Source organism: Lactuca saligna, chromosome 6, assembly GCF_052625555.1.
Source record: "Lactuca saligna cultivar CGN05327 chromosome 6, ASM5262555v1, whole genome shotgun sequence".
Lineage (NCBI taxonomy): Eukaryota > Viridiplantae > Streptophyta > Magnoliopsida > Asterales > Asteraceae > Lactuca > Lactuca saligna.
The window spans coordinates 148,742,063-148,814,151 of record NC_136422.1 but is presented as its reverse complement, the minus strand read 5'-3'; the positions used below and the strand labels follow the sequence as shown (position 1 = coordinate 148,814,151).

General features: G+C 36.6%; 1 protein-coding gene and 1 long non-coding RNA gene across 10 annotated transcripts; one reads left to right on the top strand and one right to left on the bottom strand.

The window, feature by feature from the left end:
• Positions 1–8,216: 8,216 nt before the first annotated feature.
• On the top strand, positions 8,217–9,119 carry LOC145002999 (uncharacterized). Its single transcript, XM_078962166.1, has one exon. It carries the CDS (start codon positions 8,217–8,219, stop codon positions 9,117–9,119), a length of 903 nt encoding a protein of 300 aa, XP_078818292.1.
• Positions 9,120–44,290: 35,171 nt separating this feature from the next.
• On the bottom strand, positions 44,291–47,210 carry LOC144999724 (uncharacterized). 9 transcript variants are annotated; one of them, XR_013660980.1, is made up of 7 exons: positions 46,625–47,209; positions 46,463–46,543; positions 46,231–46,351; positions 46,004–46,100; positions 45,220–45,288; positions 44,830–45,146; positions 44,291–44,646 (listed from the first exon to the last, which is right to left on the bottom strand). It is a non-coding gene; the product is annotated as an uncharacterized LOC144999724 (long non-coding RNA). The 9 variants fall into 9 exon arrangements; XR_013660981.1 differs by having other exon boundaries at positions 45,220–45,258; XR_013660977.1 differs by having other exon boundaries at positions 44,830–45,288; positions 46,223–46,351; positions 46,625–47,210.
• Between the last annotated feature and the right edge of the window lie 24,879 nt (positions 47,211–72,089).

The window sequence follows — 72,089 nt, the reverse complement described above, 5'->3', positions numbered from 1 at the left end:
AAAAAAAACGAGATCTTTTTTTTATTTTTTTAATAATTTTTAGTTAATTCAAGTTCCGAAAATAATATTTAAAAAAAGAATTTTTGGATTTTTCCATTTATTTTGCATTTTAAAATTATTTTTAGATTTGGTCTCACGGTCTCACAAAATTAGAATGGTCTCAAATGAACCTGAACCTCTCTCTCTCTCTCTCTCTCTTTATATATATATATATATATATATATATATATATATATATATATATATATATATATATATATATATATATTGGTTTTCACGATTAAAATAAGATGTTTTTTTTGGGTCAATAATATCAACCCCTTTTACCTAATAATTTTTTTTAAGTTCCATCTTCGTACAGTTATGTGATATCCGTCAAATTTTGCTCAATCAGAGTCAACAAAAATCAATTGTGTGTATATTAGGTCAAAATGGTGAAATGTGATTTTTCATAACATCCCTAATGTATTATTGAATAATATAATGCTACATACGTTATTTTGACTCAATTATTAAATAAACGCTTTTATTACGATCAGTAAACTACGATAATGCAGTAATTCGATAAAACACACCAATATTACCGGGAATTGGGTGATGTTCATAACACGAGGTTTATGTGTACACAAATCCATAAACACGTTTTAAACATCATATGACCTAGTATTTTGTTGATACTTCGGTGGTTATTCTGAAAAAAAGGTCATACATCAAGAAAAACGAAATCTTATCACATTTAACGCTCACATTTTATACAATGAATTTGAGAAAAACAATTTAATCATAAGATGTTAATATTATTGTTAATAATATTAAATAACAATATTTTTATTAGTTATTAAATCTTACCAATTTCTCAAATCCCACCATACTTTTATAAAAATGACAAACTTTTATAAAAATGGCTATGTTTTTTTTATATATATAAAAACTATATGAGAAAAATGATCTCTCTTCTCTCCTAACATGTCTCCTTATATCCAACATCATCATATCATCTTTATATTAAAAAAATCAAAGAAGCTTACCTTGATTATTTTAATCCAAAAACCCTACCTTCATTAAAATAATCACACCACCATACCTTATTATTTTAACGGAAAGGGCTTACTTCTTTCTTTCCCCATGCAACCCACCCTTTTCCCTCTTTCTCCCCTCTCCTCTCCTCTCTATAAAACTTGGCCAAAAGGTCTTCTCCCCACCCTTTCTCCATCTTCAAACTTCTTACATTCTCTCTAGTGATTATGTCACACCCCAAAACCAAGAACGGCGGAAACGTTCTGCGGCGGAGGACGTCATGTAAGTATCACAACACAGTAAATGTAAATAAACAAACAACATCATCCATTGCATTAAATATATAATTTTAATACAAGCGTATTATGTACATTATAGACACCAAAAATAACGTATATCAAAATAATAAGATGAGTCTTGAATGCGCTCCATCTTCTCAAAAGCTGGCCTCGGTACCTGTCTACTGATGACCTGAGAATACAAGTTATTTTGAAAGAGTTTATCAGCATTAAGCTGGTGAGTTCATAAGTATTTTAGTGTCGGTATTTGTCATTCAAAAATGTTTGAACATGTATCAAGTATAAGTTTGTAAAATGTATGTAAAAGTTTGCAATTGTTTGTAAAAGTTTGAATCTCTCAGAAAAACCTATATTTTCTATTAAAGTAGCCTTCTACCAAGGCTTAACTGTTTTGTATGTTCGTTTGATGTAAAAGTGTGAAATTTCCCAAATGTAACTATCATTTAACAAAATATAGTTTGTACATAAACGTTTAAGTGAGGTTATCACTAAAAATATGTAATGGGTAAATTAATGTAGTACTGTAGCCTTGTATTATAAGAACTACTGTTGTACTAACTACCTTAAACCGGATTTATATTAAGGCATTACGTGATAAATTGCACCATACTATCGACTAGTAACAACGACAAATGAATGGTCGTAATAACGGAATGACGTTTGGCACCCGCAGACCTGCAGGTCCGGCTGTAGCTAGCAGCAAGGTGTAGGATTGTCAATCCAGTATAGATCTATACGCAAACTCACGCTCTCCCTTCAAGAGAATTCTGGCTACAACTCGAGCCATGACAGTTAAGTCATGCTCCGATTTAAATCACAATAATAAAGTATTCATGTATATGTACTGTTTCTCGTTCTGGTATAGTTGTATATGTATTGTTTCTAGCATCATTGTATATGTATTTTTTCTAGTATATGTATATGTATATGTATTGTTTCTAGCATCATTGTATATGTATTGTTTCTAGTATATGTATATGTATTGTGTTACCCCGATGGTAACTAACTATTGATGTACTGATAAATATGAATATGGAAGTACTTTTATGTCTATACATGTATATATGATATATAACTAATGTTGAAACGACCTTCGGATGGTCACCCGAAATCCCACCAGACCACATCTCAGTGCACGAAAAGGAAATAGGGCGGATGGCCTTCCTAAGCCCTTTAAACATTACTTATATATATATATATATATATATATATATATATATATATATATATATATATATACATATATGGGCATGCAATTTATAAGAAGTAAAACAAAGTTTAATAAAAGCATTTGATAAGTAAAAAGATTTTGTAAAACATTTGAAGTGAAACAGTTTGATAAACAGTTTGAACAGTGGTAAAAATCGTTGTTTTCCTAGTTATTAATCACATGTGATTAAATGCAATCACATGTGATTGAAGCAATAACTATAATTATTTGACTTGTATTCCCCCCCATAAAGTATTTAAAACATTTAAAATCATTTCAAAGGTTGATTCAAGGGGTATGAACTCACTTGTGGTGAGTCGTTTGAATTGCAGTGTCGGATAACGTGCTAGGTGACAAACGGAGACTTGTTTACACGCACGAGCCTAGTTATCATACAATAAGCATATATATAACTAATTAGACAAATAATAACTTAAATAAATAAGTTAAGACACTTAGGAAACATGTAAACACTCTTATGAGTGTTTAAGGTTCAAATGGTTGCATCTAAGTTACTACGGGACAAGGCAAAAGGGTTTGAAACATCAAATGGCCTTGCATAGGAGTTCACCACCCAACAAACCCCACACCTTGGATTTTACGGCCGTAAACTCATGGGTTTATGGCCGTGAACTCCTCAAAGGGTGGTCTTGGGTGTTTTATGGTGCTATCTTGATCCTAGAACACTCCTAGCTTTGTTGGAATAACACATGAAGTAGTTTAAGGCTCTAGAATACTCCATAGTGGAGTTTTCGGCCTAAAGTCCATTCACCCTAGAGTTTACGTCCGTAAACTCCTATGGGGTGATGGCTTTTAATTGTTTTGAGGCTCTTAAACATCAAGGATGGCTTCCATGAATTTATCTAAGGCTAATAGGGACAAGAGGCACACTTTTGTGTCTTCACTTGGAGTTTACGGCCCAAGATATGTTCCTTGGCCGTAAACTCCTTTCAATGAGTGATTATTATGTGTTTTGATCCCCATTCAAGTCCCATGTGTTCAAGCTAAAATGTCTTAAGGCCTTAGGGGTGTTTGTGGTGCATTTTACACAAGAAAAAGGGGTTTACGGCCCAAGATCCTTCCTTGGCCGTAAACTCCTATAATTCTATCATTTTGAAGTGTTTTTGATGTCCAAAATAGTCACAAGCATTAGTGGTTGAAGTCCTTAGGCTCAAGGAGGCAAGTTAGGGCATGTTTGTCCCTTAAAAAGGGGTTTACGGCCCAAGAAGTTCCTTGGCCGTAAACTCCTCTAACTTGTTGATTTTGGATGCTTTCTAGTCTATAAAGATCATACACAAGGTCCTTTACTCGTTGCCTATCACGGAATCGGGACTAGGAAGCCGTAAAGTTCCATTTTGGAGTTTACTCCCCAAGAACGTTCTTGGGCGGTAAACTCACGGATCTTGTACTTTGGACATATAAATGATGTTATAAAGCATATAACAAGTATTAAAACACGTTTAGGAAAGTAGACTCACAATCCGGGATGAAAACCCGAAGATCCGTCAGAGAGAATTGGCTTTTCTCTAGTTGGAATTGTGAATAATGAATTAATTAAATTCATAAATCTATTTATAGTCCTGTGAAAATATTTTTATTCCAGAAGTCGTACTATAACATTATGAAACTTAAAATGTTAAAGTTTCACAATTACAGGAGCATCCACTCTCCTGATACGTCCAGAAACGTAAACCCTAATGTACACAAACTTGTTCGGACAAGTCTGAAATTTACAGAAACAGGACTAGCTTCTATTGAATAGATAATGTTCGTACAATGGAAATTTCGGGTTGTCACATCATCCCCCCTTTAGAAGGAATTTCATCCCGAAATTAGAATTTAAGCAAATAAGAAGTTACAAATAACTAAGCGAAAAGATGAGGATATTTCAGTTTCATCTGATCCTCGCGTTCCCAAGTGAATTCTGGTCCTCGCTTGGCGTTCCAGCGAACCTTCACGATAGGGATACGGCTTTGCTTCGTCTGCTTGACCTCTCGGTCCATGATCTCTACAGGTTCTTCCACGAAGTTGAGGCTCTCGTTGATCTCGATCTCGTCGAGTGGGATTACGAGAGTCTCGTCGGACAGACACTTTTTCAAGTTAGATACGTGGAATGTAGAATGTACGTTACGAAGTGTGTCGGGTAGATCAAGTTTGTAAGCTACGGGGCCGACTCTTGCGAGAATCTCGAAAGGCCCTATGTACCTAGGATTAAGCTTCCCACGCTTACCAAAGCGTATCAAGCCCTTCCAGGTTGAGACTTTGAGAAGGACTCGGTCTCCCACCTGAAATTCCAAAGGTTTTCTGCGTTTATCAGCATAGCTCTTTTGTCGGTCTCTAGAGGCTTTCAACCGTTCACGAATCTGAACGATCTTCTCTGTCGTTTCCCGAATGATTTCCGGACCAGTGAGAGTACTGTCGGAAGCTTGCCCTCTAGCTAATTGGGTATCACCCACCTCAGCCCAACACAGAGGGGATCTGCACTTTCGGCCGTAGAGAGCTTCAAATGGTGCTGCTTTTATGCTCGTGTGATAACTGTTGTTGTAGGAAAATTCGACGAGGGGAAAATGAGTATCCCATGCTTTTCCAAAGTCAATTACACAAGCACGCAACATATCTTCTAAAGTCTGGATTGTCCTCTCACTCTGTCCGTCAGTCTGTGGATGGTAGGCTGTGCTCATGTCCAGCCTTGTTCCTAGGGAATGTTGCAGTGATTGCCAAAATCTTGAGGTGAACCTACTATCTCGATCGGAGATAATGGATATAGGTACACCATGTAGTCGTACGATTTCCCTAATGTATGTTCTCGTAAGTTTCTCCATCTTGTCGGTTTCCTTGATAGGCAGGAAGTGTGCAGACTTGGTCAATCTATCAACGATGACCCATATGGTATCAAGTCCACCCGTTGTCTTGGGCAACTTGGTTATGAAATCCATAGTGATCCGCTCCCACTTCCATTCTGGAATCTCTGGTTGTTGCAGTAAACCAGAGGGCTTCTGGTACTCGACCTTTACCTTTGCGCAAGTAAGGCATTTACTTACGAAGGTAGCAATTTCTGCTTTCATATTAGGCCACCAGTATAGCTTTTTAAGATCCAGATACATCTTATCTGAACCTGGGTGGACGGAATACCGAGTGTTGTGCGCCTCGGTCATGACTAAGTCTCGGAAATCACCGTGTTTCGGTGTCCAGATCCGATCCATGAAGTATAGGGCTCCGTCACCCTTGGCTTCTAAGTTCTTGTCCATTCCTCTAAGGGATTCACTCGTCACATTTTCAGGTTTCATGGCTTCAAGTTGTGCCGCCTGAATTTGGTTAGACAAGTGTGAATGGATGGTTATTGATAATGACTTGACCTTGCGACCAGAATATTCTTTCCGACTCAGGGCGTCTGCTACTACGTTGGCTTTACCCGGATGATAACGAATATCGCATTCGTAATCACTGAGTAGCTCGACCCACCGTCGTTGTCTCATGTTGAGCTCCTTCTGATCGAATATGTGTTGTAAACTCTTGTGGTCGGTAAAGATAGTGCTCTTCGTTCCATACAAGTAATGTCTCCAGATCTTCAGAGCAAACACCACTGCTCCCAGTTCAAGATCGTGTGTCGTATAGTTAACTTCGTGTGTCTTCAACTGTCGGGAGGCGTAGGCGATGACCTTACCTCGTTGTTTCAGAACACACCCGAGCCCTTGGTTCGATGCATCGCAATAGACTACAAAGTCTTCTATCCCTTCGGGGAGAGATAGTATTGGCGCGGTGCACAAGGCTCGTTTGAGCGTTTGGAACACTCTCTCTTGTTTCTCTTCCCAGTCAAAGGCCACGCCTTACGATAAAAGTGTACAAATACAAAACATTTTACAAAGATGCGATTTTTACACAAGGAAAAATATTGGATTTTTCTACAATTGAACTCTTATGAACTCACCAACTTTATGTTGACTCTTAAAAAGGCATGTAATCTCAGGAAACAATTAAGCCCGGATCAGTGAAACTAATTTTAAAAACAAAACACTATATATCATTACGATAACTACTTTATTTGATAATATGCAAACCTTATAATGTATTTTGATACTAAGTAACATTTTCTTTATATACTTATGTTTAAATGTATTCAATTATTGTGATACTGTGATCATCGTTTCACCCGTGAACGTTTCCGTCATCCGGTTTGGAGGGATGTGACAAGTTAACATGTAATAATGTTCTTTTTTACTTCGTTTACCATTAAACCTTTATATCAATTTTTGACTATTTTTTTTTCATTTTGCTCTTCGATATTATTGAATATTAAATTCATAATATATCTATGATATTTTTATTGTCTCTTTATTTTTTAAAATTATACACGTAGTTTTATCCGATAATATAAAAGCGAAATATGAAAATTAGATTTAATATTATTTATTTAAATTTTGGCATATAGTAAAATATTGATTTTAACTAATGTCATTATTAAATATATTTCTACATTAATAAATATTACATATATATTTAAATAGTAACAAATTAGATAGAAAATCTTTATAAAATATTTCATAAAAAATAGTTACTTTAAAATCAAATCTTTTGTTAGGAGAAAATTTAAATTAATAATATTTTGTCTAATAAAATTAATGAACAAAAAAATAAAAAGACAAATAGGAAATGTTTCTTTGACATGGACAAGAGGTTGACGCACCGGGAGTCGGCGCACACCAAATTTTTATTCTTTTATGGAAGATAAATCGCTTATAAAGTCTATGTGCAATCGGCTAATGCTTGATCGTTGACCAATTCTTCATGTTTTGGTTTCGGTGATTCACTTGCATTCAAAGTTGGTGACCTCAGCAGCTGGGTTGATTTGTACTATAAATACATTTTGGAACGAACCCATAAGTTCTTCACAACCCAAAGGCCAAAGCTTTTCTCTTTCAAAATATTATCAGCAGAGATGATGCCTTTGTTGAGATTAATCAGGTTTAATTCACAGGTTCAAATGCATGGCTGCTAGTTTAATAATTTTATGGTGTTTTAGTTAATAGTTTATTTTGGTTTATTTTATTTAAAGGGTGAATAAATAAAAATGGGTAGAGTGGATTTTACTGATTCATAAAGTGTACGTTAGAGTTGTTAGAGTTGTACACGTTGGGTATTAGAAGAAGTCACCCACTTAGCTGTTTTTTAGGATTGACCAAGTATTTTGTTATTTTACTTTGTGTTTCCACGTTTGTAATGCTGTAAGGCTATATATAGCCTCTTTTCCCCATGAATAAACTGTGAGTTTTGGTCTTTACTTTTCAGAGCTCATTTAATTTATCACTCTAGAAAAAGCTTCTTCTCCTGTCTTCATATTTACGTGACCAGTGTGTTGTGTGTGTGTGTTTTGTGGAGCCTAAACCAACATTTGGTATCAGAGCGGAGATAGATTGAAGAGGGGCTGATTTCAGATTATTAGGTTGTTTTCTTTTCTGTTCTAGGGATCAAAAGGGTAGCGGAGACGAGTCATGATTCCGGCCAAAATCAGCGGGCTTGTTAACCTAGTTTGATCGAAGAACAACATGGGAGGATCAAGAGCAACCAGAAGGTGTTAATCAAAGGGTGAAAAACAGAAGGTGAAAGGCAGCAAAAGGTGTTTGCAGGTAGCTCTTTCAAGCAGTGGTTTTTTAGTTGATTATATAACCTTGGTAGTGCAGTAACACGCAAGAATGGCTCCACCGAAGGATCAAACAGCGGCTGTTGTCAAGGAGAGCAACACCATGACTCTTCAATGTCTGGTATTGTCATCAACAAATTACACAGTATGGGCTATGAGGATGCGGGCTATCTTCAATGTTCATGGGGTGTGGGAGGCAATCGATCCGGGAGTCAATGGGGATGCCAAGAAGAATAACATAGCAATTGCTCTTTTGTTCCAAGCCATACCCGAGGAGCAGACACTGTTAATAGGGAATCTCACAACCGCAAAGGAGATGTGGGAGGTTCTCAAAACCCGTCATTTGGGTGCGGATCGAATCCGGGAGGCGCGACTTCAAACTCTAATGGGAGAGTTTGAAAATCTGAAGATGAAGGATCAAGAGGTGATAGATAACTTTGCTAATAAGTTGTCCGAGTATGCTTCTAGAGCCGCCTCACTTGGATCGGTTATGGAAGAAACAAAATTGGTTAAGAAGTTTCTTAATGGGTTACCAAAACGTTTTATTCATATGGTGGCTTCTATAGAACAGGTTGTAGACTTGAAGACCATCGGTTATGATGATGTTGTAGGTCGACTTAAAGCTTATGAAGAAAGGATCAAAGTTGAGGAGATCCAACCCGAGCAAAATCAGCTTTTGCTTGCAAATTCGGATGAAAAAACAAAAGAAAAAGACCATAGGTGTGAGCATTGTGGTTGTGGAAACTCGAATCGGGAAGACTATGGGCATGGCCGAGGTGGAGGTCGGGGGTCCGGGAAAGGTCGAGGAGAAGGTCGAGTACAACGAGACAAGAGTCACGTGAAATGCTACAAATGTAATGAGTTCGGGCATTACATTTCGGAGTGTCCATTGTGGGAGAAAAAGAATGAGCTCAACTTGAACCGGTGCGAGGATGAGGAACCGGCACTACTGTGAATGATGCACCTGATTAAGGGGGTGATTGTTGAGATTAATCAGGTTTAATTCACAGGTTCAAATGCATGGCTGCTAGTTTAATAATTTTATGGTGTTTTAGTTAATAGTTTATTTTGGTTTATTTTATTTAAAGGGTGAATAAATAAAAATGGGTAGAGTGGATTTTACTGATTCATAAAGTGTACGTTAGAGTTGTTAGAGTTGTACACGTTGGGTATTAGAAGAAGTCACCCACTTAGCTGTTTTTTAGGATTGACCAAGTATTTTGTTATTTTACTTTGTGTTTCCACGTTTGTAATGCTGTAAGGCTATATATAGCCTCTTTTCCCCATGAATAAACTGTGAGTTTTGGTCTTTACTATTCAGAGCTCATTTAATTTATCACTCTAGAAAAAGCTTCTTCTCCTGTCTTCATATTTACGTGACCAGTGTGTTGTGTGTGTGTGTTTTGTGGAGCCTAAACCAACAGCCTTCACCCACGGATAATCCGGTCGAAGAAGAAGCTATGGTTGTTCATGTGGAACCACCTGCAGAAGCCGACATCATTACATTCAATTTCCTCAAAAAAAAATTCTTTAATTTTATTGCCCACATCGTTAATCACTTGAACCTTTGGCTCGCGTCTGGATTAACTATTACGAGCGAACATTTGGGGAAGAAGCTGTTATCATGCCTCCATCCCCATTTAGCTTTATTATCACCAGTTTATATGCTTTTGCAGAAATCAAATCCCAAGGATCTCAATTTCCTTTCCAAACCCACCCTCAGTCCATGAATATAATCGTTACTAGTCTGCTCTTTTATGGTTTGGCGTCTGCAGCAGAACATTTCATTTCTGCCACTCATCTTCATCCCCCTTCAGTTTATGCCATTATTGCTCGTCTGGGAAGGATATGTTGTTTGTGCATTTTGGTGGCATCTTTGGCATCTTTGTTCTATCTTTGATATTTTTATACACCTGATCTGATCATGGAGTTGGAGTATATATATAATATATTGGACATTGATGCCTCTAAATTTATTAGTTGTTTTATGTACAAGAGATCTACACTGCTCCTTACCAATGTAACGTTCCATTTCATATATATAGGTGATTTAGTTATATGAACCATGGGCTCCATATAAGTTTAGTTGTTTCAAGGTTATGACCAATCCACTCTTTTGGGTAAGACATTATATATGATGTTACCTTTGCTTTTGTGGGTTATGTGGATGATGGTTGTGGGTCTTTGTCATGTGGGAAATAGGAGTTTGGGTGATGGAATTTCAAATTTGTAACATTTTCATTCACCTTGCTTTTGATTATAAACTTTGAGTCCTTTGTAAGATATTTGGTAGTGAGCCAACATTTACCTCCTAGTCCTACCAATGTTTTAGTTATTTTTATGTTATTTAGACAAGTACGATATTTGGGGCTTCCATGCCACACCTTTAATATATGAGGTTTCGTTTAATTTTGCACATTACCCTATGCCTTGTGGTTTTATGGGTTATAGAGATGATGCTTCTGAGATGTTACAAGGACATTAAAAATTGTAAGACTATAGTTTTGAACAAAACCTAGGGTTATATAGAAAAGTGGGTAAATAATCGTAAGAGCTAATATATGACGACCAACATATATTGAATTGAGCTAATAAACAAAATTAATCAATTCGTTATAAGTTTAAATTAACTTGAACTGAACACTAGTAGACTTGTTAGTTTATGCGTCTGATCGTCGTATGAATGAGCTTGTTTGCTAAAGGGTTAGGGTTAGTGAACATTAACCTAGTCATTTTAGAAATCGGTAACCAATGAAACAATAATCCATTGCGCTTCCAGAAATCAACCATAATAGCAAGTAAATTCGAAGCTAAACGAAAGTTTCTCAATTACCTTTGTTTAATTCGTGTTTTGTGCTTCTTGCTTTAGTTTAATATTTGCTTTATTAGTTGATAGATAGTTTAGTTTAGTTAATTAAGTTTCTAGCCTTGCAAAACCAGAGAAAACCCATCTTTCTTAAATTATTAGTAATTTAGATAGTAGTAGATAAAATGTAGCACCTGGTTTCCGGTATGTGAATTTTATTTGAGCATTGCCCTAATTTAGCCTTGGACTCGGCAAGTCATAGGGTCCGACTCGCCGAGTAGGGACGGGACTCAGGACGCGTTTTAAGTGGGCGACTCGACGAGTCCATATCCTGGACTCGGCGAGTCACAGCTGTTGGATGAAACCCTAAGTTTCAGGGGTTTGCACCCTATTTAAACAACTTATCCGCCCCAGGCCAGCCCCCATTCTCTCCCCAGAGCTCCCAACCTTCGTTTGTGCTTGTTCTTTGAAGATTTGAAGCTTTGTTGTGTGTTTTAAAGGCTTTGAAGGAGGAAAGGAAGTAGGTTCAGAAGAAAGGAAGCTATCTAGGCGATTATTGTGTTCTTCCAACATCTCCTTTGAGGTATAACTCGTTTTCCCCTTGATTCTATGCTTGAAACTTCATTTGGGTCCATCTTAGCTAATTCCTCAAGTGTGTATGCGCTTATTATGGCGTAATAAGGCGTTTGGCCTTTGGATCTGTGCAATATTAAGCCCCAGGAGCTCAGATCTGTGAGCTTTATGGCCCCATGTGGCTTGCTAGCTCTAGATCTATCCTTTTGAGACATTTGGAGCCTTATAATTCATTTTGGTGCATATCCACACGTAAAGTTGGAAACTTTACGTGTGATTCGTGTCCTAGAAGTCCAGATCTATGAATGGCATGGACTGGAATCGAGCAAATCGCTATATTTAAAGAGTGCATGGCGACGACTCGGCGAGTCGCATGGGTGACTCGGCGAGTCTGGTCGCGAGTCGTCGATTTGGTCCCTTTTTCATATATCGAGTTGTGCCTTGAGTCACAGGGGGTGACTCGGTGAGTTGGGAGCTGAACTCACCCATGTTAGGACTCGGCGAGTCAATGCTCTGACTCGGCGAGTCCAAGGCAATCTTCATAGCTCAAGAACAGACTCGGCGAGTTGTTCATACAACTCGGCGAGTCTTAGCAGAAAGTGTTCATCGGATGAAGATGAACTCGACGAGTTGTTCATACAACTCGGCGAGTAGGATGAAGGTGATGGAATGACAGTTAGAAGGCGGACTCGTCGAGTCATAGCCCGACTCGACGAGTAGATCCAGGACCCAAGGACATTGGTTGCTTAGGACTCGGCGAGTGGTGATCCACTCGGCGAGTCGGGTCAACTGAAAGTTGACTCCAGCTTTGGCTTAGAGTTTATCCAGGGGTAAAATAGTCATTTTACCCAAAGGTCGGTTAGCAGTGTTTGATTGGGTATGTTATGGGAATTGCAGCCGGAGGACTCCCGGAGCAGCCGCAGTCAGTCAGTTCCCTACCAGTTCAGCAGCTACTTCGAGGTGAGTTACCTTCCAGTAGTGGTGGGTCTAAGGCCACAATGCCGACCCACCAGTAGGAGATGTATGATAGATGATCATCTTTGTGATATCATCTAAGTTTGTTATTACCTGATATGTTATATGCTAGCATGATATGTGGTATGTGATAGTAGTAAAGTTTGGTTGTTAGGACCAAAGGGTAGTCAGACACCCCAGATACGTCTGACAGTATGTGATGATATGTTTGCATGCTGGCTTGTTATGTTATATGTGATCGTAGTGGTAGGGGGTGAAGTAGTCCCCGAGGATCGGTTGTTAGGACCGATGGGTAGTCAGCACCCCAGAATGGCTTGACATGGGTAGGTCAGCACCCCAGAATGGCTTGACACGGGTAGGTCGGCACCCCAGAATGGCCGTACCGGGTAGTCAGGCACCCCAGAATAGCCTGGCAGTATATATATATATGTTATGTGTTTGTTTGGTATGCGGTACGTTGGGGGAACTCACTAAGCTTTGTGCTTACGTTTACAGTTTTGTTTTCAGGTACCTCTGCTTCGAAGGGGAAGGAGCCGGCGCGGTAGCGGCACGTCATACACACTCTTCGGTTTCCGCATTTATGAGTTTCACTGGGATTGTACTCTGATATTTTTATGATGTATGGTTGACTTTTTGAACATGGTTTCTGTGGGTCGGATCAGACAATGTTTTTATTTATTAAGGTTTTCTAAAGTATTATTTTTAAAAATGAAATTTTTGGACGTAAAAATTGGGTCGTTACAAGTTGGTATCAGAGCCCTGGTTTGAGGGATTCGGACACGCCTTCGGGAGTGTTTGGACTCAAATCGAGGGATTGAAAGATTTTTCCAAAAAGAAATTGTTCTTTAAAAACCGGAAAAGAGTCACGGGAAAGAGTAAAGTGTGTGACGCGCGCGACCGGCCGAGCTCAAGTAAGTATTCCCCAAAGTACCCATACAAGTTTATATTATGTTTATCAGCTTTATGAACATTGCATGCTAGTATAGGCTAAGGATCTAGGAGTGATGCCTTATGTGCCTGCTTATGTGTTACAGCTTTAAGAATATTGCATGCTAGAATTGAGTAGGCAGCAGTAGGATAGCCTGTTTAGGTTATGCCTGATAGGATGAGCTTAGCATCCTATGTTAAGTGTTATTTCTTGTTCTAAGAGCAGTTGGCTTGAGTCTGTTTTTCCTTATCCGAATGCTGCTTGCTTCGTGCTCGGTGGGATTCTGAGTAATGGGAGTGAGCCACTAGGTAAACACGTCACACCACATGTAATCAGGGTTGAATAATCCCAAAGTATTGGAACTGGCCCTATTGCGCAGCTCTTGTTTGAGTCCAACCGTTGTAGGGACGGATCTTTTATTTGAAAGATTATCTGATCCTCATTACATGTGATGGTGTTTAGGTGGTGGCTAACTGGCATTATGAGGAGACCTACAGCAACTGAGGACCGGTTGTGTTGAACTTGGGTTTCCCCTAGGGCAAGCCCAGGATGAGAATATCAGAGAGTAGCAGTAGTGAAGGGGAGATGGTGGAGTCGAGGAATTCCTCGGGGAAGGTACGGATAGATGTGGAAGGTAGTATGGGCCCGTACTACTGAAAGCAGAGGATCCGTACCTGAGCCAAGGAAGGCCAAGACAAGACCAAGGAACCTGTAAGTAGTTGAGATCCCTCAGAAAGTAGTAGTACCACTAATGATTATATTGATGTTTTGCAGAATGGTGGTACTTCGACCGAGACCGACAGAGGGCGGATCAGGAGAGGGGTCAGGTTCGGGATCTGGCACCGAGCCGATTGAGGAGAGGCTACGTGAGTTCATCACGTCGGAGATCACTAGGGGCATCCTTGAGTCGACCCCCATCATCTTTGGGTCGATCAAGGAAGGGATCATGGAGTTGATGGAGGATCGCCTACGGGCATTCAGGAGCGACGTGGCCGCCAGCCAGTCAGGATCTCGCACACTGTCCTTCAAGGACTTCAGGAGCAGTGGTGCGCCGGATTTCCATGGGGTGAAGGACCCCATTGTCGCCAGGCGATGGATTGCGGATATCGAGTCCGCCCAGTTGATCAGCTTCTGCCCTGAGGGGTCGAAGGTGAGGTACGCAGCAGGGTGTTTGCGGGACCGGGCCCGAGATTGGTGGGAGTCAGTGGGTGACTCGATGGGAGCCTCGGCTATCGAGGCAATGACCTGGTCGGACTTTGTGGCTAGGTTCAGGGCAGAGTTTGCGCCAGCGGTCGAGCTTCAGCAGCTGGCCAGGGAGTTCTTAGACATGAGACAGACGACAGAGACTGTGGCGGAGATCACCGCCAAGTTTCGGGAGAGGGCTTTATTGGTGCCCCAGTATGAAGGTGACGAGGATATGAGGAGGACTCGTTACCATGATATGTTACGAGCTGACATTCGGGAGCATGTTAGCTTTTCGGCTTGCCCTACCCTGGACTCCATGATTGCCAGGGCTAGGGAGAGAGAGATAGATTTGGAGCACATCCGGAAACGGAGATTGGAGGATAGTCAGGCATCGGGGGCTTCGGGGAAGAAGCCCAAGGGTTTGGATGGGAGGCCGAAAGGCCAGTCGGGACCGAGCCGCTGCAGGAGGTGCGGCAGGCCGCACGAGGGGCCGTGCAGGATGGGATCGTCAGGCTGCTACAAGTGCGGCAAGTTTGGACATATTAGCAGGGATTGTCCTGCTCCTGCGACCGTGATTCAGACATCGGAGTTGCTGTGTTTCCACTGCAACCAGAGGGGCCACAAGAAGGCCAATTGCCCCATGTTGACAGCTCCAGCGCCAGTGAAGGCGCCAGCCCCAGCGACCCTGCGGATCACGGATGGCCGTCAGGGCAAGGCAGAGGCTCCAGTGGTGAGGAGTCGGGCATTTCAGTTGACTGCCGAGGAGGCGCGCGCCGCACCCGATGTGGTGACGGGTATGATTCCTTCCTTCTATCTTTTATTTTCCGTTGTTATGATATTGATATGTGCTCCGTGTGTATACATGTGTATTAGGATCGTTCCATGTGAACGGCATCCCGGTTCAGGTATTGTTCGACTCGGGTGCATCCCGATCGTTCGTTTCTCTTGCACTTAGCAAGAGATTTCATGAGACTTCAGGCAAGTTAGATTGTCCGTTAGAGGTGGAGATTGCGGATGATCGATCGGTGCGAGCATCGATGGTGTTTCGAGATTGTGTCCTGCGACTATTTGAGGAGTGTTACCTGGTAGACTTGGTTCCCATTCCTTTGCGTGGGAACAAGGTGATTATCGGTATGGATTGGTTGAGCCCTAATGGGGCAGTGATAGATTGCGCACAGCAGCTAGTGCGAGTCAAGACCCCAAGCGGGGGAGAGCTAGTGATTCATGGAGAGCGGCCGCAGTGTGGACCCACTGTATGTTCAGCCGCGAGGGCTAGGCGCTACCTTCAGCAGGGATGCGCAGGTTATGTCGCATACGTGATGGACACCCGGGAGGCGGGTAAGGCGACCGTGAGCGAGGTCCCAGTGGTTCGAGATTTTGCTGATGTTTTTCCGGAGGAACTACCTGGGATACCTCCGGAGCGACAGGTGGAGTTCAGGATTGACCTCGTCCCCGGTGCAGCACCGATAGCCAAAGCACCGTATCGGTTGGCTCCTCCCGAGATGCAGGAGTTGTCTACGCAGCTGCAGGAGCTGCTGGACAAGGGATTTATTCGGCCGAGCAGTTCGCCCTGGGGAGCCCCGATTCTGTTCGTGAAGAAAAAGGATGGGTCGCATCGGATGTGTATAGACTATCGGGAGCTGAACAAGGTAACGGTGAAGAACCGTTACCCGCTTCCGAGGATTGATGACCTCTTTGACCAGCTTCAGGGTGCATCTTGGTTCTCCAAGATTGATTTGCGTTCGGGTTATCATCAGATGAGGGTCAGGGAGGAGGATATGCAGAAGACCGCGTTTCGGACGCGCTATGGCCATTATGAGTTTGTGGTGATGCCGTTTGGGCTCACCAATGCTCCTGCCGCGTTCATGGACCTCATGAACCGCGTATGCAGGCCGATGCTGGATCGGTCTGTGATAGTCTTTATCGATGATATCTTGGTTTATTCCAAGACTCGGGAGGAACATGAGGAGCATTTGAGAGAGGTGTTAGAGACCCTGAGGAGGGAGAGCTTGTATGCCAAGTTCTCCAAGTGTGAGTTTTGGTTGCGGGAGGTGCAATTTCTGGGGCACCTCGTCAACCAGAACGGGATTCTGGTCGATCCGGCCAAGGTCGAGGCCGTGATGAGATGGGAGGTTCCGAAGTCCCCATCTGAGATTCGGAGCTTCCTAGGATTGGCAGGCTACTATAGGAGGTTTATCCAGGATTTCTCCAAGATAGCCGTGCCCCTGACGCGGCTGACAAAGAAAGCCGTGGTCTTTCGGTGGGGACCCGAGCAGCAGGCTGCATTTGAGACACTGAGGCAGAGATTGTGTGAGGCGCCGATCTTAGCCCTGCCAGAGGGCGTAGAGGATTTCGTGGTTTATTGTGATGCGTCCATTTCTGGGTTGGGCGCGGTGCTGATGCAAAGGGGGCATGTCATTGCTTACGCTTCGAGGCAGCTTAAGCCTCACGAGGCGAACTACCCGACGCACGATTTGGAGTTGGGGGCGGTGGTATTTGCCCTCAAGATTTGGCGACATTACCTCTATGGGGTCCGGTGTACCATCTACACGGACCATAAGAGTTTGAGGTACCTCATGGACCAGCCGAATCTGAATATGAGGCAGCGTCGGTGGTTGGATGTGGTGAAGGATTATGATTGCGAGATCCTTTACCACCCGGGAAAGGCCAATGTGGTGGCCGATGCGCTTAGCCGCAAGACGGCACCGATCAGGGATGCCTGTTTGAGGATGACTGTGGTGACTCCCCTGTTGGAGCAGATTCGGGAAGCTCAACAGGAGGCTATCAAGGAGGAGCATCGGAAGAGCGAGCGCGTGGTAGGTCAGGTTTCCTCCTTCGATTATGATAGCCGAGGGTTATTGACACTGCACCATAGGGTGTGGGTGCCGTATCACGGGGGCGTGCGCCAGATTTTGATGGAGGAGGCGCACAAATCCCGATTCTCTATTCATCCCGGGGCGACGAAGATGTATAGGGATCTTCGTCTGGACTATTGGTGGCCCTGCATGAAACGGGACGTGGCATGGTACGTCGAGCGGTGCTTGACCTGCAGGAAGGTCAAGGCCGAACATCAGAGGCCGCATGGCAAGATGCAGCCGTTGGACATTCCACTGTGGAAGTGGGAAGATATCACGATGGATTTTATCACAAAGCTTCCTAGGACCGCACGTGGAGTGGATTCGATTTGGGTCATCGTGGATAGATTGACCAAGAGCGCTCACTTTATTCCGATTTCGGAGAGCATATCGGCCGAGAAATTGGCCGACATTTATATCAGGGAGATTGTGGCGCGGCATGGGGTGCCAGTATCGGTGATCTCGGACAGGGATGTCCGTTTTACTTCCAGATTCTGGAAGAGATTCCATGACGAGTTGGGCACTCGTCTGCATTTCAGCACCGCCTTTCACCCGCAGACTGATGGACAGAGTGAGCGGACCATCCAGACTTTGGAGGACATGTTGCGGGCGTGTGTTCTGGATTTCGGTGGTAGCTGGGATACCTATCTCCCTTTGGCCGAGTTCTCCTACAACAACAGCTATCACGCGAGTATCGACCGCCCTCCCTTCGAGATGTTGTACGGGCGGAGGTGTAGGACCCCGATATGCTGGGGTGAGGTGGGCCAGAGAGTTATGGGGAGCACTGAAGTGGTGCTCAAGACGACTGAGAGGATACAGCAGGTCCGGAGCAGGCTTCAGACTGCTCAGAGTCGGCAGAAAAGTTATGCCGACAAGCGTCGATCCGAGTTAGAGTTCCAGGTAGGGGATATGGTCCTCCTGAAGGTGTCGCCGTGGAAAGGCGTCATCCGATTCAGGAAGCGGGGGAAGTTGGGCCCGCGATTCATCGGACCGTTCAGGGTCTTAGCCCGGGTGGGCATGGTGGCATATAGGCTGGATCTGCCAGCCGAGCTTAGCCAGATCCACAGCACTTTCCATGTTTCGCAGTTGCGAAAGTGCCTCGTGGACGATTCTGCAGTAGTTCCTTTGGAGGATATTCAGGTTGATGACAGCCTGAACTATATTGAGCGCCCAGTCGCAATCCTCGACAGGAAGTCGAAGGATTTAAGGAACAAGAGAGTGGAGCTAGTGAAGGTGCAATGGCAGCACCGCAAGGGTTCAGAGTGGACTTGGGAGCCGGTAGACGAGATGATGGAGCACTACCCCGAGCTGTTTCAGGATCAGGCAGCAGACTTCGAGGACGAAGTCTAAAATAAGTGGGGGAGATTTGTAGCACCTGGTTTCCGGTATGTGAATTTTATTTGAGCATTGCCCTAATTTAGCCTTGGACTCGGCGAGTCATAGGGTCCGACTCGCCGAGTAGGGACGGGACTCAGGACGCGTTTTAAGTGGGCGACTCGACGAGTCCATATCCTGGACTCGGCGAGTCACAGCTGTTGGATGAAACCCTAAGTTTCAGGGGTTTGCACCCTATTTAAACAACTTATCCGCCCCAGGCCAGCCCCCATTCTCTCCCCAGAGCTCCCAACCTTCGTTTGTGCTTGTTCTTTGAAGATTTGAAGCTTTGTTGTGTGTTTTAAAGGCTTTGAAGGAGGAAAGGAAGTAGGTTCAGAAGAAAGGAAGCTATCTAGGCGATTATTGTGTTCTTCCAACATCTCCTTTGAGGTATAACTCGTTTTCCCCTTGATTCTATGCTTGAAACTTCATTTGGGTCCATCTTAGCTAATTCCTCAAGTGTGTATGCGCTTATTATGGCGTAATAAGGCGTTTGGCCTTTGGATCTGTGCAATATTAAGCCCCAGGAGCTCAGATCTGTGAGCTTTATGGCCCCATGTGGCTTGCTAGCTCTAGATCTATCCTTTTGAGACATTTGGAGCCTTATAATTCATTTTGGTGCATATCCACACGTAAAGTTGGAAACTTTACGTGTGATTCGTGTCCTAGAAGTCCAGATCTATGAATGGCATGGACTGGAATCGAGCAAATCGCTATATTTAAAGAGTGCATGGCGACGACTCGGCGAGTCGCATGGGTGACTCGGCGAGTCTGGTCGCGAGTCGTCGATTTGGTCCCTTTTTCATATATCGAGTTGTGCCTTGAGTCACAGGGGGTGACTCGGTGAGTTGGGAGCTGAACTCACCCATGTTAGGACTCGGCGAGTCAATGCTCTGACTCGGCGAGTCCAAGGCAATCTTCATAGCTCAAGAACAGACTCGGCGAGTTGTTCATACAACTCGGCGAGTCTTAGCAGAAAGTGTTCATCGGATGAAGATGAACTCGACGAGTTGTTCATACAACTCGGCGAGTAGGATGAAGGTGATGGAATGACAGTTAGAAGGCGGACTCGTCGAGTCATAGCCCGACTCGACGAGTAGATCCAGGACCCAAGGACATTGGTTGCTTAGGACTCGGCGAGTGGTGATCCACTCGGCGAGTCGGGTCAACTGAAAGTTGACTCCAGCTTTGGCTTAGAGTTTATCCAGGGGTAAAATAGTCATTTTACCCAAAGGTCGGTTAGCAGTGTTTGATTGGGTATGTTATGGGAATTGCAGCCGGAGGACTCCCGGAGCAGCCGCAGTCAGTCAGTTCCCTACCAGTTCAGCAGCTACTTCGAGGTGAGTTACCTTCCAGTAGTGGTGGGTCTAAGGCCACAATGCCGACCCACCAGTAGGAGATGTATGATAGATGATCGTCTTTGTGATATCATCTAAGTTTGTTATTACCTGATATGTTATATGCTAGCATGATATGTGGTATGTGATAGTAGTAAAGTTTGGTTGTTAGGACCAAAGGGTAGTCAGACACCCCAGATACGTCTGACAGTATGTGATGATATGTTTGCATGCTGGCTTGTTATGTTATATGTGATCGTAGTGGTAGGGGGTGAAATAGTCCCCGAGGATCGGTTGTTAGGACCGATGGGTAGTCAGCACCCCAGAATGGCTTGACATGGGTAGGTCAGCACCCCATAATGGCTTGACACGGGTAGGTCGGCACCCCAGAATGGCCGTACCGGGTAGTCAGGCACCCCAGAATAGCCTGGCAGTATATATATATATATATATATGTTATGTGTTTGTTTGGTATGCGGTACGTTGGGGGAACTCACTAAGCTTTGTGCTTACGTTTACAGTTTTGTTTTCAGGTACCTCTGCTTCGAAGGGGAAGGAGCCGGCGCGGTAGCGGCACGTCATACACACTCTTCGGTTTCCGCATTTATGAGTTTCACTGGGATTGTACTCTGATATTTTTATGATGTATGGTTGACTTTTTGAACATGGTTTCTGTGGGTCGGATCAGACAATGTTTTTATTTATTAAGGTTTTCTAAAGTATTATTTTTAAAAATGAAATTTTTGGACGTAAAAATTGGGTCGTTACATAAAAATTAGCTAATCATTACGTTCCTGTGTTCGATACCTGTCTATTATGATATACTATCTTCAACAAGGTAAACTGCCTTAGGAAATAATTAGGCACTTTGTTAGGAGTAACTAGTGCATTATTATTTTACGCATCAGTCGACTTTTATCAAGGATCTGGTAGGTGATCGGGGGTATATGTTTTTGGGTAGTTTAGGCCAGAAAAGTTGTTTGGTTCAGGTTGTGAAGTTAAGTCCTTGCATTTGAAATTTTGATTAGTTATATCTATCTTGGAGTCCAACATTGTTCAGGGTTTTTAATTTTAGGTATAGTTGTTGGATACTCGTTGGCTTAGGTGAAAGTTGAGATTCATTCTTCGTTAGGGCTCGTGATATCTTCTATTTTGGATTCGACATCAATAAGGGTGGGCGGTCATCAGAGCGGGGTGATTTCCCCAGTTATTTATGGGATTCAGGGAGTCCAGTCAAGATCGTTTAGTTCGGTAAAGGAGATAGTAAAGAATGATTTTGAGGACAAAATCTAATCAAAGTTGGGGAGAGTTGTAACACCCGGGATTTGAGGAGCAACTTTGGGTATAAATCACCTTTTGAGGATTTGACACGGTGTGTTTGAGGCACCAACACGACACGTCTAGATAAGAAGAGCCACAGGTTTCATTATGGGAAGCATGACGTGTTGCCTCTTGGAACACGACGTGTTGATGGTTGGAATGAAACCCTAATCTTACGGGTTTTTTTTTCCTTATTTAAAGGAATGGAGAGTCTAGGATTTGTTCACCCTCAGCCCCTCAATCCCTGAAAGAAACCCTAATCATCTTTCCCTCCAATTTTTGAGCTAGTTTGGTGTTTTTGAAGCTAAAGAAGGAAGAAGGTGGATTAAGGAAGCAAAGATCCAGCAAGCAAGCCCCCATTGTTCAGTTTGGCACTTTTTTGGACCTTTGTAAGTGTCCAAGACTCAATTTTTATCATTCAAAGTTGTTAGATCTTTGGTTTTGTCGCTTTTACTTTTTTTTTCTTGGATATTGAAACGGTTAGATCTCATAAAGTTTGAAACTTTATGAATCTCAAGGTCAAGGTGACCTAGTAGTGTCTTGGATCTGGTCTATAATCAAGTTTTGATGTCATGAATAAAGATTAGGTCATAAATCCTCATTTAACCTAATATGGGTTCATGACATGCATTGGAAATGTATGTCTAATAATCACCAACCTTTGGGATGGTTTAGGTGTTAGAATCACTTTTAGAAAGGATGGACTTCAAACTTTAAGGATTAAGTTTGTATTGGTTAAGCCCTTGCATTATCAAGCTTTATGGTTTGGATTTTGGACCTGTTTGGTAGTCCCTAATGGATAAAGTTGGTGATGGGTTTTAGGCATAAGAACAATCCTATGTGCTCATACAAACCCTAATGCTTGGATCTAGGTTTCTCTATTATACATGCTTTGAATCCAAGACTAATAAACTTAGATCTAACATATTATAAACTGAATTAGGGTTTAGAGAATTACCTTTGATTGTTATATAGCAATAACAATTAATTCCTTGCTTGGATTGGCTTCAAAAGCTTAGTGCCTCAAGTGTTGCACCTCTAATGGAGTCACAAACACCATATACAACTTGGATGAAGAGGAGAAGAAAGGAGGCAACCCAAAAATGACTAGAAACCCTAGAGAATCAGTTGTCCACGTTTTTGGGGCCTAAGGGGTCCTTTATATACTTGTGTGGGCTGCTAGGGTTTCAGTCAAAACCCTAATGGACAGCTTAAACTTTAAGCAGCCCATGGAACCTTCTGGATAAGGCTATGGACGAAAATATGATGGGCCTCCATCATAATTTCGTTCACCCCTTACTGATGGGTTTTGGTCATAAGAACATCCTATGTGCTCATACAAACCCTAATGCTTGGATTTAGGTTTCTCTATTGTACATGCAAGTTATCCAAGACTATAAACCCTAATTCTAGCATTCAAGTAATCATATTAATATGAGAATAGGTTTAAGACATTACCTTGATTGTTATGTAGCAATAACAATCCAATTCCTCCTTGTATTGACTTTAGAAAGCTTAGAGTCACAAATGTCACTCCTCTAATGGTTCACAAACACCATAAGCAAGAGGATGAAGAGGAGAGAGGATGGAGGCTGCCCCAAACGTGTTCTAACCCTAAAAGAAAGCTTTACCACGTTTTTGGGTCATAAGGGGTCTTTATATAGTGAGGCTATTAGGGTTATCTAACAAGGAAACCCTAATTTGGATGCTTAAACCCTAAGCAACCCATAGACTCCTTTAATTAAGGCCTTGGATGATTTCCTTATGGGCTTCCCCATAGAATTCGTCAACTCCTTAATTTAAGACAATCCATAGCCCAAATTGCAATTATCTTATAATTACAATTCCAGTCCCTTAAGTTTAATTAATCTCTTTTAGTCACAAAACTAATTACTAATTAATTCTTGACTAATATTAATTAAACAATATGATTTCTCCTTTAATATATTATTCTCATAATATATTAATAACTCATATTTAATCCTTTCTCTCCATAATTCATCCTATCAAGTTGCTTTGGTGAAGGCAACCCAAAAGGACCATGCACCATCGGGTCAAGTACATACCAAAATAGTTATGTACTTAGACACTAATCCAACAATCTCCCACTTGGATAAGTCTAATAACTATTATGCGTATGACTTCAGATCCTGATCTGCAATTGTTGCTTTCCAAAGCTGTTGTCAACTCTGATCCTATCAGATACGTGTGTCCTTTAAAAGTGGAACATATATTCCTCCATTCTAGATATCGTATGAGATATGATTTCTAATCATTCTCTTTGTACTATATCTCGATTTCCAATTTATGCCGAATGACTAATAGAACAAATCAAATTAGCCCTAGCCCGACCGAGCATTTACGTTTGTCATCACTAAACCATCAAGGGGCCCAAAGATATCGCTTTTATCCTACTTGGGATAAAAGGAACGGATAAACTTTGATTCAATGCTCGCTTGCACTCACTCACGCCAAATCACACACAACAATATGTTTTATAACACCAAGTTACAAGTGCGTTTACATATTATCAATGTGCAATCGATTAGCAAGATACAACTCATACATCTCAGTTTCAATAATATAAGATGTTATCTTCTCACCAATCACTCGTGATACAATTCATGGAGTGATCCAAGTGAGCATGGGTTTAATCCAATGCTCAAATTCATATTCATAAGCACTCATGAACGTTACAGCAAACATTTGCTTATGTCTAATACTCTTTTAGACAATCCACACACCAATTCACGACAGTCTTCATTCATACCTACTTCCAACATATGAACGACTGTGGCCCGTTCGAATAATTTGACTGTTCTTAACCAATTAAATTATTCAGGAAGTCAAAACATGCAAAGTGAAACACAAGAATAATACTAATCCCATATGGCCTCAAACCTTTGAGTATAAATAAAACACCTTTTATTTATCACCATATCGATTACTCATTATTTGTCGTTTCGGGTAATCAACTTCTTACTTGAATTATTACACTCGTCCCATGCTCCTAGCATGCACACAATGTTTACCTATGGTTCTTACTTTGTGAAATAGATCAAATTGAACACATTTCCAATCATTCTCATTTCACAACTCCAAATCCTTTTTCATAAGTGAAAGAATATCAATTCTTGCTACTTATAGAATATGCTAGATTCTAACATTCTATGCAATGATTATTTCGTAATGTCACTGCACCAAAGTCACAAAGACTATTGCCAATGATATTACAAAATCTTCTATCGGAGATTGTTACAAGAAAATTCCTTAGATATGATGTCTCTCAAAGTACATTCCTTTGAACATCCTTTTGCATAAAAGTTTCTAATCTAGTCATAGATTTTTCAATATTCAATTTCCCAATATGGACACATTTCCATATTTTCCATATGACAACTCATTCTTAATAGAATCTTATCTATTTGTAATAATGTCGATATGGTCCATCCAATGTGGAAACATTTCCATATTTTCCATATGATAACTCATTCTTAATAGAATCTTTTCTATTCATAATAATGTCGATATGGTCCATCCAATACCATGCTTCCAACTACTCACAAGCAACCAATCCTTGTCGAACTTTGGATTGTCCTTTGATAGTTGTTTAATTATTTTAGTCAAAACCGATTCTAGTCCCTTTTCCCTCTAAATACGCTAGACATTTGGAAAATTTTAGAATGGTCAAATATTAAAGCACTTGAAATCGATCCTTTACCCGAAGCGTATGGGACACGATGCATAATGTTTTATTTACTATGTTCTCAAAATTCGAATTGTGAAGAGGAATACCGTAATTATAATCGAAATTTTAAGAACACACTATGTACCTTTGACTAAATTTATTAACATTTCTCAACCTAAGCCTTTAGATCTGAAATGAAGCATAATATTCTCTCCCTTAATTATAGCAAAACAACTTTACAACCCTTACGACTTTGCAAGGTATAACTCTTGTTTTCTATAATTAATATTGCCAACTTGCAATGCGTGCCTTAATAATCATACAATCATAACATTTATGCTCCCACTATCATGAGGATTATTATATAAAAAAACATAACACTTATGCTCCCACTAGCTTTGACATGTATTCAGAAACAACTTAACTTTCATAAAAACAATACTTATTGAATTTCTTAAGTTCATGTTTCTAATACTTAGTGCTTTGATAATCTTTTATCAATGCTTCTTGAACTTATACACCTTTGCCTTAGATAGTCCATATGTGTGTCTAAACAATTAAGACTAATTGTCAAACCTCACAATTCAAATCATGGAAAGGGATACCGTAACCATAATCGAATTCGAGAATGCAATTTTACCATCACAATCTTCTTAAAATCTTTCTTAGTGAAAGCATTTTCTCACAATCATTTTCATGAAGGAGGAAATCTTATGACACTTAGATTTAAACGGTGTATGTGTTCCTATCCATGTGAATCTATTAAAACCAAGGTTTACGACAAATTCAAACTCATATGGACTGAACTTTCTTAATCTTGATTTCTTCCCATATGGTAGCACAGCTGCCCACCATGTCTTACAAGTAGTTAAGCAACTCACCTTTTCCTATCAATGTACTTTCCATTGATCAAGGTCCTTGCCTTTTATGCATTCAAATGAGAACTCATAGGACTCACATTCATGACTAACTCAATTGGAACAACACATAAACAAAATAATGTCAACACGATAGGTTGTTAACCTCAACTCATGTGGTAGTGATGATCGATAAGGTTTATTTCATTTGTTCTTGAAACCTTTCAAGACCATTAAGACTCCCACTAACTCCTTGACATATAAAATTCTCTTGTCAATAAACATTTCTTGACAAACAAATATTCAAGAGTTGATGTAGTTTTTATCAAAACACTTCATAAATTGGTTCTAGTTGTTCTTTGTCTTATCCAAGACATCACAACTTTCTACATTTGATGAACGTTATAAACCTTTTAATACTTGTCACTCATTGTCACAATCTTAACTCTAAGACTTGTTTTGGAACAAAGTATGATTGACTTCTTGATTTAACCATTTCTTCAATTCTTGATTCCTCTACTTAGACATACACTTGTACTAAGACTCACTTAGAGGATCAATTAAGATATGGTTCTTAATCATAAATACCTATCATAAAGCATAAAAGGTACTCTCCCTTCTTCTTAGAATGGAGAAACTTTTATCTTTCTGCCTACTTGATTCTTCTTATTCGTTTTGCTATTGATTTAAACCTTTTTAATCAATTCCGAATTACACTTAATCTTATAAGTATAATCATATTTACTAAACCTTTAGTAAACCATGACGAATATCTTTGTTACTCTTATGGTGGACTTGATCAACACGCAACTTTGTGTACTCGATCTCCTAGTCCTTCACTTGACACTTTGTCAATGAATTAGTCTAATTTCCAAATATGAAATTTTTCATTCATCATGCAACCAAGTTGCGTGATTCCAAATTTCTATCCAATTGAAATTTGGGCGATGAGAAACTCTCCCTATTTGGTAAATTCTCGACATTTCCATAAATAAGAATCATATCCATTCGTTGTAGAAATATGTAAACATCAATTTTCATAACGATTTCATTGCAAGGAAATAAACAAATAAATAAATAAGTCAAACAAAATTTATTTTATTTATAAAAGCAGCGGAAAGCATTTGTCCTTACAATGCAAAATCCATTGAAAACTATGTAGTCAAATATTCCTAACAATTCTATCATAGATATCTAAGCTCAAAATCTAATCTGCAAGTCCATACGATCGAAATCCATTTCTTTGTAATTAGACTCATCTTGCTCTTTCATCAAGCTTCCTTTCTTTTCACCGATGCTGCAAAACATTCAAATGCAATCTTATCACATCATGTATTAAGAATCAACGAATAGCAACTTAATTTAGATAGTGGATTTTACCTGAAGCATAGCCATACTCTTTGACTCTCCCATCTTTGGAATCTTCAGGCTCTTGGGGCAGATTTCTATCCAACGCCCTTTCTTTTGGCAGCAAACGCAGGTTGGTTCTCCTAGAACGTCCTTGGAAGCATGGTCGGTTGACTTTCCCAACAAATACGCTCCATTGCTTCGCCAAATCATTTCTGATTCAGCAGCAATGAGCATGTAAGTTTGGTCAATGAGGTTGTCGTCATGATCCATCATATAATACTTTCTTTTGAACTCATTATATGATTCAGGAAATGACTGCAAAACCCAATTCACAGCCAACTCATCCGGGAATGACACACCCAACATTATCAACCTATCAATGTGTGATTTCATTCCTAGAACGTGGGCACACACGGGTTTACCATCTTCATGTTTCATTTCCAATAGGGCTTTAGTGATATTGAACCTTTCAATTCTTCGATCTTGTGGGTTAGGGAGAACAATTGGAGGAGGTGGAGGAAGTGAAGCATGATTTCTTGTTCCTTGATCAAATCGTGGAATACCATCTTCATGTGGAATGGTTGTTCCATGGGATTTGGGAAGACCATAGTTGTCGAACTTAGACATCTACAAAACGGGAGAAACAAATTCAAGTTAGTTGATTGATTGAGTCCTTAGTAAATCACCCAAATGAGATACTAAGGCTAGGACCCAACACAATATTCTACAACTCGGGAGAGGGATGTCGTAACCCAAATTGCAGAACATTTAAAGGTAAGTGAATGACGATTCACTAATTTCCATCATGAAAAAACGAAAAAGAAATTTAAGTTTTAAATCTATGAAAACTCCTAGATCCTTTGAGATTCATTGAACATTTAATTGGCATGTTTCAATCTCGATATGCCCCTCTTATTTGTGACTGGGATGCCGAGGATCACAAAGCGGGTGTGAATAACGATGCAAATTTACTTGGTGCCCTCACATGTTACAGTCACCTATTCGATGTGCCGGTAAACCACACACGCTCCACCGAACTATGACAAACATTGAGTCACCATTTGCTACCTTTGCTTAGAACCATTTAGTGTGCCGATAAACCACACACGCTCCACTAACGTCTTCGCAAGGGCACAAAGTGTAATTTCATGGAATTGCATCAATTCACTTTGCCTAAGTAACTAAGATTGGGAATTTGAAAAACATTTAGTTACTTTTGTACTTCATCATACTTATAATGGAAGGTTTCGTCCTATCCTACCCGTTTGGCTAATGACCCTCCACTAGTTAAGAGTGCAGTGGGTAAGAGTGGATACCCATTCAATCGCCATATTATAGGCAATTTCCTTAAACACCCCTTATAGACCAACTTCGTGAATGAGGCCTACTAACGGTAAGACAGACTTTTACTCATACATATATATATATAATGTTAGACTTTTAATGTTATATATAGTATAGGGTGTATTTTACACATTTAAAATACTAGGTGGTCAAATTTAACCATTGTACTTTTAATTTAATTAAATTGTAAACCTAAACTTTTATGGATTTATTAAACCTCTTTTAATTATCCACCTTAAGTTAAATTTGGTATGTACTTGACCCGAAGTGTATGGGACACGATGCATAATGTCTTACATAAAGATATGATACTTTACCAATCTTTTGCCATAATATTTTATGTGTCATGTTCTCACAATTCAAACTATGAAGAGGGATGTCGTAATCATAATCGAATTTTAAGAACACACAATGTATCCTTTGACTGAAAATATTAAAATTTCTCAATCTAAGCTTTAGATTTTGAAACGAAGTATAATATTCTCTCCCTTAATTATAGCAAAAACAATTTTTCAACCCATGCAACTTTGCAAATTGAATCTTTGTTTTTCTATAATTAATATTGCTAACTTGCAATATTCGCCATAATAATCATATAATCATAACCCTTATGCTCACATTATCATGATGATTATTATCATATAATCATAACACTTATGCTCCCACTAGCTTTGACATGTATTCAGAAAACAAATGAGCTTCCAGAAAAACAATGCCTATTGAATTTCTAAAATTTATATTTTTAATACCAGATGCTTCGATAAGCCTTTATCTAAGCTTCTTAAACTTATACACCTTTGGCTTAGATAGCTCATATGTGTGTTTAAACAATTTAGAACTTATGTTACTAAGTTCCAAATGTTCAAACTAATTGCCAAATCTCACAATTCGAACTATGGAAAGGGATGCCGTAACCATAATCGAATTTGAGAATACAATTTTCACAATTGCTATCTTCTTAAGATCTCTCTTAGTGAAAGCATTTCCTCACAGTCATTTTCATGAAGGAGGGAATCTTATGACACTTGATTTTATGGTGTATGAGTTCCTATCCATGTGAATTTGCCAAAACCAAGATTTGCGACAAATCTAAACTCATATGGACTGAACTTTCTTAATCTTGATTTCTTGCCCTATGGTAACACGAGTGCCCACCATGTCTTCCATGTAGTTTAGTAACTTGTCCTTACATATCAATGTACTTTCCATCGACTAAGGCTTTAGTATGCATTCAAATGAGAACTCATAGAACTCACATACACAATTAATTCAATTGGAATGGCACAGAAACAAAATAATGTCAGCACGATAGGTTGTAAACCTCAAGTTGTGTGCTAGTGATGATCGATAAGGTATATTCTTGATTTGTTCTTGTAACCTTTCAAGACCATTTAGACTCCCACTGACTCCTTGACATATAAGATTCTCTTGTCAAGAAACATTTCTTGAGAAAGCAAATACTCAAGAGTTAGTGTAGTTCTTATCAAGACAAAACACTTCACATAATTGGTCCTAGTTGGTCTTTGTCTTACCCAAGACAACACAACTTACCAATTTCAAATGTGTAAGAATAAGAAAACTTTTCCAAGTTCCACATTTGATGAGTGTTATAAACCTACTTAAAACTTTTCACTCAATGTCACAATCTTGACTCTAAGACTTGATATTAGAACGAAGTAAGATTGACTTCTTGATTTAACTATTTCTACAATTCTCGATTCCTCTTCTTAGACATGCAATTGCACTAAGACTCACTTAGAGGATCAATTGAGACATGGTTCTTAATCATTAAGACTTATCATAAAACACAATAAAAGGTACTCTCCCTTCTTTTTAGAATAGAGAAACTTTTATCTTTCTGCCTACTTGATTCTTCTTTATTCGTTCTACTATTCATTGAAACTTTTTCAATCAACTCAGAATTACACTTAATCTTATAAGTATAATCATATTTACTAAGCTTTTAGTAAATCATGACGAATATCTTTGTCACTCTTGTGGTGAATTGATCAACGCACAACCTAGTGTACTTGATCTCCTAGTCCTCTAATTGACACTTTGTCAAAGAATTAGCCTAAGTTTCCCAAATGTGAAAGTTTTTCATTCATCATACAATACACATTGCATGATTCCAAGTTTTTGTCCAATTGAAACTTGGGCGATGAGAAAATCTCCCTATTTGGTAAACTTTTGATATTTCCACAAATAACATAATTAAGAATCAAATCCATTTTGCTAATAATAGAAAAATTCAAACATCAATTTTTTTTTCATACATGCCATCGCAAGGATAAATAAATAAGATAAAATCAAAATTCATTTTATTGCGGAAAAAATTTGTCCTTACAATGCAATTCAATTGAAAAACTATGTTATTACATATTTCTTAACAATCAATTCTAACTCTAAGAAGTAGCTCAAAAATCCAATCTTCAGACAATGCGATCGAAATCCACTTTCTTTATGATTAGATTCAACTCACTTCTTCCCTTAAGCTTGGATCTAGGCATAAGAACAATCCTATGTGCTCATACAAACCTTAATGCTTGGATCTAGGTTTCTCTATTGTACATGCTTTAAATCCAAGACTAATAAACTTAGATCTAACATATTATAAACTGAATTAGGGTTTAGATAATTACCTTTGATTGTTATATAGCAATAAAAATTAATTCCTTGCTTGGATTGGCTTCAAAAGCTTAGTGCCTCAAGTGTTGCACCTCTAATGGATTCACAAACACCATATACAACTTGGATGAAGAGGAGAAGAAAGGAGGTTGCCCAAAAACAACTAGAAACCCTAGAGAATCAGTTGTCCATGTTTTTCGGGCCTAAAGGGTCCTTTATATACTTGTGTGGGCTGCTAAGGTTTCAGTCAAAACCCTAATGGACAACTTAAACTTTAAGCAGCCCATGGAACCTTCTGGATAAGGCTATGGACGAAAATATGATTGGCTTCCATCATAATTTCGTTTACCCCTTACTCCTTTAGCATTCCTTAGCCTAATAACTCAATTATCCAATAATTGCAGTCCAGTCCCCTAAATTTAATTAATCTCTTTTAGCCACAAAATTAATTATCAATTAATTGTTGACTAATATTAATTAAACAATATGATTTCTCCTTTAATATATTATTCTCATAATATATTAATAAATCATATTTAAACCTCTCTTTCCTTAATTCATCCTACATATTGTTATGGTGAAGGCAACCCGAAAGGACCATGCTCATCATTGGGTCAAGTACATACCAAAATAGTTATGAACTTAGACACTAATCCAACAGTTAGAAACTGTATCCTTCTTAATCGCATCTTGGTCTAGATTCGAGCTTTAGAGCTCTTGGAGTCGAAGAGGCAGCTGAATGTATTAAACTGTTGGAACTCAGACGACCACGACTTGTTTGTAAGTCAACACAACTTGTTGGCTGAGGTCTTCCTGACTATTTGGATGCTAACGGAACACGATGTGGCCAAAGGGAACACAACGTGTTGGGTCATGACGAATTGTTTACCTTGACTTTTAACTTTGACCAAGTTTGACCTAAAGGGTATTTGGGTATTTTTGGTTGGTGTTTTAGATTTGGTCCTTTGGATGTTGATTCCGAATTGGTATTTTGGTTGGATAGGTGGCGATTAAGATGAGATTCGGAGTTGGGGACTCATCAGCTATTGGTCAGATCGAGAGATGAGTTTTCCTCACTGTACTTTTGTGTCAAAGGAACCAAGGTTGGCCCATTGGATTGTTATCCTGGTTTATCACATGTTGGTATGTTGTAGTGATTTGTTAGATCGGTATCATGTTATATAGGATGATGTTATGCTTAGTGATCTGTAGATTTGTTTGATTGGCTGTAGACTGCTATATGATTATCTGTTATATGTGCACATGTTTGGTCGATGGCTGAGGCTTCACTGCTTTGTGTGTAACCCAACAGGCCGGGGCATACCACCCCGATAGTTGAATGGGCCTGAGGGTATTTCATCTCGAGGATTATTGGACCCATACTATGTTGGCATTCCAACCCGATGGTTGAGGGCTTGGGGTATTCCATCCCGGTGATGATTTTGGACCCATAGTATGTTGGCATTCCAACCTATGGTTGAGGGATTGGGGTATTCCAATCCGATGGTTGATTGGACCCATAGTATGTTGACATACCAACCCGATGGTTAAATGGGCCCTAGGGTATTCCATCCTGAGGATGATTGGACCTATAGTATGTTGGCATTCTAACCCGATGGTTGAGGGCCGTGGGTATTCCAACCAGATGGTTGATTGGACCTATAGTATGTTGGTGTTCTAACCCATTGGTCGAGGGGCATGGGGTATTCCAACCCGATGGTTAATTGGACCCATACTATATTGTTATTGTATTTGTGTTATTTGTTTTGTGTTGGTACTTTAAGGGTACCCACTAAACTTCGTGCTTACAATTTGGTTTATGGTTTCAAGTACCTCAGCGGACAGTGGTAGGGTGAAGGTGTGACTGTACACATCCTTGGTTTTACAATTGATCGGATCTTGGGAAACTCTGATTTTAAATAATGTTTTGGAAATAATAGTTTGTAAACACTTTTATTAATAAATGGGTCACTTTTGAAAGGTTTAAATTTGTTGAAATTTTTGGGTTATTACATGAGGTCCCGACTCTGAAACTCAGCTCTAACCGAAACCAAACCATCAAAGACAAATTCTCAAATATAATCAATAATACCCAAAATACCCATTATGGGTCAAACTAATTCAGACGGTCAAAAGGTCAAGAAAAGTCAACTCAGTTGAACGCCACGTTGTGGTAACGTGGTACCACATCGTGGTGCCGAATACGACAAAATAGTTGCGATCCGCCCGGTCACCACGTCGTGGAACGTGATTTTCAACTACTTAATGCATTCAACGACTTTCTTCGATTCCAAAGGCTCACCAACTCAGATCTGGTCCAAAATAGGGTCTAGATGGATAAAGTTTCCAACTTTATCCAATAAAACCCTCCAAAATGTTTAGATTTCAACTTTAATATCCAAAACACTTCATGGCTTAAGCAATCATCATCCAATCCGACAGGTCACTTAACCAAAAGCTTCAAAAGAGTCTCTAACATCAAACACACCATAAAATTTGGTGCTTTTCATTCATGCATGTCCAATGCATGTCTTAAACTCTTATTATCTCAAAATACAGCAAAAAGACCAAGATTCCATGCATGGCCTCAAAACTCGATTCTAAGCTAGATCCCAATAGTAAAATGCTCCAAATGGCTTGGAGATTCGTAAAATTGCAAACTTTATGAAGTTCAACCATCAAAGGCAACAAAACATAGAGAGAAGTGGTCAAAACCCATAGATCTATCTATTAACTCAACAAAGGTGAAGACTTTATACCTCCTTGAGATGCTAGATGAAGGCAAACTCCTAGATCTTCTTTGCTTTGAACTCCCTAAGTGATCTTAATTCCACCACCTTCTTCCTTCACAAGCACCAAAAACACACTCTTTAAGGCCAAAAACTCACACAAAGGATCTAGGGTTTGCAAGGAACGATTTGGAGAGATGGAGGCTGATGGGAGGAGGCTAGGAGGGGTTAAGGATCTTTAAATAGGGCTTAACCCTTAACTTTAGGGTTTTTCCCCAACAGTAACCACCACGTCGTGGTGGTTCATTAAACCCTCAGCGACCCAAAACTCTTCGCCACATTGTGGTGGAGATTCACCACGTCGTGGCCCTCAAAGAAACATCATACACAATCAAAATAATTTCATACATGTAACCGAGTGTTACAGTGGGATCATTCGGTTCGGTAGTCGGGCATTTAGTTATTTATTAGCAGAATGAGGTGAGTTTTCTCACTGTAACAATGGTTCGAAGGCACTAAGGTGGACCCATTTCTTGTGATATAGGATGCTAGTTGTGTTTGTGATTTGTATATGAAAGACAAGGATGTGGCCCTTAACATTTGTATGAAAAACCAGGATGTGACCCCTGGCAATTTGTATGAAAGACCAGGATTTGGCCCTTGGCACCTGTATAAAAGACCAAGATTTGACCCCTAATAAGAAAATACTTGTAAGACTACGATTTGGCCCATATCACTAACTTATTTATGTTGCTATGTGGTACTTTGGGTAAAATCACTAAGCTTTTGCTTACACTTTATATTTTTGGTTTCAGGTACTAAGGGGAAGGGCCCGTCGTGATCGCACATCATTCTCTCCTCACTATTTTCCACACTTTTGATATTATACTCTGATGATTTGACATTGTTGTTATGTGATGGTTTTGGAACAAGGTGATGATTGTAACTATTGTTTTTTAAATGAAAAAGTTTATCCTGGTTTTTGGGATGTTACATGAACACATAAAAAACCTCTTGTGATTTGTTTATGGTTAAATGATGTATTGAAGATGTATTTTTCATGTTTTAAATTATTTACTGTTAACTGAACGGTTAACTGATTGACCAAAATATATTGTTTTAAATGCTTTTCGTAGGATCTTAGGATCCTGATTCGATCTTACGATCATGATATTGTTAAGTGGAAAACGATCAAATATAGGATCCCAATCTTGATTTTTTTTAACAATAAATCTAATTTCCTACTAAACTACTCTTTAATTTCACTTATGTCCACAACATGATTTGAAGCCTCAACCTCAAGAAGGAAGGGCAACACCGCTACTGCTTGTTTTTTACCATTAAAGTGAGTTGTTTTTTTGGGTCAATAATATCAACCACTTTTATCTAACAATTTTTATTTATTTATTTATTTATTTATGTATATTATATGTTTGTTCCACCTTTATAATGGGTTTTGGTCATAAGACATCATATGTGCTCATACAAACCCTAATGCTTGGATCTAGGTTTCTCTATTGTACATGCTTTGAATCCAAGACTATAAACCCTAATTCTAGCATATGGAAATCAATATTAACATATAATTAGGTTTAGGATATTACCTTGATTGTTATGTAGCAATAACAATCCCAATTCCTCCTTGAATTGACCTTGGAAGGCTTAGAGTCACAAGTGTCACTCCTCTAATGGCTTACAAACACCAAGAGCAAATGGAGAAGGTATAAAGAGAGAGGAGAGAGGTAGGAATTCGTCCTTAGGACTTCTTGGGAAGGGTTGGATGAATTCATGAGCCTTAGGGGGTTTATATAGGTGTAAAGATTAGGGTTTTAGTCCTTATCCTTATCTAGTTGCTTGCCCACCAAGCAACCATAAGATAAGTCTTAAAAACCCTTATCCTAGTCGAATTCTAAGGCATTATCTCCTTAAATTCGTTCACCCTATATTTAAGATAATCCTTACCTTATTTTGTAACTATCACATAATTACAATTCAGCCCCTCTAGTTTAATTAATTACACTTGATCACAAAATTAATTCTTAATTAATTATTGACCAATATTAATTAAACAAATATGATTTCTCCTTTAACATATTATTCTTATAACATATTAATAAATCATAATAACCTCTCTCTCTATTTATTTCTCCAATCAAGTTGCTTTGGTGAAGGCAACCCAAAAGGACCATGCACCATCGGGTCAAGTACATACCAAAATAGTTATGGACTTAGACACTAATCCAACAGTCTCCCACTCAGATTAGTCTAATAACTATTATGCGTATGAATTCAGATCCTGATCTGCAATCGTAGCTTTCCAAAGACGCTGTCAACTCTGATCCTATCAGATACGTGTGTCCTTAGATAAGGGATCATATATTCCTCCATTCTAGATATCATATGAGATATGATTTTTAATCATTCTCTTTGTACTATATCTCAATTTCCGATTTATGATGACAGATTAATTGAACAAATCAAATTAGCCCTAGCCCGACCGAGCATTTACGTTTGTCATCACTAAAACATCGAGGGGCCCAAAGATATCGCATTTATCCTACTTTGAATAAAAGGAACGGATAAACTTAGATACAATGCTTGCTTGCACTTACGCACCGAATCACACACAACAATATGTTTTATAACACCAAGTTACTAGTGTGTTTACATATTATCAATTTGCAACCGATTCGCAAGATACAACTCACACATCTCGGTTTCAAGAATATAAGATGTTATCGTCTCACTAATCACTCGTGATACAATTCATGGAGTGATCCAAGTGAGCGTGGGTTTAATCCAATGCTCAAATCATATTCGTAAGCACTCATAAACGTTGTAGCAAACATTTGCTTATGTCTAATACTCTTCTAGACAATCCACACACCAATTCATGACAGTCTTCATTCATATCTACTTCCAACATATGAACGACTGTGGCCCGTTTGAATAATTCGATTATTCTTAATAAACTCAATTATTCTGGAAGTCAAAACATGCAAGGTGAAACACAAGAATAAAACTAATCCCATATGGCCTCAACCCTTTGAGTATAAATAAAACTCCTTTTATTTATCACCATTTCGATTACTCATTATTTGTCGTTTCGGGTAATCAACTTCTTACTTGAATTCCAACACTTGTCCCATGCTCCTAGCATGCACACAATGTTTACCTATGGTTCTTACTTTTGTGAAATAGACAAATTGAACATATTTCCAATCATTCTCATTTTAAGACTCCAAATCCTTTTTCATAAGTGAAAGAATATCAAATTCTTGCTACTTATAGAATATGCTAGATTCTAACATTCTATGCAATGATTCTTTCGTAATGACACTGCACCTGAGTCACAAAGACTATTGCCAATGATATTACAAAACCTTCTATCGGAAATTGTTACAAGACAATTCCTTAGATATGATGTCTCTCACTCAAAGTACATTCCTTTGAACATCCTTTTGCATAAAAGTTTCTAATCTAGACATAGATTTTCAATATTTACTTCCTAATATGAACACGCTTCCATATTTTTCTCATGACAACTCATTATTAATAGAATCTTTTCTATTTGTAATGATCTCGATATGGTCCATCCAATATGGAAACATTTCCATATTTTCCAATACTATACTTCCAACTACTCACAAGCGACCAATCCTTGTCGAACTTTGGATTGTCCTTTGATAGTTGTTTTAATTATTTTAGTCAAAACCAATTCTAGTCTCTTTTCCCTCTAAATGCTCTAGACATTTGGAAAATTTTAGAATGGTCAAACATTAAAACATTTGCAATCGATCCTATACCCGAAGCGTATGGGACACGACGCATAATGTTTTATTTGCTATGTTCTCAAAATTCGAATTGTGAAGAGGAATGCCGTAATCATAATCGAAATTTTAAGAACACACAATGTACCTTTGACTAAATTTATTAACATTCCACAACCTAATCCTTTAGATTTGAAATGAAGCATAATATTCTCTCCCTTAATTATAGCAAAACAACTTTATAACCCTTACTACTTTGCAAGGTTTAACTCTTGTTTTCTATAATTAATATTGCCAACCTGCAATACTTTCCATAATAATCATACAATCATAACTTTTATGCTCCCACTATCATGATGATTACTATAAAACATAACACTTATGCTCCCACTAGCTTCGACATGTATTCATAAACATCTTAACTTTCAGAAAACAATACCTATTGAATTTCTTAAGTCCATGTTTCTAATACTTAATGCTTTGATAATCTTTTATCAAGGCTTCTTGAACTTATACACCTTTGCCTTTAGATAGTTCATATGTGTGTCTCAACAATTAATACTAATTGCCAAACCTCACAATTCAAATTATGGAAAGGGATACCGTAACCATAATCAAATTCGAGAATGCAATTTTACAATCACTATCTTCTTAAAATCTTTCTTAGTGAAAGCATTTCCTCACAATCATTTTCATGAAAGAGGAAATCTTATGACACTTAGATTTAAACGGTGTATGTGTTCCTATCCATGTGAATTTGTTAAAACCAAAGTTTACGACAAATTCAAACTCATATGGACCGAACTTTCTTAATCTTGATTTCTTGCCTTATGGTAGTACAGCTGCCCACCACGTCTTCCAAGTAGTTAAGCAGCTCACCTTTTCTTATCAATGTACCTTTCATTGATTAAGGTGTCTTGCCTTTTATGCGTTCAAAATGAGAACTCATAGGACTCACATGCATAATTAACTCAATTGGAACAACACATAATCAAAATATTCTCAACACGATAGGTTGCAAACCTCAACTCGTGTGCTAGTGATGATCGATAAGGTTTATTTGATTTGTTCTTGAAACCTTTCAAGACCATTAAGACTCCCACTGACTCCTTGACATATAAGATTCTTTTGTCAATAAACATTTCTTGACAAACAAATATTCAAGAGTTAGTGTAGTTTTTATCAAAACACTTCATAAATTAGTCCTAGTCGATCTTTGTCTTATTCAAGACATCACAAATTTCCACATTTGATGAATGTTATAAACCTTTAATACTTTTCACTCATTGTCACAATCTTAACTTTAAGACTTGTTATTGGAGCGAAGTATGATAGACTTCTTGATTTAACCATTTCTTCAATCCTTGATTCCTCTTCTTAAATATACAATTGTACTAAGACTCACTTACAGGATCAATTGAGATATGGTTCTTAATCATTAAGACCTATCATAAAGCATAAAAGGTACTCTCCCTTCTTCTTAGAATGGAGAAACTTTTATCTTTCTGCCTACTTGACTCTTCTTATTCGTTCTGCTATTGATTTAAACATTTTCAATCAATTCAGAATTACACTTAATCTTATCAGCATAATCATATTTACTAAACCTTTAGTAAATCATGACAAATGTCTTTGTTGCTCTTATGGTGGACTTTGATCAACACGCAACTTTGTGTACTTGATCTTCTAGTCCTTCACTTGACACTTTGTCAATGAATTAGTCTAATTTCCAAAATATGAAATTTCTCATTCATCGTGCAACCAAGTTGCATGATTCCAAGTTTCTGTCCAATTGAAATTGGGCGATGAGAAACTCTCCCTATTTGGTAAATTCTCGACATTTCCATAACATAACTAAGAATCATATCCATTCGTTGTAGAAATATGCAAACATCAATTTTCATAACGATTTCATTGCAAGGAAGTAAACAAATAAATAAATAAGTCAAACAAAATTTATATTATTTATAAAAGCAGCGGAAAAACATTTGTCCTTACAATGCAAAATCTTTTGAAAACTACGTAAAAGGAAAATTTCTAACAACTCTATCATAACTATCTAAGCTCAAAATCCAATCTTCAAGTCCATGCGATCGAGATCCATCTCTTGTGATTAGATTCATCTTGCTCTCTTATCAAGCTTCCTTTCTTTTCACCGATCCTTCAAAACATTCAAATGCAATCTTATCACATCATGTATTAAGAATCAATGAATAGTAACTTAACGGAGTTAGATAGTGGATTTTACCTGAAGCGTAGTCATACTTTTGACTCTCCCATCTCTTAGATCTCTTAGGTAAATAGGCAACTTCGTCTCCAATGCCCATTCTCTTGGCAATAAAAGCAAATTGACTCTTTAGGAACAACACATGGAACAACTTCAAACATCGCCTTTCTCTTATGATCAAACTTTTCGGTCATTGCATGTCTTTCATTGCCATTGTCTATATCCATAGAGGTCTTGAAGGCAGATTCACCAATCAACTTTGCTTTTCTATTGCGCCAAACCATTGTTGATTCAGCAGCAATAAGCATATAGGTGAGATCAATAAGGGTCACGTCGTGGTTCATCATATAGTACTCACTATACGAGTTAGGAAGTGACTGAAGAACCTAATCAACAACCATCTCTTCACCGACAACGGATCCCATCATTCTTAACCTATCAATGTGTGACTTCATCCCTAAGACGTGTGCACACACCGACTTTCCTTTTTTATGTTTACTTGCCAAAAGGGCTTGAGTGATATTGAACCTTTCAATTTTACAATCTTGTGGGTTAGGGAGAATAATTGGAGGAGGAGGAGGAAGTGAAGCATGATTTCTTGTTCCTCGATCGAATCGTGGAATATCATCTTCATGTGGAATGCTTGTTCCACGGGATTCGGGAAGACCATAGTTGTCGAACTTTGACATCTATAAAACGGGAGAAAACAAATTCAAGTTAGTTGATCGATTGAGTCCTTAGTAAATCGCCCAAATGAGATACTAAGGCTAGGACCCAACACAATATTCTACAACTCGGGAGAGGGATGCCGTAACCCTAATTGCATAATATTTGAAGGTAAGTGAATGGCGATTCACTAATTTCCACCATGAAAAACGAAAAAGAAATTTAAGTTTTAAATCTATGAAAACTCCTAGATCCTTTGAGATTCATTGAACTTTCAATGCATGTTTAAATCTCGATATGCCCCTCTAGTTTGTGACTGGGATGCCGAGGATCACAAAGCGGGTGTGAATAACCATGCAAACTTACATGGTGCCCTCACATGTTACAATCACCTATTCGATGTGCCGGTAAACCACACACGCTCCACCGAACTATGACAAACATTGAGTCACCCTTTGCTACCTTTGCTTAGAACCATTTAGTGTGCCGGTTAACCACACACGCTCCACTAACGTCTTCGCAAGGGCACAAAGTGTAATTTCATGGAATTGCATCAATTCACTTTTCCTAAGTAACTAAGATTGGGAATTTTGAAAAACATTTAGTTACTTTAGTAATTCATTATACTTATAATGGAAGGTTTTGTCCTATCCTACCCGTTCGGCTAACGACCCTCCACTAGTCAAGAGTGCGGTGGGTGAGAGTGGATACCCATTCAATCGCCATTTTATAGGCAATTTCCTTAAACACCCCTTATAGACCAGCTTCGTGAATGAGGCCTACTAACAGTAAGACTGACTTTTACTCATACATATATATAATGTTAGACTTTTAATGTTATATATAGTATAGGGTGCATTTTACACTTTTAAAATACTATATGGTTAACTTTAACAATTACACTTTTAATTCAATTAAATGGTTAACCTAAAATTTTATGGATTTATTAAACCTCTTTTAATTATACTTTTAATTCAATTACACTTTTCAAAACTAGGGTTTTAGAATTTAAATATACATCAAAATTAAACTATTTAATCAAAATTTAAATCCCAAAACTTGAGGGCAAGTTTTGAAACCTTGTTTCAAAACATTAGGGTTTTAACTATTTAAATTTCAAAGCAACAAAACTTTTGGGTTCAAATTTAAACTATAAAACCTAAAGGGTAAAATATGAAACTTTTCATAACAACAAGGATCAAATAACAATTAATCTAAACTAACATTTAATTATATAATTATCTATATTTGATTTGTTTAATGATTTCTTGCATAACAATTTATCAATTTACTCAAAATAATTAATCAATTATCTTATAAGGAAACAATTATCTTATTAATTGATAAATATCTTCATTTAGATCAAAAATATAGTCAAATATATCATATAATCGGATTAATATTAATCTAACATGATAAGGTAACTATCCATATGCAAAAACAGCAAGAAATCCCGAGATAAGCATTATCTGACGAGTTGACTCGTCGAGTCAAGCCTGGACTCGGCGAGTTCAGCTATGGACTCGGCGAGTCCATCCTCTAAAACATCAAAAATCGAATTTTTTTTTAGGTATACAATGCATCAATACAATTGAAACCATCCTAGGCTTTGATGCCAATGATGGGTTTTGCTCATAAGACATCATATGTGCTCATACAAACCCTAATGTTTGGATCTAGGTTTCTTTATTGTACATGCTTTGAATCCAAGACTATAAACCCTAATTCTAGCATATGGAAATCAATATTAACATATAATTAGGTTTAGGATATTACCTTGATTGTTATGTAGCAATAACAATCCCAATTCCTCCTTGGAAGGCTTAGAGTCACAAGTGTCACTCCTCTAATGGCTTACAAACACCAAGAGCAAATGGAGAAGGTATAAAGAGAGAGGAGAGAGGTAGGAATTCGTCCTTAGGACTTCTTGGGAAGGGTTGGATGAATTCATGAGCCTTAGGGGGTTTATATAGGTGTAAAGATTAAGGTTTTAGTCCTTATCCTTATCTAGTTGCTTGCCCACCAAGCAACCATAAGATAAGTCTTAGAAACCTTATCCTAGTCGAATTCTAAGGCATTATCTCCTTAAATTCGTTCACCCTATATTTAAGATAATCCTTACCTTATTTTGTAACTATCACATAATTACAATTCAGCCCCTCTAGTTTAATTAATTACACTTGATCACAAAATTAATTCTTAATTAATTATTGACCAATATTAATTAAACAAATATGATTTCTCCTTTAATATATTATTCTTATAACATATTAATAAATCATAATAACCTCTCTCTCTATTTATTTCTCCAATCAAGTTGCTTTGGTGAAGTCAACCCAAAAGGACCATGCATCATCGGGTCAAGTACATACCAAAATAGTTATGGACTTAGACACCAATCCAACACTTTATACAGTTAACATGTAAGAATGTTCTTTTTTACTTCGTTAACCTTTAAAGCTTTATATCCATTTGACTTTTTTTTTTCCATTTTGCTCTTCAATATTGAATATTAAATTCATAATATATCTTTGATATTTTTATGGTTATTATTTATTTTTTAAAATTATATACATAATTTTGTCCAATAATATAAAAATGAAATATAAATTTTAGATTTAATAATATTTATTTTAACTAGGAGGTGTTCCCTCGCTCCGCGAGGGATCGAATATTTCTTGACTCCCTACAAAAAGGATAAATTGCAAACAATAACAAAATACTTTTGTTTTTATTACTAATATAGGCAATGAACTTTTTTACATTACCGTAGATTATGTCAATATGTTCGCTAAAATTTCTAAAATTTAGAATACATAACTAAAGGATTAGAGAACAATACCACAAGGACCAAAAATGCAAATAATTTCCTTTTTAGATCAAATCTAAAAGATATATATATGGACAAAAAAAGATAGCGGCACCATTATTTTAGCAAATTTAAATGTTGGTCTTCAATTAATTGAAAGGCTTTGTAATAGAGTACCAAATGGATAAAAAAGCAAAAAAAGTTAAATTGACTGAGCTATCTACAAATAAGGGACCAAAATATCCATCTGACTATTGCGAGCACCAATTACCCTTTTCTGATACCCCATTATGATATTAAGCTCATGAAAGTACCCAACTATTGGATCATCCCTACAGTTTACATTTGCTTGAATGTTTTGACAAAAAGAAGAATTGACCCGAATTTGACTTCACCAGAAAAAGTGGACTTCAATTTTGTTTAGTTAATTCAAAAATTTTTTGGGTGTAATAAAGCCACATTTGTTACGGGTAATATGGTATTTTTGTGATTGGACAAAAATGATTAGCACATAATGAAGCACAAGTGAAACGCACTTTCCATGTAGACATCCAGACACCATCAAGAACATGAAAAATGTTTTTCTTTTAGCAAGTTGCAACCATTTTTCATATCAAAAAGCAACTTCAAGTCGATATGCCTCATGAGGCCATGTTTAAACAACACACATTAATTTCCATCTTTTAAACTGAAATCCAAATGGGGTGAAAAAAACATTAAAAGCTTATATAAGATTCCATTTTCTTTAGGATTTCATTGTTTGGTAGAGGAACGTAGGTGGGGGCAGTGGGTATTTCCAAAAAAAATACGGCCTATGTAACATCATGTTCAAAAAACATAACACGGTCAATTATTTATATGTAAACAACATCAACTAAAAAATAATAAGGTTAAATTGTAAAATTATATAAAATGTTGATATAGGGGCTTCAAGATGCTGCAACACTATCAGTAGTTGTGGAAGGTGCAAACAGACTTGAGCATTTGAAAGTGGCCATATGTACCTAATTTCAAAACGGTCGCTCCTGAGAAATCCTCTCCAGTAAATATGTAATTGATTCCTGGAGGCAACAAAAAAAGATAAATCAAGTGGCCATCTGAAAATATAATATTGTTCTATACTATATCAGAAAAAGAAACTAATCGAATGAATATGTACTTTTGTAATTTTGATGAGATCTATTAGTAAATGATATGTACTTTTGAAATTTTCTAATGTGATAATTTCTATTGAAAAATTGCACCTTAAATTCACCATTGAATGCACATTTGAGATAACAGATGCGGAATAGTAGACACCCAAGTTCCTAGTCTTCAAAATTTCCTTCCAACCAGTGACACCCAATTTACACTCAACTTGAGATCTTTCAAAAAGAAAATTCCCTAAAAAAAAGATGTATCTGAGACCTCATAACAGTCGCATGTTCTGCTGCCTGATCACTGTTTATTTTTTCTTCACCAACAATCTTTGACTTCTTCTTCAAAGATTCTTCTTTCTTGCTTATAAAATTTGGATCTTTACCTTCTTTAGCTCTACTGGTCACTGCACCAGGCTTATTTTCTGTATTTCCACTATAAATATATGAAAAATGGAATGAAATGTTGGTTGTTGCCAAGGTCATAACTACACATACCTCTTTGATTACTTCGTTAAGCAACTGTTTTACAGAGTTCTGGTCAATGGATATGTGTCATGAATATTACTGAATAAATAACAAAGTGATAGATAGTTGTCTAAATTAGGTAATTGTTATGTAATGGTGTTCAAAGTTAAAGAATCTTGTTTTCCTTCTGTCACAATATCGACCATGAAAACATTAAGGCTAAATACACCTTATCTTATTGAGTAAAGAACTACAATGGCTTTCAATGTTGAATGTATAGAAAGAAATTAAATAAAGACTACATTGTAAAGTCTAGCAAACTGGTCCTGGTTTCCATTGTCAAATTATTCCAAAGCAATAATTACTTAAAAGCAAAATAATAGAAATAGTAATATGCATAAATTCTATTTATACACTTGGAAAAAACAAATAATTAAAAAATACTAATAAATACCCATAAAAAATGATGGTTCATTGTCTAATATTAGTTTTTTATTTTTATTTTTGTAGATAAGATAAACCCTCTTATACTATATATCATAACAGAGTAATTAATAAAAATGACTAAAATGCCCCTACTACCCATGCATTAATAAAAATTCTCTTTATTTGTTGATTTCCCAAACTACACCCTTAAAATTTGATTGTATTTAGGATCATTTACTGAACCTAATGTTCTTTAAAGTTTCCTAATCATAGTTTAAATGCATAAATGCAATTTAAATTATGAATTATAATCAATAATGCTAATCTATGGATTTATAACAACATTAAGAACAAATTACATGTGTAAATATTTTTCAAATGGATTTACCTCAAAACCCAACCTTCGACCACCACCTCCGACTTGGCAAGTCTCACCAAACAATCGACATGCACCACCACCTCCAAACGTGGATAATACTGGTTTCCTGTTGATGCCACATGTAACTATAAGTCAACATTTCATCACTTCTTCCATTTGTTTATTCATGGCAACAATTAAGTGCGGAGAATCTTTGCAATTTTCATGTAAGTTAATAAAGATATATACATATTTACCCGCCGATTTAGTTCTTTATTCTCGTCGCTTAATTTCTTTTCCTGCGCAACACCAACTCCAAGAATATAAATGTTAGATACCAACAAAAGTAATTAAGTGTATTCTAATCGACTGCGTTGCCTGCACAGCAAAAGCCATCATCATTAAGATTTTGAACACAAAAAATAAGTGACAGAAAATATCGTTTAATAAAGGTAAAGAAAGGGTAAAAAGGTACGTGGCTGAGGTTACATTTGTTCATTCGACTTTGCTCTAGTAAGTGTTGCTTCAGATGACTTTCCAAATGGATCCCAAAATCTATTCTATTGCAGTCTGTTTAAAATCAGTAAGATTTGGTTGAAGTTTAGATAGGTAATAGATATTTGAACGTACAAAACTTATACAAAAACTCACCTGTTGTAGATCGTATTTTTAGGGCATTTTAGGGTAAAATGATGGGGCCATAGATGCCTCTCTTTCAGCCATAGGAGTCATGAATAAGAGAAAGAAACAGTTTTTTTCGAGCATACGACATCACAGTAACAGTTGCACTAAGCTTTATGTGGTGTGCGGTGGTGAGTGACAAATGAAGAGGACACGAAGAAAGAACGCTATTCAAAACTTTTGTGAAACCTTAAGCGGATGGCGAGAATTGGAGTAGATAGTGGTGCCGACTTCACTGAGAACAACAGTGTGCACTATGATAGAAAAGATATATGTAACTTCCGTTTGTGTAGATTGAGGATTTTAGAGATAATAGAGGGTGCGACTAAGGGAGTCGGGAAGAAGGAGGCAGAAGGCGAAATCGATCCCGCTATTTCTGGAACTCATATGTGATGGCGGTGGAGTTGAATGATTAGAGGAAAGGAGCGGTGGATTATAAGAGAATCGGTGAGTAGAGAAGAGAGAAGGTCGAATGGAAAACACGTAGACAGTGGATATCCCAACGCCACCACGTGTACAGGAGGGCTCTCAACCCAAGGAGACAAATCTAGGAAAAAAAAACTCAGTGACATTGAACAAAAGGATCAAATTGCAATTTGGATGAACAACTGGACCAATTGTGATACATAGCAAATATGTGGACGTTAAAATGTCATCAACTCTACTGTAGCTAAGGTGCTAAGGTAGGATAAATTTAATATATATATATATATATATATACTAGCAGCGTACCCGCGCAAAGCGGCGAGGTGTGTAATTCTTTCGGTGATATGTTTCCTCTACAAAAATGTTATGTTATAAAAGAAAGTACATGTCGAAAACAAAATAATCAAACTATGGTGTTATTTGGGAGATGAAGTCATTTTTTGTTCCTAAACGGTGGGCTTTATAGCAGATGAGGGAACAAAGAGGTATATGCGATTGGAGGGATATTTGAATCAACATGCTAAATTTAAGGATATCTAAAAGGGTTCAAAATTTGAATGAATCCGGGATTTGAGGGAACAATATCAAATTGCTGAGAAATATAAGGAGATTTGATGATAAATATTTGAATTCAAAATGTGGTTAAGATTTAATATTATTTTATTAATGTTTACTTGTACTATCAGCTTCATTATTTGGACGTCTTAAAAAAATATTATTATTATAATCAATCTATTTTTAGAAATAGTTAGATTTCTTTTATAAGATAGTAAAGATATATATATATATATATATATATATATAATTTTGGGGTATTGTAAAATATTGATTTTATTTCATGTCATTATTATATATATTTCTACATTAATAAACATCACATATATTTAAATAATAACAAATTAGATAGAAAAACGTTATAAAATATTTTATAAAATAATTAGTTACTTTGAAAACAAATCATTTGTTAGGAGAAAATTTAAATTAATAATATTTTGTCTAATAAAATTAATGAGAAAAAAAAAAGATAAATAGGAAATGTTTTTTATGACGATGGACATGACATTGACGCAACAGGGAGTCGGCGTCGTTTGTGTCTAATAAAATTAATGAGAAAGTCAGATTCTGGACCCACACCAAATTTTATGAATCGCTATAAAGTCTATGTGCAATCGGCTAATGCTTGATCGTTGACCAATTCGTCATGTTTTGGTTTCGGTGATTCACTTGCATTCAAAGTTGGTGACCTCAGCAGCTGGGTTGATTTGTACTATAAATATATTTTGGAACGAACCCATAAGTTCTTCACAACCCAAAGTCAAAAGCTTTTCTCTTTCAAAATATTATAAGCAGAGATGATGCCTTCACCCACGGATAATCCGGTCGACGAAGAAGCTATGGTTGTTCATGTGGAACCACCTGCAGAAACCGACATCATTACATTCAATTTCGTCATAAATTTTTTGTTCAATTTTATGGCCCACATCGTTAATCACTTGAAACATTTGGCTCGCTTCTGGATTAACTATTACGAGCGAACATTTGGGGAAGAAGCTGTTATCATGCCTCCATCCCCATTTAGCTTTATTATCACCAGTTTATATGCTTTTGCAGAAATCAAATCCCAAGGATCTCAATTTCCTTTCCAAACCCACCCTCAGTCCATGAATATAGTCGTTACAAGTCTACTCTTTTATGGTTTGGCGTCTGCAGCAGAACATTTCATTTCTGCCACTCATCTTCATCCCCCTTCAGTTTATGCCATTATTGCTCGTCTGGGAAGGATATGTTGTCTGTGCATTTTGGTGGCATCTTTGGCATCTTTATTCTATCTTTGATATTTTTATACACCTGATCTGATCATGGAGTTGGAGTATATATATATATATATATATATATATATATATATATATATATATATATATATATATATATATATATATATATATATATATATATATATATAATATATTTGACATTGATGCCTCTAAATTTATTAGTTGTTTTATGTACAAGAGATCTACACTGCTCCTTACCAATGTAACGTTCCATTTCATATATATAGGTGATTTAGTTATATGAACCATGGGCTCCATATAAGTTTAGTTGTTTTAAGGTTATGACCAATCCACTCTTTTGGGTAAGACATTATATATGATGTTACCTTTGCTTTTCTGGGTTATGTAGATGATGGTTGTGGGTCTTTGTCATGTGGGAAATAGGAGTTTGGGTGATGGAATTTCAAATGTGTAACATTCCCATTCACCTTGCTTTTGATTATAAACTTTGAGTCCTTTGTAAGATATTTGGTAGTGAGCCAACATTTACCTCCTACTCCTACCAATGTTTTAGTTATTTTTATGTTATTTAGACAAGTACGATATTTGGGGCTTCCATGCCACACCTTTAATATATGAGGTTTCGTTTAATTTTGCACATTACCTTATAGCCTTATGGTTTGACCTATGGGTTATGGAGATGATGATTCTGAGATGTTACAAGAACATTAAGAATTTGAGTTGTGGAGTTTGTAACATCCATGCTCTTTTTTTTTTTTTTTTTGCTTGCGAATTGTGTCCCTTTAAGATCGTTGTGACGTAAATTGTAAGGACTTGACTCATGCAACGTAGCCATCGTATTGGCCTGGTGTCACTTGTAGAACTTGGTGGAAGGCTCAATTTTAAAAATTAAATAATAATAATAATAATAAAAGAGGTTATTATATCGTTTACATGATTAACAAACGTTGATAGAAGCAAAAATAGAACAAGAAAATCAAAAAGAGGAATGCTAAAAAGGCAAATAGATGAGCTCTTCAAGTGGGATTACTTAACCATGTCATACTAAGTAGGAGTATTTAATTAATTAGAGCACTTGTGTCGAGAAGTGGACAAATAGAATCAATTGTTGGTATGAAGTGGTGTTTTGTTCGAAAGTTGCTAATTCTACTATTCTAGTATACTTGATCATAAGGAAATAACAAAGAATTCTCGGAAAATTAACAATTTCAAAGCCTAGAAGAGGGAGTTACACAAAAACCAGCATCAAATGGCTTTTAATTTTTATTCCATCTTCGACACTCTATTGTTGGTCTTGCGTGAAATTAAAAGATATTGACTATTTGGATCACATGCACTTAGCCCAAAAAATCAAGACAATGAAAATAACAAGTATTTCCATGTCATTTTGAATAAAAAGATAGCAAGCGGCAATTTGGGTGTCGTGGTCTGTGGTCTATGGTCAATGGCTCACTGATCCTCCACTTGTGAAAGACAAGTTTTTAAAGTATTATGCGTCGGAATTTAGACCATTTGAAATGGTTAGGCCCTCTATAAATGTTTAATTCTCAAACATTTTCTTACAAAAAATATGGTGAATCTTGGAATACGATTTACTAAAGAATAAGTCAAACAAGCAGTGTGGGATTTTTATTGGGATAAAGCTTCGGGTCTGTATGGGTTTACATTTGAATTCTTCAATCAGTATTGGGAGCTTATCGGCGATGATATAGTGGTGACGGTTTTGCACTTCAAAATCACTAGTAACATCCCTTTTGTAGCTTTTTTTTTCTAAGGTAGATTTTGCAAAAAAACTATAAATATAGTGATATAATTGAAAAAAAAATTATTCATGTCAAAACCGAATGTTGTGGTAATAAAGTGATCTTCTTAAAATTTAAAACTCGGTTTCAGAATCAAAATTTTGATAAACTTAATGATTTTTTTGTAATTCGGAAAAAATAGTTACTAGAAGAACATGAAGTTTAGTTGCTTTTACAACAAAATTGTAGATATAATAATATAATTAAAAAAAAATTACTTGATATCAAAATCGAAATTTTATGATAATGCAGTGACTTTTTCTTGCAATTTTCATATATATATATATATATATATATATATATATATATATATATATATATATATATATATATATATATATATATATATATATATATATATATATATATCTATATATATATATATATATATACACACACACACACCCACACACACCACGACTGTGTATATGCAACGGTTATAAATACTAAAAAAACAACTATATTTTATACTATAAATGAAACAACTGTCATATTTCTTTCTACCACAAAAATATTTTCTGGCTTTTCAAGGTTGTCAATATCAAAATGATTTAGTTAGTTTTGATTCTTGCAACGATAATGACTCTAACATTTGGCATCCTAATTTTCAATCTTACACTAGATGTATTTTATCCTAATTTGTTTTATCTCTTCTTAGTTTTATTTGGGATGATTCTTCTCCCGCTTCTGTTTTGTGCAATATATATATATATATATATATATATATATATATATATATATATATATATGTCTGTGTGTGTGTGTGTGCGCGCGTGTGTTTTTGCGTATTCTAATTTTCATCATGTTATTTTGCTTAAAATTTATAGTTACAATATGTTTTACATTACAAAGCTCGAATTTACAGCACTTGATGTTAGTGGGAAAAACTATATATCATGAATGATAGATGTAAAAATGCATCTTGACCCTATGGGAATCCAAAATGTTATATATGAATTTAATGAGTGTTCGACACAAGAAAAAGCAAAAGCACGAGTTTTCTTTCGTAAGCATATCAATGAAATATTGAGATTTGAATATCTTGATATTACTAATCCAAACATTCTCTAGAATCACTTGAAAGAAATATTTAATCACCAAAAGGAAGTTATACTTCCAAATTGTAGAGATGAATGGAGAATATTGAGGTTTCAAGACTTCAAGAAAGTAAATGAATACAACTCAACATTGTTTAGAATATGTTCACAACTTAAATATTATGGACACGAAGTTACTGATGAAGATATGTTGGAGAAAACTTACTCCATTTTTCATGCATCAAATATTACCTTGATGCAAGAATATTGGTTGCAAAAGTTCATTTATATTCTAAACTAAATGCATGTCTGCTTGTCGCAGAGCAAAGCAACGAGCTCTTGATGAAAAAAAACAATGAATCTCGTCCAACAGGATTAGTAGCACTTCCTGAAGAAAATGCTACGAATACGTATGGTCATCGAAACAATAATCATGGACGAGGACGAGGCTGTGGCTATGTTAATCAAAACTAAAGCCATAATAAGAACCATAATTTTGGTTATTGACAAGGTAATAATCATGTTCATGGCCAGAAAATGAATAATTACCAATCTCCATAAAGAAACTATATATATATATATATATATATATATATATATATATATATATATATATATATATATATATATATACCCACACACACATAAGGCAAAGTCAAAGTAGTAAGGCATGATGCTGCGACATCACAAAAATCTCATGGTTCATGTTATAAATGTGGAAGCACAGTCCATTTCTCAAGGACCTGTTGCACACCTTCACATCTTTTTCAACTTTATCAAGAGTCCATTAAAGGAAAGGGAAAAAAGCAAACATCTTTGACGATGTTGAATGCACTCGTATAATTGGTGCTGAATTCTACAATAAGATGGAAGACATAAACGACAAATTCGTGATATTGTTCTAGTAAATATGTTTTCCTTCCTTTGTTTTTCATGTTATGTCTTTCCTATAATAAATGAACTTTCTTTATAATAACTATTATGATTATGTTTATTGGCTTATTGTTTCTTTCATATGTAAAGTTTAATATGTGTCCAACTGGAGCACAACACCAAGAAAAGGTTGGAGATCTTTATATAGCATATAGTGGTACTACACACTATTCTAAAATCAAAGAAATATTTTTCAAAATTAGTACCTTCAAAAGCAATCATACATACAAAATCAGGTCCTACAGACTTGATAGAAGGAACTAGGAAAACGCATTTTATATTACCAAATGGTACATGTTTTCATATAGAAAATGCCTTATTTTCTCCAAATTATAATAAAAACTTACTGAGTTTCAATGACATATATTTCAAAGGATACGACTCAAAATTATGACCATTGAAAATAATAAATATATGTATATTATAGACAAAAACCATGTGCTTGAAAAACTACCAATACTTGATTCTGGTTTGCATTATACATATATACATATGATTGAATCAAATATGGTAGTCAAAGAAAAACATTGTGGTCCCGGGAAATTTAGTTTATGGCATGATAATTTGGGCCACTAAGTATTAACAAGATGCGAAGAATAATTAAGAATATGCATGGGCTTACGTTGAAGGGCCAGAAGTTCCCTCAATATAGTAACATAAGACCATGTACATCTTGTTATATTGGAAAGTTAATTATAAAACATTCTCCAATGAAAATTGAAAGGGAGTCACCTAGGTTTCTTGAAAGAATTCAAGGTGATATATGTGGTCTGATTCACCCACCATTTGGACCATTTAGATACTTTATGGTCCTAATAGATGCATCCAACAAATGGTCTCATGTTTTCCTATTATCAACTCGTAATATGGCATTTGCAAAGTTTCTTGCTCGAATTATTAAATTAATGGCACATTCCCCTGATTATACTATAAAAAGAGCGAGACGTGATAATGTTGGTGAATTTACTTTACAAACAATTAATGACTATTACATGTCTGTAGGAAGCATCTGGTTGCTCATGTACACACACAAAATGGTTTAGCTAAATCACTGATTAAACGACTCAAGCTAATAGTTAGACCATATATAATGAGGACCAAACTTTATGTTTCTGTTTAGGGCCATGCAATCTTACACGTTGGATCATTGGTACACATGAAGCCAAGTTCATATCATGTATATTCTCCCCTAAAACTTGCTTTAGGTCAAGAAACTAATATATCCTATTTGATAATTTTTAGATGTGCAGTATATGTCCCTATTGCACCACCACAACGGACAAAAATGGGTCCTCAAAGAAGGTTGGGAATATATTTTGGTTATGAGTCAGTATCTATTATAAGATATCTTGAACCTTTAACAAGTGATGTTTTTACAACATGCCTAGCCGATTTCCAGTTTGATGAGGCAAATTTCCCACCATTAGGAGGAGAAAAGAAAATTCAACAAAAGGATGTTTCATGGCATGAACCTTCCTTATCATATATTAACCCTTTCACAAAGCAATGTGAAATGGAAGTTCAAAAGATAATGCATTTCCAAGAAATGGAAAATCAATTGCTTGATGTCATGGTTGTAGAACTCGCTACTCGGTACCTGTTAGGCCGACTACCGAGTAGTGAGTACTCGGGAGTACTCGAATTCGGTAATTCAGGTAGAAGAAATTATATATGTCAAAATCACAAGTTAAAACCATAAGTTAATTGAAATATATAACAAAATTATATACATGTGAATACACAAAAACTGAAAAAACACACAATGGTATCACTTCGTGAATAATTATTGAAATTTTAAGATATATATGTATTAATAATCACATGTGTTTGGGTTAAATAATAAATCATTAAGTATATTATACATATTAATCACCAATTTAGCCGAGTTGTACAACATTGTTCACTTCAGTAAGGGGACGATCGGGGAGTACTCAGATTAGTAACTCACCTCGGTAAAGGGCCGAGTAGGGAAACTCGGACGAGTAATCAGACAACTCGGCGAGTTTTACAACACTGCTTGATGCATTTATTGACATGAAAAGGGTGACTAAATCATATATACCAGTTGTCAATGTTCCAGCACGAATTGAATTTCCAAATGAACAATCGAATTATAAAGTCACTCAATAGTCTAAAACAGGCCTGAAGCGTGGAAAATAATTTTGTTCTAAGGATAAGAACCCACGAAAAAGAAGAGGAGTAGAAAATGCACTAGATCATGAGGAAAGTGTTCCTGGAGAAACACGAAATATCAAAAACCCCCAGGAGAGGAAAATTTTGCAATAAATTATGGTCAAATAAATAGAATATGCATGTGACCAAGATGAAACTGATAATATAAATGCAACATTTTCTTATCCAGTTGCATGTGATACTATGAATGATGATCACTAACCATAATTTGTCATTGAATGTCAAAGAATAAACGATTAGGTGAGTGAAAGGAGGCTATGCTATGCAAGTTGAATTAAATTTTCTTAACAAGATAAAGGTTTTTGGAACAATTATTCTCACACCTGGAGTTGTGAAACCATTAGGGTATAGATGGATCTTCGCACAAAAAAGAAATGAGAAAGATGAAACTGTATGATACAAGGCTAGGCTTGTGGCTCAAGGTTTCTCTTAAAGACCTATATTTGATTATGAGAAAATTTATTCTCCTATAACGGATTCAACCTCTTTTTGATATTTACTTATATTGGTAGTCTCTGAAAATTTAGAGATGCATCTTATGGATGTTGTTACAACTTACTTGTATGGATCACTTGATAGTGATATCTACATGCAAATCCTTGAAGAATTTAAAATTCCTGAACCATTAAGTGCAAATCCTAAAGAAATTTATTCTATAAAACTACAAAGATCTTTGTATGGGTTAATGAAATTTGGATGCATGTTATATAATCTTTCAAGCGATTATTTGACAAGTAAAGGATATAAAAATAACACCATTTGTCCATTTGTATTTATTAAGAAAACAACATCTAGTTGTCTATTTTGATGATCTAAACATTATTGGAACGGATAAATAAATCCTTGAAGTGATTGAACTTTTAAAGAAAGAATTTGAAATGAAAGACCTTGGAAAAACTAAATAGTGTATTGGTTTCCAGACTGAGCATATGACTCACGTAATACTTGTACATCAATCAAAGTATAAAGAAAGAGTCTTGAAACATTTTAATATGGCCAATGTCAATCTTTTAAGCACCCCCAATGTTTTTAGATCACTAACTATTAACAAATATCCATTTGTCACACCCTTCGGCTGATGGCAGAAATGTCAGGCTGTGCGACGTTTGATGTAGTACAAAGTTATTGAATACATTGAACAATACACAATAGACAAAACACAAACGATAATTTTATTTCTTAGATAATAGATTATATAACTATGTGTAGTACAAGCACACGACACTTCTTAAAATAGACTAAACGATCAAAGAACAAATAGCATTTCCAACCGATCCCTTGATGACTCTTTTCTCATTGCTACTGCTATTGCTCATTTTCCTGAGAATACATGTGGTTTGAAAACGTCAACATAATGTTGGTTAGTTCCCAGGTTTTTATACCTTCGAAAATAGTCTTTAGATAGTTTTTGGCATAGGATCTTTATTTATGAATATGAATTTGATAAGATACTATAATAGTACTATTTTTGATATTCTTAATATTTGAATGTTATAAATTCTCTTTTGTATTCACCCTTTCGTATACTTCTTCTATATGGTCTTCACCCCTTTCTTTTATTGATGTACTATTACCACCTCAATGTGTTCCTCTTTATATGGTTTAATTAATTTAAGGCTGGCTAAACAATGCTACAATAAGTTCCTATAATCGAGCTTTCGACTTGATATTTTCCCCGCACGACGCTTCATCGGTGTGACACCATTGTTCTCTACTATCTAATCTAAAAATTTTATTTACAATTGCAGAAAATATACTCAAAAATTTTAAACTATTACATCCTAGGTTAAATCAAGTGAGCACAAGAAAATGTATATATCTATATAAAATGAAGAATACAAAAATAGCATTCTACTATGTAACATCCATAAGAATTCATAAAATTTAAACTTTTCAAAACAATCATTTTTCTAAAGTAGTGTTTACAAAAACCATTGTTTCAAAAACATTATTTAAAATCAGAATCGTTTTCAACATAGTTTTCAAAACATTCACATTATCAGAGTTTCCTAGAAATCATAAGTCCAAAAATGTGATGATATGTACAGTCACGCCTTCACCTTGATACGAGCCACTCAAATACCTAAAACCATAAACAAAAACTGTAAGTACGAATCTTAGTGAGTTCCCCCAAAATACCAATCACACAACAGATCACATATATAAAATAATAGCATGCAATGGGTCCATAGCTAAAAGACTAGATTACGCCTAAGCCCACAGTATGAGTCTGGCTTGCATATCGGGCCCACATCTCATATCTGGCTTGCTTTTGAGCCCACAGCATAATTCTGGCTAGCCCTCAGCGCCTACAACTTATATCTAGCTTGCTCCTTGTACCAATCAGTCATCGAATAGAAATATCAATGTTCAGCCTTTAATACGAGTCTGACATACCAACCGGTCCTCAACCCGTATCTAGAATGCTATTAAGCCCTAAGTATGAGTCTGGCATGCCCCACTCGACCTTCAAATCATATCTAGAATGTTATTGAACCCTCAGTTGGAGTCTGGCATGCCTCACCCATCCCTCAACTCGTATCTGGAATGCTCCAAAGTTTGTTGGCTACAACACAAAGCAGTACAACCTCAATCCAACCCAACATGTCAGCATATAATAGACAACAACATAAACAAATAATCATACAGACAAAATCACAGGTATTCCTACAGATCTACCATACTATCATATCAGCTACTAACATAATCATGCATATTTATTTCATAATCAACATATTAACAAATAACAGGATATCAAACCAATGGGTCGGCCTTGGTGCCTTAGACCTGTAAGTACAGTGAGGAAAACTCACCTCGCACTATTGAATCACACCAATGATCCCTGGTTATTGGCTGACAGATCCCTGGACTACAAATACCAAGCCAACACCCCATCAACAGTTGATCCCACGAAAAATCTATGATTACAAATCTGCTAGAGCCTACTCTATCAAATACCATAAATGACAATCCATTAATAACTAGCTCCTGACTCATACCATGAGTCCAATTTAGGGTATAAGACCTTTTTACCCTTCCTCAAACTTGGCCCAAGACTAAGGCCCAAATATGGCCAAATTTTCCAAATTAGGCCCAATCCCTTTCATGGCCTTCATTCAAGAAAGTCCAGCAAGACAAAAAGCCCAAACCATAAAATCCAAATGGCCCAACATGGCCTTATACAATCCAAGTCCGAAAACCGAAGCCGAAAACGAAGAAGCCCAACATTGCCTCCTACGTTGGGCGTACCCCGGAGGTACGCTTAGAGTACACTAGGCTGCACAGAATCCACCATCGGGGTGCCTGATTGGGTACACGGGGCGTACCCTCGCAATGCTCATTTCATTTCTTAAGTGCTTAATGGCTTTGGCACATGAGCGTATACTTCAGATCCAAGGGCCAAATGCACCCTAGAGTCATAAACTCTCCAACTTTATGACTTTACATGTCCAAAAGTTATTAATACAAGGTCTTAATCCATTAAGACCTTTTTCCAAATGCATAAGACACTCCTGGCCATTAGGACCTCATTTTTACGACTAAGGACCCTTCGTAGGGTCTAGAAGGACAGCTCAAAACATCCAAAATCAAACATGCACTAAGATGAGATTTAAGCAAACCAAGCATAAAGGTAGCAACTTTTTACCTTTTGGAGCTTCCCAAGAAGATTATGATCCAAGATCTAAAAGCTTGCTTTCCTTCTTAGACTCCTTGATGCACTTCCTTCTCCTTTAAGCACACAAATAACACATTTAAGCTCAAAACACACTCTTATGGGGTTAGGGTTTGCTAAGAATGGCTCAAGAACTTGGAGGCTAAAAGAGTGAGGCTAAATGATCCATAAAGGTGCTTAAATACCCTTCAAACCCTAAAAATTAGGGTTTCACCTGGACATTAGTGCGCCCAGCGTACATATGTGTACGCCAAACATACTACTCATGCTCCCAAAAATTACCATTTTTCCACTAGGGCTTCCCATAGCCACTTCCTTCAAATACAAGGACCAAAAATGACATAATTAAAGCCCAAGGGATGAATTTGAAATTACCTAAAAAATGAGGTGTTACATACTATTTAAATCTTGTTCTTGTGCTTATATTTTCTCCTCTGGTACCACGGTTGCTAATACATGAACCTGAAAAAACATAAAATCTCTACTACATCAAACGCTAGGTTTGGTGGGTTATTCTTCTATCTTTTATTAACTTTCATTCTCTTAGATCATACTTGTCATCATAGTTAATTCTCCAATCTATCTTATACTCTGCATATATACTAACTCTTATGATGTGATACATCTCGCCTATACTCTGTCTCGTATTCTTTATTAAATCTCATATTTGTTTAGTCTCATTCACTTTGTATATCTCTACTTAATCTCACATACTATATATATCTCATCTAAAATATCTCACTCAGCTCAATCTCACATGCTTTTTATATTTCATCTCATATACTCTATATATACCTCATCTCATGCTAAAGTTCGTATACTCCATAAAACTCATCTCATGCTCAATCTCATAGACTTTGTATGTATCATCTCAATTATATCTTGTACATTATATATATCTCATATCATACTCAATCTCATATACTCTTTATTTCTCATCTCAATTAGATCTCGTATACTCTATATATCTTGTCTCATACTCAATCTCATATACTCTGCATGTCTCATCTCAATTAGATCTCGTATACTTTATATATCTCATCTCATACAATCTCATATACTTTGTATGTCTCTTCATAATTAGATCTCATATGTTATATATCTCTTCTTATACTCCATCTCATATACTTTGTATGTCTCATCTTGACTCATATTAAAATCTGAAATCCCACAAGAAATATACTCATTTTTTAATCTCATTCCCGAAGGAAATATACTCACGTTCCCGAAGGAATATTAATCTCACTCCCGACGGAATTATCTTCATCACATGCTCTGCTACATGTTTTTATGTATATCTCATACATATACACCAATTATATAAATACATGCTTATATACATTATATCTATGTATATTCATGATCTATTTTCGTCTCATAACTTGATTGCATTCACTTAGTTCCTCAAGGTTCTCATACATTCATGTATAAATATATAATTTAAACATATAAAAATCATAAGAAATAGTGAGAATAATAACTCACCTTATCAATTAGTGAACATTAACTGTCCCACTTTGTCTCCTGTTGTCCGTTACTTCACCTTGATCCATCTTTAGCTCCTAGGCCTATTCATACACATTCACAAATCTTAATACTTGTATTAGACTATTAATATATTAATTACTCGTAAGATCAAAATAACCACTTAATGAGTTAAAACTCTATCTTTCCATTGCCTATCTCAAAATCTCATTCATTTGATGAATTAAGCATTTCCCAAGACCTAATTCATTACAATATAACTCAAAAACATCAATTACTCAAAATCATTAGTTAGGGTTTCAAACCCTAACTCTCATTGAATTGGTTTAACCATATAAGTCATTTTGTAAGATTATTAAAAGCTTTTAAACACTATCAATAGCATCATAATTGAGTTATAAAGTGATGAACTCAAGCAATCTAACCAAATTAAAGATTCCACCATTAAAGCTCAAAGCTTCACAAAAGGAAGAAATCATTACCACAACGGGAAAAGGATGTTAATCCTTGAAATCTACCATCTCTAACTTATCTTGGCACCATTTTTGCATCATAATCACCCCCTCTCGGCTCTCAATCGATCCCCCATCAAGAATGATCAGAATGAGCTCATAAAAAAGATTATAATGTGTTTTTTGTGCTTCATCACATCGTGACAAAGGTTGGTCATGTCTCTATGAGTATTGGTCACGTCGTGGTTTTTGGGAATCAACAAAGTACATTGTTGATTCCATTCTAGCTTTGGGGTTTTTTTTGTTCTAACTTCAAACACGTATAAATTCTTTGTTTCTAATCCGTTTTTGATGATCTTTATATCCACATGAAGGTGGAAACATACTCTATATGTTTGTTAATTCATATCTCATTGAATTAATGCGGTTCTTAATCTATTAAGTCACAAAGTTGGCCTAAAAAGCATAAAAATACCAATTTTACCCTTTTGGCCAAAAATGCATTTCTCTTGCATTCTTTCTCTAGAACTCACTCATCTAAACTCTTATAATGACTTAAGCTCGTCTTGTCCATCTTCATGAAGTCACAACTTCATATTTTCATCTTTTTCTCATAAATGACCAGATTTCCCTTTTTGGTCAATATTGAAGTAAAATGCAATCTTTCTAAATTTTAGGTTGTTAGACTTGGACGTCGTAAAATAGTTTTACAAAGTTATTCCTACTGTGTTTCGACCATCAAGGTTGTAGCTAGCAACCATAAGTGGAGGCGTTAGTTGCGTATAGATCTATATATATCTTTCCCGCACACTTAATATTATTCCTAAGATATTGGAAGGATTTTTCTAATATCTTCGGTTTCGCGTTACACTTCAATCCATGTGAGTTTCACGACCCCATTTTAAAGTTTTTTACTATTTTCTGGGGAGAATACATGTATTAAATGGTGTTATTTCTATTAGGATTATAGAAACGCTATTAGAACTTGTAATATCCCAAAATTACATGCCAAAAATGTCATTTTTAAATATATTATTATAAATCCAACAGTATAAGAAAACATCCATAACATCATGTCATGTCAACACCAAAGTAGAATAATCAAAACATGTTATCGTAAAACAATATCAGAGTGTAATCCCCAAGATCTCGTGCGCGAAAAACCATAGTGTGATGCGCTGCGATCAAGCCGGTTCCTTTCCTTTAAACATGAAGTACCTGAAACCAAAGCTGAAAACCGTAAGCACAAAGCTTAGTGAGTTTCCCCCATCATACCACATACCATACAATCACAAAGCATACATACTGCCGGACAATTCTGGGGTGCCCGACCTACCCGGTACGGCCATTCTGGGGTGCCGACCTACCCGGTACGACAATTCTGGGGTGTCGACCTACCCGTGTCAAGCCATTCTGGGGTGCTGACCTACCCATGTCAAGCGATTATGGGGTGCTGACCTACCCATCGGTCCTAACAACCGACCCTCGGGGACTATTCCACCCCCTACTACTACTATCACATATATCATAACATAAACATACTATCAGACATATCTGGGGTGTCCGAACTACCCTTCGGTCCTAACAACCGAACTTGGGGACTATTCCCCTCCTACTACCACTATCACATATAACATATCATGCCAGCATATAAACATATCATCACATACTGTCAGACATATCTGGGGTGTTTGACCTACCCTTCGGTCCTAACAACCGAACTCTACTATTATCATATATAACATATCATGCCAGCATATAACATATCAGGTAGTACCAAACCTAGATGATATCACAAAGACAATCATCTAACATACAACTCCTACTGCTGGGTCGGCATTGTGGCCTTAGACCCACCACTACTGGAAGGTAACTCACCTCACACTGCTGAAGTCCTGAAGACATAATCACACACTTGCTGAAGTCCCGCAAACTCGACCCCAGCTGCTGGCTGACAGATTCCCGAACTGTCAACACCAAAATAACACCCAATTAATAATTGGGTCCCAATACATAACCATAAGTACATTCTTTGGGTAATTACTACATTACCTCTAGCTTGGCTTATTCAAGCCCAAGGCCCAATCCAAATATTAGCCAATTTATCACATTGTTGGGCTTTTTAGTCCATTAGGGCTTTATTGGGCCTATCAAGCGCACTAAAATATTATTATTAAATAATTCATTGACCATAACATACTTCTAAACCCCATCATAAACATTGTCATGCACAAAGCTCGTGTGACTATTAGTTAAATTATGGTTATATAATTTTCCCAACTCTATAAAAATATAGTTAAACCCAGAAGTATTTCAAATTAGCTTTCATGACATAAATTTAGTTGACCTTTACAGATTCACTAAGCTCCATTTATTTTCTTCAAAATATCATTTAATCGTAGAACACGAATAAGTTTTATCAGCCCATAGATTATGATCCAGATTAAATTAAGTCAAACTGATTCTTATAAGGAAGCCCAATTCATTTAAATTAGTTAGTTGCATAAGCCCATACTAGTTTACCCTAATGGATAGTAGCTCTAAAAGGGAAGTAGCTGATGAATACCTCCCACATAGATACGAAAAGGACCTCTATTCATTCGACAATCGATGCCCTTCTTTAATTCCGACGATGTAAGCTTCTCCGGCGATACCCCTCTAGCACCGTCTAATACGATGACCGCTGAATGCAAGAACCGACCTACTAGAGTTGCCTTCTCAGTTCTCTCTCCCCACTCTCCTCTCTAGCTGAAAAGGTGCTTAAACCTCGCCATTGGAGTTGCTTACAAATTGGACTGTTAACAGATCGCTAGTCACAACCGGTTATCGCATTAACTCTCCACAGATTCGCTTGAGCCTCCCTTCGACTAGAACAAAATCTCATCAAGAAACTTAGTGTGAACGCCTAGAGTGAATACGATACTCAACATAGCTTCTAAAACCCACCGGAAACCTGTTGTCGGAAGTCAACTTCTCGTTAAACATCCTACCAAGTCGTCGGGCTTAATACCCCCTGCCACCCATTCCTAGCGATGCACTTCCTCTCTCGTATCTTAATTTTATAAATGAAATAAATCACACTTGCTCACTCCACCAGAGATGATAGCAGTCATCGACTGTTAAGGGAGTGAGTCAAAGTTCACAAACACAACTACATGATGCAGCCTCTCAAGCGACTCTCACTCATTCTTAACCATAATCCATGAAAAGTATGAATATATAAGTGGAAGAAGGGTGTTGGGGTCTTTTGAAGCAATTCCGATTATTGGTCCTAAAATGAGTAAGAAATACTCCCAGCAGGAGTGCATCCGATCGGGGAGAATGAGACAAGCCAAATTCTGAAATTGGCATAATTGATCCTGAGGGTTTGATCAGGTGGCGATTTCTACCCTGATTTAAGATTCTTATGAAAAAACAAGTTTTGGAAAATACGATTTAACCCCTGGCTAGAAATCCCTTACAAATAAAGTCCAAAATTTACCAACCAGCCCCTCTTCTACAAATTATTCTCAAATGAAGTCTATATGTTACCATTCAGCGCCTAAGCTTCCAAAATCTCTTCAATTTGAGTCCCAATAATTCACCACTTAGTCCCTGCCTTCAATAATACTTACAAATTAAGTCCGGATTTTACACTTCAATCCTCGAAACTCTAAATCATGTCATTCGACTCCCCGAATCCAACACCCCGATAAATATTATGGACTTATGGCTACTATTCATCCAGTAATTTTATCTGTTTATTTATTTAATAAACGGGGTGTTACAGATCTTTATCGAAACATGGTTCAAACAACGAATATAGTAGAATTGTATTGTAGAAACTATACCCAAAAACCAAATACAATAGAAATGTATTGTAAAATCTCAAATCATAGAATGATCACAATATTATGTCATATTGTAGATATTTTTCCCGAAAACTTGTTCTTTTAAAGTTAGGGCCATCAAATTGGTTTAATATTAATAAATTCATGTGAGCCTTTTTATTCATCAACTAAGTATCAAAAACTTGGAAAGACATTTGGCTTATAACCATTAATTCTTGATGAGCGGGTGAAATATGTATAGATCTATACATGTTGACACCCCCACATGTGGTTGTTAGCTACAACCTTAACAGTCGAGTCACACCGAAAGAGACATATCAGTTATTTTATAGCTCGGTTATAGGAGCTTACAATGAATATATATATATATATATATATATATATATATATATATATATATATATATATATATATATATATAGGAAACTTGAAATACATGTATACATACAAGGAATATCATTTCAACGGGAGATGGGTTATAACAACCCATAGTATACATAAAATGTGTTATGTAGGGTATGAAACTACCTATATACATACGAAGACTACTTTTCAATCTCAAAAAGTAACCATCAAATTCAGTAAACATACTTTTAGTATAAAAGTACATGTTCAGTAAACATACTTTTTGTATATGAAGTATACGTTCAGTAAACATACTTTTTGGTATGAAAGTACACTTTTAGAAAACATACTTTTTTATATAAAGTACATGTTCAGTGAACATACTTTTTGTAAATAAAGTACATGTTCAATAAACATACATTTTGGTATAAAAATACACTTTCAGTAGACATACTTTTGGTATGAAAGTACATGTTCAGTAAACATACTTTTAGTATAAAAGTACACTTTCAGTAGACATACTTTCGGTATGAAAGTATACTTTTAGTAAACATAATTTTTGTTTATAAGGTACACTTTCAACAAACATGTTTTTTGTATAAAAGTACATGTTCAGTAGACAAACTTTTATTATAAAAGTACATTTGATACAAACAACACAAACCTATGAACTCACTAACATTAGGTTGACACTCTTTTAGAAATACATGTATTCTCAGGGAAATAAGAGCAAAAAGATTTCAACTATGAAATAAAGTCATGGATTCATGGTTTTCTATTGATTAGTTTCACTAGCCTACCATTGGAGGCTTACTTATGTATGTCAAATGATGTAACATTAAAAGAGTAGCAATATAAAAATATTTTCAGTAACAATATTTTTGTTGTTATGTTATTTGTAACGCCCTGCTTTGAATCGTTTCCCATTTCGGGTTGGTGATCAAGGATTGGGTATTATCAGACTTAGGACCCTTGAATAATTGATATTTGAACTCATTTAGGGGTGGATGATGTAATTTGGAAGATCTGGGTATTCGGTGTGTGCTTTGGAGCCAAAGGGTATTTTGGCAATATGTCAGCTTGGGCTTTTATGGAAATTGGAGGTTTGTTCGGGATAATGTAAGGAAAGTATGATTTGATTAAAGCGTAGAGCTTCTTGTTACCTTTTCATGGATATAAGGATCGTCGGAATCGGAATTATAACAAAGAAGTTATGGCCTTCAGAGTGCTTAAGGGTTTAAGAGGAAACCCTAGTACGTGGGGCGTACTGATGCGAAGGGTGGTACGCGAGGCGTAATGTAGTGTACGCTTAGCGTACTGTGAGGGTTGGGTCGAGGGTGCGAAACTTCATATGCGGGTCGTACAAGGGGTAAATGAAAGCCTTAATTTTTGATGTTTACCCTATATAAGCACATTAAGTCATTAGGGTTAGCCCCTTTACCAGCCTCCAAGTCCCCAAAACTCTAGAAATCGTCCCTTAGCCTCTATAGTGATGTTTTTGAGCTCATGGTGTGCATCTTGGTGTGTTTGGCTCTTATTCAAGAAGAAAGAGTTTGGTGCAAGGTTGTGGATCAAGGAAGAGCTTATGGATCTTGATTATGTGCTTCATTTCCAATTTGTTTGAGGTAAAAATCTATGAACTTGTTCATTTTGGCTTAGATCTATTATTTATGATTTTTGGTCCCTTTCTAGCCCAAGAATGAGATCTAGTGGTTTGATACCACTCCAGGAGCTATGCGTTGCCACTCTTGGTGTTTCTGAGGTTCTATATTCATAAAGTTGACACCTTTAGGGTTTATAATCATTCATGCATGAGATTATGTCCATTTTGTGAAAGTATAATGTTATATCTTGAAGTTAGGTTTTTTGGGGGCATGCAAAGTCACCAAGTCAGTAACTTTATTGTTCTAGACACTTTTTTGGACTCAGATCAATGGTTTGGACCTCTGGACTTAAGCATTAAGAGCTTAATGAAGATTTTGGCTTAATGGATGAGTATGTTGGGTGTATAAGTCTGTACACACAACGTACAAGCCAAATAGTGGTTACGCTTAGCGTACAACTGAGTATGTCCCGCGTACAGCTGAGTACGTCCCGCGTACTCACTCTGGTGAGATTTTGCATGTTGGGCCTCAAGTTAGGGCTTTCTTTTGGGCTAGGTTGTTTGAGTTCTTATTGGGTCGTATGATTGCAAGTGTTTTGGACTAGGGAAAATGGTTGGGCTTTAGGGTAAGGACATGTAAGGGGTTTGTGCTTAATTTGGAAAATTGGGCCATTATTGGGCCTTGGTGGATTATTAGACTTCTTGGCCTTATATATTATGAGATTGGGCCTTAGTCTTGGTCCAAGCCAGGTTAGGGGTAAAATGGTCTTTTTACCCCAACTATGGATTTATGGTTGTGAATTGGAACCCAAATGTTAATTGGGTGTTGTTTTGGTATTGATTAGATTGGGGATTCGTTAGACCAACAACCAGGGATTTTCAGTGAGATTCAGCAGTCGAGGTGAGTTTCCTCACTGGGATTAGCAACAATGTCGGCCCATATTGTTATGTTAGGATTCCAGGAGTCTGCATGACCCTTTCATGTGTTATTGTGCTGCTATGTATACCGAGTAAGGTTCAATGTTGGGAGAGGCCCGATGATTGAATCGTATGCTATTATTTTATGATTATTGTGTGTATTATCAAGATTATGGGATAGATATATCGTATGTGTATAGCGGGCGGGGCCTAATAAGTATATTGTATGCCAGTTATTAGTATCTGTTTTTATGTTTACTGGGCAGGGCTCAATGATTGTATGGTATGCTATAGTCTTTGTGATTATCACATGTACTGGTAAAGTTATATGTTTATATGTTTATTGATGGATTTTAGGTAAAACAAATAAACTAGAAAACAATTCCTAAGTTCGCATGCGACCTACTTTGGATCTATGTTTTAAATATTGAACATATAACCTTGAATTGCAAAACAAGAACCCTAATCGAAAAGGCTATTTTCGAAAATAACAAATTAGGGATTTTAGAATCACATACCTTTCAATTGTTATAGTAAATAATTGGCAATCCATTTGAATCTTGATCTTCTTGAAAGCCTAGCACTACAATTGGCGTGCCTCTAATGGTATGGAATCACACCCAAGAGCTAGCATGAAGGAATATATATATATATATATATATATATATATATATATATATATATATATATATATATATATATATATATATAGAGAGAGAGAGAGAGAGAGAGAGCGAGAGGAAATGGAATGCAATTTCGGCCTAGGGTTTCTTCAGGAGATATGGTGGTCGAAATTTGGAGCTAAGAGGCTCCTTAAATAGTTGAGGTAGCTAGGGTTTAAAGGATAATCCTAATGTTCCTTTGCTTAAGGCCCAAGCTAATCCAGAAGCCTTATCCAAGGCCCAAGCAATTGACTGTGATCCATGATGTCATCTCACCGCCCGACGTTCCCGCCATCGGCTAAGGGTGTAACACACTTGTACTAAATGCTTCTTCCATGATGTCTATTGTGCTCACAAACTGTAGTATATCTTCAGACATCGTAATGAGGGGCATTTGCATTCTACAACGCTAGTTTTCTATGCTCCTCCTCCTTAGAAGGCAGTAATGGGATTTCCAGTATTATCATTCGTTCTTTCACACGTTGATAATCATGAATCATTTCTAAGGCAATAATATCAACAAGATGACGTTGCTTGTCTTCAATACGTACTGTTTCATATTTTTTATGGCAACGCTTCTTTATCACTCGAGTCACTGGATGTCGGAGATTGTGATTAAAAATATAAAAAAATGTATTAAAAAAAGTGTTCCAAAAGTAAAACCAACTTGCATAAACATGTCCATAACAAAAATTGTAAAATGACAACTAGCCTAAAACAAAATATTTGTCTAAACTTGTTCCGGTCTATCTTTCAAAGTTCTATTTGCTTTCAATTTAAGCTTTAATATCCTCTCTGATTTCCTTCTAAGTTCTATACGTGTTGTTGGTGGTTTATTGTTTGATTTTTTTTCGAATTCAACATCTAGTTTTTTTATCTGAAAAAAATATATATCAAATAACATTTAAATATAGTACTATAAAAAATATGTACTCTTTTTAATAAACTTTTCTCGGACATAATTCTAAAAGCTCTTGTAAATGAGAAATAATTTGTTCGTCCGTGAAACCTTTTTTTTTGATAGCATCCACAAAAATTATTCTTCAGACTGATACATGGTATTGGTTTAACGCAAATCAACTTCAAAAATAATTTAACAATATCAAAAACAAAAATAAACAAATATGTTCATGTCAGTTTGGAATGTAATTATCATTCCAGACTGTCATTTTAGAATTGATCATCATATTCCGGATTGTGTTCTTTGTGGATTGGTACTACCATTCTAGAATCACTTGTAATTGGTAATGTAGACTTATTTCCTCTCTAAGGAGTGGTATTAGCACATTTTAAGGTAGTTATATGGTTAAAACTAAATAATAATAATAATAATAATAATAATAATAATATGGACTTGTTCTTAGTATTCCAAACTTTTTCTACTCCTTTTGTAATATAGAAAACTGTTTGTAAATTAAAATGCAAGTAAATTAAAGAGTAAAACTCACGAGCTTTGTTGAATCCATGGTAGATAGCCTTAAAATTCTATGTTCAAAATATAGGAAGAGGTTCGGAATGACAGAAGTAACAAGTTCCGGAATGGTTATTCCGGTTTTATGGGTGCGGGCCTCGTATATATGGCATTCAGCTATAGTAATGAGTTTGGCACGTTTATATCTGCTCCAGAATGCCCATTATGAAGACAGTAGTTAGTTTTTCAAAAAAAAAAAAATGGTTAGAATATTCGATTCCCTTTTATGTAAATGCTGTTTTTTGGTGTCAAAATTAAAACCCGGTTTTCTTATAAATAATAAAGTAATAATAGATAAATAATGATTAATTATCCGTGTATTCTTTTTTTTAAACGGCGAAAAGGTTATTATTAATACCACTAGCAAGTAGCTGGCTTTGTGTTTTCTCTTTAATTTATAGTCTTTGCCTTTAAAAAAAATAGCTAGTAGTTAGAAAAAAGCTCTGAACTGATGAGCAATTACACTACATAAGTAAGAGAGGGGAGAAATACACCACGAGTTGCAGTTAAGATGTGGAATATTTGTCCTGTTTTTGATCCACACAAAAGTGTTCTCTTAGTTAGTTTAGATTATTGAACACTTCATTATTCTCTCCAAATAAACCAAGCTGTCATTGTCACGATCGCTTTAATTGGTTTAGATTGAAACACATTTCTTAGGCTTGCATTTCATACTTCAATGGCTTTTTTGACTTTAGGTGGATTCAATGGGCCCAATAAACATCATGTCCGTCCAAATATGCTCCCATATTACTTTAGAGAAAGCCACGTCAGCCAGCAGGAGCCTTCCTAAAATCCTAATCACATCCACAGGAAGGAAGAAAGGAAAAAGTATGGAAAGTAGATTAAGAAAGGAAAAAGTATGGAAAGTAGATTATCCGTATATGTTAATGGAATTCAGAGTGTAGTGATTTATTAATTACACCTTTTGAGAACCTGAATGGTTGGAAGTTATTTTAGTGTTTCATAATGACCAGACAAAGCTTTAGCAATTTTAGGAATGCAACCCCCATAAATCTAAAAAAACTTCTTTTTCCCCCTTTGTTTACGTAATACTTTCTGTTCACATCTCTCTCTCTCATATATTTTTATCATCTCAGTTTTAAATTATATAGTAAAAATTAAGTAAAACTATATATAACTTTTTAACTTTTTATCTTTTATTTTATCAATATTATACAAGTAGTGCAAATATTAACTATTAGCATTTACTTTTTTTCACTTTATCACAAAAATAGAATAAGAGCATTATATATAACCTCATTTATTCGATGTTTATCGAAGAGAATCTATTACTAAAATTTCTTATTATAGTTATATACAGATATCGTTGTCTACCTTTTATAAGAACTTATATGTAGTATTCACATTTACAACTTAGTAGAGCAAGAAGACCAACTTTTTGAGTAGGTTGGAATTGGAAAGAGTTTTGCGTTATGCTATTATTCGAATACCAATAATATATTTTCACTAATAATATTTTATATTTAAAGTATTTATAATTCTTTTAGAAACATACAAAAGATGTTAACGATCAACTTAACTTAACTGGATACAAACATAAATCCAGTGGTGAAACCAGAATAAAATAAATTTTTGAAATAGCACACTGAAACAATTGCACTACACCAAAAATACTCTCTAAAAATTTCCATTGCATCTTCAAATTTAGAGGGTACCATAGTCTATCCTGGACACCTACATAGATCCTCCCCTATATAATCATATGTTTCATAAAAAAAAAAAAATCTTAATTAACTGGTTACTAAACCTGCTTAACCAGTTTGTTTTCTACACCAAGTTAGTTTAATAAATGCAAATAAAATATAAAAGAAAAAGTAAAAAATAGATAATTAAACATCAATATCCAAGTTAGAATAAAAGATTTTTTTATTAAATCCTATGCAATTAAAGGACAATGAATACAGTGATATACAATAACTTGCTGACTTTTGTGATAGAACTAAAAGCAAAATAAATATTATTAGTATTCAATATCGAAGGTATTACTTATAAAATTTAATGACAATATTTGTTAGAATATATGTAGTAATATGTTAAAACACTCAAAGTACAAGGCATAGATTGGAAAGTATAATCTAAATGTAAGGATGAAATTGGAAGTTTCATAGGTGTTAGCACACAATGATTAAGTACTATATATGGACGTCGCACGCAGCAGGCAGCAGCCAGCGCCCAGCATTTTTGTGTTGAAGAAAGCGGTCTCTTCACAAACCACAACCCGAGAGCTTCACTTCCAAAAATGTCAGAAGAGAGAATGCATTCAGCCATGGATAATCCAGTCTACGAAGAAGCTATAGTCGTGGAGGTAGAACCACAACCACCCATAGAAGCCAGCCACGTCACCTTCAGTTTTGTGTTAACGTTTTTGTTCAAATGCATATCACACATCGTCAATCTACTACAACCTCTCGCTCACCTCTGGATCAACTATTACTGGCGAGCATTTGGGGATGAAGCTGTAATCATGCCCCCAACACCACTTAGCTTTATCATCACTAGTTTATATGTTTTTGCAGAAATGAAGTCGCAGGGGTCTGAATTTCCTTTTAAAACTCATCCTCGATCCATGAATATCGCCATTACCAGTCTACTCTTTTATGGTTTGGCTTCAGCAGCCCAACATTTCATTTCTACCTGCACAAGTCTTGGTCAGGCTTCAGTTTATGCCATGGTTGCTCACTCGGGAAGGATTGGTTGTTTGTGCATTTTGGTAGCATCTGTAGCATCATTGCTATATCTTTGATATTTTCATTTTGGTCTTAATTATTTAAGTTAGTTGTAGGCA

What these genes read in the sequence shown, in the direction of transcription:
- LOC145002999 (XM_078962166.1), top strand. Translation starts at nt 8,217, where the DNA reads ATGGCTCCACCGAAGGATCAAACAGCGGCTGTTGTCAAGGAGAGCAAC.